Source organism: Osmia lignaria, chromosome 10, assembly GCF_051020975.1.
Source record: "Osmia lignaria lignaria isolate PbOS001 chromosome 10, iyOsmLign1, whole genome shotgun sequence".
Lineage (NCBI taxonomy): Eukaryota > Metazoa > Arthropoda > Insecta > Hymenoptera > Megachilidae > Osmia > Osmia lignaria.
Window position 1 is genome coordinate 8738348 of NC_135041.1, and position 64741 is coordinate 8803088.

Consider the following 64741-nt stretch of genomic DNA (forward strand, 5'->3'; position numbering starts at 1 on the left):
CTAAAATAGCATAATTTCAGTAATTTTTATATTGTAAATTTTAGAAACATGTAATATTTGATAGTACTAGCACTATAATATATATAAAAATAAAAAGAAACCTTGTGGCTATATAATAGAAGGATTAAGCGATACGAAAGTATCAAGGGATCAATTCTGTCTGTATAGGAAAAGAAACTTTTCAAACCTTTTCCTCTGTGGTTTCTTTCAGCATCACTGAACCCTTCAGATTATAAAAAAAAAATACTTCTAAAATGATTCTAAAGTTCGAAATTTATCAATCGCACCTTGTGAGACTTCAATCAATTGTTCCCATGGGTGGCACGCCAGATTCTCCTGAAAGACAGGTAAGAAACAGAAGATATTCAGGCAAGGACATTGACAAATATACCATTCTATGGAACTTGTAAAAAATTGTAGAATTAGTTCCTAATCCTCTTAAGAATTTGTAACAGTTTTTTGGATCCTTTGATCACCTACCTTCTTTCATCCTTGCGGCATATTTTTCATCTTAAAATTATATATGTATAAAGGTGGTGCTTAGAAAAGGTGACAATTGAATATTGTAATATAAAAAAAATATTTAGAAATTGTTAAAATATTTAAAAAATTAACGATCCCTATGTATTCTTCTTTTATTGAAATTTTGTGTAACCAATATTATTAACAATTTATATTAATTTGAATATCTATAAGGACAAAGAATTGTTTAAAATAAATGAAATAATAACTGTATTAGATTGTGAATAAGAATGATGCCAGATTGATGCATACTGAAATATCCTTTGAAACAGAAATGAGGCAGAAAATAGAGAATTGCTGAAGAAAATCTGATTTTGACCTTTATAATCTTTTCCGGTACGATTCGTAACTAATCGCGGTCTGCTACCGAAATTCTCAGTCATTGACGACCGAGTAACCCGAATACTTCACGGATGTCTATTCTTTATATTATTCCTTCAGTTTCACCCTGCGGATACTCGCCGACTTTCTCAAGGCTCGTGCGGAGAACCGAAAATCTGCTACCGAATTTTCGAAAAATCACCTTTCTTCTATGATTTACAAGTCTCCAAAGTTAGTTTTGTACACCTTTCAGGTCAGCGGTGACGAGAAAAGGAAGAGCAAGCCGTTGGCCAATGAGATGCGAAGGAACAAAGAGAGGAATTGGTGATAGAAGAAGAGAAAATGAGAGGTCAGATATTTCGCATTGGAAAGATAAAGCTGTCTCGAGGCAACGACTTCTGGTCCGTAACGTTTCACTTTGGATGGTAGCAGAGATTCTCCTGCAGGCAAAAGCCACCCCATCGAGGCTTGCCACAACAATTTCTCTGTTCACGATGTAGGTTACCGAGACGATGCTTTCAGAGACCTTTTACCCTAGTGCTTTACTGCCCTACAATAAATCAATTGCTACCGACTGCCCGCCAAGGATGCACATTCGTCCTCCAAGGATCTTTTCGAAAGTTCATCGACAGGACATTTAGGTTTACCGATGGTGGACCAATGCTTACGATTCCCTCACTGCCATAATTTTTAGAAATTTTCTACCTACCATTTTTCTTTTTTTTTTTTTAAATATTTCTAAATATTTAAAAAATATTTATTTTTATATTTCAGGTTATTGATGATAGACCAAGGTTTATGATTACCTCGCTACTAAAAGTAAGTACATTATCCTTAGAGATTTATTCTCCTATTTACCATTTTTCATTTTGCAAAATGTTTGAATATTTAGACTTTCGTAAGTTACCATAATGTGACTATACCAAAACATATTTTATTTATAATTATTTGTACATTTCAAATGTTTCAATATTATAAAGAGAAAGTCCTGGTATAATGCAAGAAAGAAATTACATAATATAATACTATAAGGAATTAAAAAGAAATTATAAGTGTAGTATCGCGATAACAAATAATTAAATATATTTCAAATATTTTATTTCACTCGAACTCAACTTTATGCTGAATAACAGGATCATTTCTACTTCAATAATTAACTGATTATTTCAATCAAAATATCCTCTTTCGTTCATAACTGGGATCATTTTATGAGCCAGTTTCACCGCATCAGGGTTTCTAAAAACATCCATTTTAGTTTCACCTGAGAGCTTTTTAAGAACCACAGTGAAGTCTTCAGTATCCTCCTTATTCGCCATCATTCGTAAATAAAGTACGATTCCAGAGAAAACTGCGTATATTCTTCGTTTGTGTAATGCGTCTTTTAATTGTTGCATCGTTGGTGGTTTTGTTTTGCAACCTATGCTTCTCATAGTTTCTTTCAAAGTATTTAAATAAATTTTCAAAAAGTAGTCGTCGTTATCGTATTTAACACTGAACTCGGGACAAATGTTCAGGAAATATATTAAATCGATGACTGGAGAAGTGTAAACAGCCATTTGATAGTCGACCTGAAAGTAAAATTTAAAAAAAATTAATTTTTCATTTATTTTTCCAATTATTTTATTCCTGTAACATACTATAGTGCCCACTTCAAGTTTTGAGGTTGTAATGTTTTCAGATTATATTTTAAATTATTACCAACAAATTGAAGATAGCATCCATTGTTATTTTATCTGTAATTGTACAATGTCCATACAATGTATTCATTCAAAACAATGTTAGTATATTACGATTTTAAAAATTTTTGACTTTTGACCTTTGAAGGCGTGGTTTTTTAAGTCTATACAATGGAGGCTTATATACCATCCTACGTCTCTGCAAATGTTCTATCTAACCTTGTTTCCGGGTGACATCCATTTCTCTCTTCCACTAATTATCCCGATAATGAGCTCTTTATTCGAGTATTAATAAACAATTTTTGTTATCTCGTGCACGACCTTACTGACTATTATGTAAATAACGTCTTGTAAAGACATTCAATCAGTTTAATATGTTTGTTTGATAAAACAGTAAGAACGTGATTAATATGGTTCTGTGATAGTTTACATTTGAGTTACTTATTTACAAGACGTAATATCAGAAATGCATTTAACATTTTGACGGTAGCTGTCGCGTATTAGTGATTTCATTTTTCATGCCTTTATTCCTCTGCTTATTTTTATCTATATTTAATGCGATTTAAAAAAGGAATAATTTAACATCTTACGTTAAATAAAGCTACTGGGAATATTTTTCCATTTGATATTTTCCTATTTTTCCATTGGAAATTTGAAATATTTTACATTAGAAATTTACCTAATTTTCTATGCATTAGCAAGTATTAAGTGACTGGAAAAATAAAAGCAAATAAACGTCAAAAGACTTATCGTATCGAGTAAAATATTTGTAAAACTAGTTTCACTTAACTGTTATCGGAAGCGCTACCAATATGATAATACATTTGGCCTTGAGATTTATGAAGCTGTATTCTATTAATCATATGCAAAACTCCAATGAATCATGAGTGATAATGATTCACTTAATCCTTAACCCCATGAAAATGAACACTGCATTAATGCAACACCTCACTTGCAATTTTAGAAAATATTCATTACCAAAAGAAGATCAGTCGGTTCGCCTTTTTCGTTTTCCTTAAACATCATATTGTTGATCCAACAATCTCCATGATTTAATACACAAAATTCATCGGGATCGTATTTATACGCGTCAATACAACGGGTACCAATAGTTTCCGCCACTTTAATTAATTTATCCGCTGCGTTCGCACATTTTTTGTCTTCCCAATTTCGTATCTCATTGCTTATTCGTATAAGACTTACTTCCATCAGTCGTAAGTAGCTTGTCGGGCATTTAGGTGACACTATGCCACCGTTTCTGAAAAATTCAATCGTTTCTGGATCCTGTAAAATTTATTCGAAATAATATTAAAAACCAATTGAATTAAAAAAAAATTAGAGAGTATTGTATTTACCTTTTCGAAAACTGCAACAGACCCAGCATGTAATTTCGCAATTTGTTGAATAGCTAAATTACAATGTTCAAAGGACAACCCTTTCTGTCGATTTTTCATAATGAATCCTCTGTTTTTTAAATCTTCCATCATAAGAACCGGAGGATTATCGCTGCCGTACCACAAATGTGGTCCCAATTGGCAACTCATCAATTGTTTGATTTTTGGCAGAACATCACGTAAGACTTTTAATTCGATCAAAAACAGATCCTGCTGACGAACAAGGTCTCTCGGTACGTCGTTTAAGGGTTCAATTTTAATAAAAACATCGGTCGAACGTTCAGATTTCGTTTTCTCCTTCTTCGATGTCACGGTGTATCGTACAGAAACTTCAAACAGATCACTTAGAAAATTCAACCCTATATCCGAGATAGGATTGTTCTTAATTTCCAGTACCTGTACCGTTTCGTCTGATTTCCTCCGAAGCGCTTTTTCGAACAAGTGTTTGTCGATTTTCAAATGCTTCACTTCCATTCTGTAAACTGCCGGCCAATTATCAGCTAATTAACAATTGTTTATATTTAGTTGTAAGAGTTTATCTGAGAAAAATACCGGCTGTTTTTCCAGTTCACCTTCCCTCCTGGATACCATTTAAAAAGAAATAATTTTTTACAAGATAATCTTTGTCATAGTTAACAATGTTCAGGTATTAATTTTCACCTCCTCGTACTAATCATTATTGATGATAAACTCATACAATCATTTTTTAAATTTATAAGATAACAAATATAATGTTTATCTCTTGAGAGATTTTTCTTAAAATAGTACTTACGTGTTTTGTTTCATATAAAGCTTATTATTTTAGGTTAGATTTGATATAATTTAGGTTAACTCTATTTCATCATTTTTTTTTTTTTTTTTTACTTATCAGTTAAAATTTAATTACTGAAAGTGAATTAATTAAATAAAGTTCAATGTCATGTGAGTAATGAGCTTGGTCTTCTGTCATAATATACAGAAGATTGTTATTTTTACAAAAAATAAAATACTGTTCCATGAATATATAGAATCTTCATATTCAAATATAAATTACATAAATTATATGAATAATATAATTCTCATAAAAAACGATACCTCTTCGCCTGTGTACACTTTTATTGATACTCTCTCCTTATCACATATACATTCTATTATAAATTATTTATTTTTATTTAATATCACACGCTTTCTACATACACCCACAGTTACTCCTACTTAATATTCAATTTTTCCTGTGGAAACTGTTCTTTTATCGGTACAATTATTGCAAATACAACTTTCGACAGTTACACAATGTTACATATTATTTTTACTATTTTATTCACATAGAGGTGAAACTAGAAAATAATGTAAAATGTAAAACAACGAAACCGCAACGTAAATTACTAACTTTTACTCACAATATCTACTGTACACGCAGCTAAAACAATTTTGAACATACCTAGATTTCACAAAACACGTTCGAATTACAGAAGATTTTCTAGGTGTGCAGATACTTTTGCCCCACGGAGGAATGCTCCTTTCTCGTCACGCGTATAGACTCGATTGACTGCTGCCTACTCATTATACACCACAACTGTGTCATTGGGTTGTTATTCGTTCCGACTGCACTTCACTCTTGATAACAAGGAAGTCATTTCTCAGGGCTGTATCACATTACTCAATAACCCGTTATTTATAATTGGATATTCATTAACCGAGCCGCACAAATATAAATTAATTTACCCCTTTAAGTAGACAAAACTTATGAGAAATAGAAACGTTTTTAATTCATAAATGTCCTCTTAAACGCAAAAACTTTTCATATAATTATCTCTTCTTTTTTTTCTTTTGCTGATTTTAAAAAAAGAAAAAAGTGAAACCAGAATTTGGGATCCAGTTTAAAATTATAACCGTGGCGGTCGCTTAAACAAAGCCCGGCCGACTATAAAGGTAAAAACAAAATAGAAGAAAAAGAAGAGGGATGATTTATTATACTTGTGGACATCTTGGAACATTTCAACGATATTTCGAAAAGCTTCTTGCCCGGTGAACTGCGGTAACCGAGGAAACGACTGTTGGCTTACCGCATGTCTCATAAAAGTTTTTACCCCGGGAAAAATTTGTTGGAAATGTCGGAGACGAAGGTGAAGAGAGAAAAAGCGATGGGAAAACGAGAGGTACGGTAGCCGTTTTGTGGCCCCCTATAAAAGTTATACGATGGGTCCGAGATCGGCGTGGTACTCGAAAAATTTGCCATCCCCGAATGATTTGTGAGCTTTCCGTGATTCGACCTGGACCGTGGTTTCCCCTTTATTCTGGTCAGTTTTTTTTTACGGTTAATACTTTCCAACATTGAACTCATTTCTATCTTCATTAAATGAAAAAAGAGTTAACGACTTAAAAGTTACTTTTCACTTTTTTATACCTTCTAATATTTCGCAATTATATGCACAACACTTAAGTGTCTATATTGCAGATATACATTAGGAAGAGATACGCGAATGTTATCGTAATTGCTCGATATGTTATCAATAGACTTCGAAATTTATTGCAGAATTTATGCAATTATAACATATCAGAAAGTGCAAAATGTTAAGTTAGTGCAAAACATGCTCAAAATGCTTGTGAAATATTTTTAATACGTGCCTATGCGTATTTATTATAATTATAATTAATTATAATTTGTGTTGCAATACTTAGAGCCCTTCCTCTTTACCTACAAACGTCTTCGTTAGATTAGAATAAATGTACAGTACCGAGCATGGTGGCCTTACATAGAATGGGAGGTTCCATGTTAGGTTAGATTATGTTCTTCCATGGTTCCTCAAAAATCCAGGAGCCTACATTGCAGACAAGTGTACTAGGTGATGGGAGGTAGCCCAAGAGGTGGTACAAGTACAGTGTCCCTTGGCGTGATGTGCCATGGTGCGATATGGCGTGGCGTAGCGTGCCGTGCGCGCGAGTTGAAGGTACCCCCTATGGGTTAGGGGCACCCCTACCTCGCGACGACCGTTTGTTCAGTTTGGTCCGAGTTTACGAGCCTGCTGAGCCACAAAATTTACGGTACCCTCTTAAAAGCGATCCAAACACGTACCGGTCCATTCCAGGGCATCGTTTAGGAGTATGGCGTATACCTTGCCACGCGTTTTGCCTCCAAAACTCGGATTCATGCTGCTGCCCTTTATTGCACTGCTCCTCTCCCCTTAGTTTTCCTACTTTAGTTACTTTTTTGTTACTTCCTTCCTTTTCCTCTCCTTAAATCTCAACATTTTTTAACCCTTCCATCATAGAATGTGTCATATAATTGATCGCACGATCAGTAATGTAAAAGTTTAAATAATTGCAAAATTGTAAAATTTATATGGAGCATAGTTTTGATCTGGAAGTTTGAAAAATATCCACGTATTATTGAATCGGGTACCGCAATAAGAGACCCCTCATGTGCAAGCTCCTTGTGTGTAATCAAGTTAAAAATTTATATAAAACACTGCCAGATGATCGCGAACGATGTTAGGGCAGAATGACATAAACTCGGTTATATAAAACAAATGCAGGAACACGCGAATGGGAAGCCCCAGTGTATCTCTGTAGCAGAAGAAACCCTTTCGAAGAATCTTTACATATGCATGGACCACCAGTGATACCATAGAAAATCATCACCCCTTCCACAGCACACACGAGCAACCCCCTTTTGTTTTCTCTACGTCATAACATAGTAAAGTTTATAAATACACTTCGTTGATAATGAAGTAACATTAATGAATTGTTTGATAACAAATTAATCATTGATTTCTTCATTTTACTATTAGGGTACAAATTAGGGTACATCCTGCTTACAGAAATTACAGAAATTCTAATTGTTGAGAATAAATAATAATTAATTAGTAAATTTTTAATTTCAAGCTCTTCCAATTTTTTAGATTTAATAATAGGACATATTAAAAGTACAAATTTAAAATTTGCTGGTTATTATTTCAAGACAATAATTTTTTACCAGTGATAGGAGCCACCAGTAACCCCTAGCGCATTCAAAGTTGTTAAAGTGAATAACTGTGCTTCGAGGAAGGGAGAGATGAACCACGACAATAAATAGGAAAGCGGAGAACTTTCACCCTACAATCTTCCGGAAAACCTGACCTCAGAAGAAACAAGATCTATGCAAGATTTATTGAACGTGGATTTCTTCTAGGTAATGGTGGTCATCTTCGAAGTTTCTATGATCGTAAAATAAAATTGGGGAGTCTCTTGTTTGTGGACTACCATTGTTCCATTAATTTCGTTTGCAAACTATCATTGGCTCGTATAAAAGGTGGAAATATTCGTGAAGAAATACTATAAACCTAAATCTCTTATATTGCACGGATCTAATTTAACCTTGGTGCTAATCATAAACCAGTCATAATACTTGTGCATATAGAGAGGATAATAATAATATGATGATCGTAAGCCATTATCTGATAAAAAAGTTAAATTCGTGTTATCTTCATGGATTTTACAATCTTATTTTTAATTTAAAACTAAAAAATGAATAATATTAAATTATACTTAAATTGTTGCTATTTGTGGCGACTGAGGGTAAAATTTGTTAAGCTTATATTTTACAATACTTACAAGAACAGTAACTACGTGTCGGTCGGCATACTGCAGCATCATACGAAACTGTCAATTAGGAATCTGTCGGTGATTTCAATATCTGCTGAATCGATCCTTTTCGAACCGTTCACAGTATGTCAGAGGTAATTGTTTTCCAATTTGCTTTGCTTTGTACTTACGACGAATTATTTCTCGAAAGAACATAAATATATACATGGAAGATAAATGTTACTTTCATTAAATTTATTTATCAATGTTGGAAATATTTTGTTTTAAATGTAAATTATTGTTTGAACTAAATTATACGTTTTAAGTATCGAAACAATGTTGAATGATACCGCCGTCGAATGAAATTAGTGTTTCACACAATTGAAACTTTCTGTCAAACATATCACATCTTGTAATTAATTACTTTCTGATAACTGAGGATGAAACAAAGAAGTAATATTACAATTGAATTAATGAGGTGTCCTTCGGCTACACAAATATGTTCTATAATTGACGATAATTAAAAATACACACGTGTTATCCGAAATGTGCAAATCAGGAATTTATCATTAAAAAGGAGAAACAAATACAGAGGGTGAAAAACAACCGAAGAAAATTCAGCAAACTTAGTTTTAATATTATATGACGTTCTTCGAAATTTCAAAATTAATTAATATTAAAATTTGAAGCAAAACATTTCCTATGCCATATTAGAATTGTTAATATAATATTAATTTAATACAATAATCTCAACTACGTATGAGATAATAAGTTACGAACATTTCCATTCTGATGCGACATCTCTTTGTGCCTACTACCAATTTATGAAGCTAATAAATCAGAAAACAATGAGATATATCAAATAATTAATATTAATAATCGAACGTGTAATGTACTATCACTCGTCTTAAAATAATTTGATATATTAAAGAAGACTTGTCACGGTTTATGGACATTGAACCGTTAATAATTTATTAATTGAATCTGTTAATTTAATGTGTGACTGATAGGAAGTACCTATTTTTGCTCTGAAAAATAACAATGTTGCTGATAAAAAGAGAAACGATAACAAAATTTTGTTTAAAGTTGTACCAGGTGTATATGCGTATATACAGATGAAACAGGAGAGACTTTCACAATTCTGTATCTGAGTAGCGATGATATTATTTAACAAACAAGCCGGATGGAGGGCTTACCAGGGTACTGTTACCACTAATCTTTGCAACGACTTTAGCACGCCTACATGTGAACTTATTCATCGGTAATTAAGAGATTAAACCGTGTTGCATGACACCGTCTTACAGCCTCTCTTCTTTTCTTCTTTTTCTCATTAGACTATACGTTTACTAAATTACATATCTGTTATCTCGATCACCTTGCTAGGTGTACACTTTACGTAACGAAATACACTATTTCCCTGGATAAATAATTTGCACGGAAATAACATATTACAGTACACTAATATAATTTTCAAATTTTTAATTACAAGCTTTGTAAACACTTCTTTCCTTATTAGTATAATAATAAGTAATGCTGTCGAAAATAATTTTTTTTTTAATATGGAGTGTCGATCGTTAATAAGTCTGGATGGATCAAAGAAAAATTCTTATACACTGGAGTATTTCGAAGCAATATTATTTTTATTCTCTTGTAAATGTAAAGAGAGAGAAGCAATTGTTCAAAGTCCATAAGGTCCAGCATTTTCGAAGGCGGACTATTACGCGAATGCAACGGGACGTCTCGATTGGTACGGACGTACAACCACGCACGTATTCGCGGTACAAGACTGAAAGGACACGTCTCGAATATTTTACCCCGGGAGTTTTTCCTCTTTAATTGATTCAATCGGCGAAAAACACGGCAGGACCGCTTCACCCTCCGGGAATGTTCACCCACCTCCACGTCATCCACGCTTTCAGCAACCAACCACTGTAACGAGACGCTAGAACTAACCTCCCTTTTCGATGAAAACGCCAACCCCTCTTCGCGGTTTACTCCCCGTTCCCTCTCTTTCTCTTTGTCTCTCTTCTCCAACTTTATTTTACCTTTTTTTTTATTATTATTATTTCCACCTGCTCGCCGCTTTTTCCCTTCCGCGTCTAAACTCCCTTCATTCTTTGTAATTTATCAATCATCACCTGTATAGTTTCGTTTCGAAACTAGTTTAAGTTCCTTTTCCTAAAGAAAAGAAAAAGAATTTAGGTTTCTCTAAGGAAAATGACGTTGTAAAGGAAAAGACCTCATCATTCTCTAATATTCAATAATTAAAAATTAATATCTATGATTATAATTATGATTATAATTAATATCTACATATTGCTTAAGATTTTAATATTTTTATGTATAACTGGCGGGGCCTCCTTTCTCGACACTGTACTTTTCTCCATTTAACTGGTACTCCCTATGTTTTTTTGCTTCCTCTAATTATTATTATACTCAGGAATATGTAAAGAATCTGTTCTTCTTGTATTGAAACACTTCTAGAGACGTCGTATGAAAACATTTATGAAGATATATGAATTGAAACATTATTGACATTTTCATTGTACATCTCGGTTGGGAATGTTCTGGGAACAGAATTTTCCATAAATTACTGAAACTCAGAGATTTTCGGTTTATTATTTTAATTAGAGCCTTCAGGCCATATTTAACGAGTGTCTGCATTCATATTGTGTACCTCGCTGAAAGGACCATGGAACCATGATAATATTATCGTTTCTGTGAGTGTAATCCACTCGTGTAACAGTACGTTCCAATTTATTACTTTTTGCATTTACTTATAAATAATATCGAAGAAAAATTTATTCCGTACTTGTTACTTTCTTCTGTTTCGAATTTTAATATCATAAAAAATGAAACAATTCAACGTTATTTTAATAAAAAGAAATAACGTAAAGAACGTTTCGGTGTTTTTTTACCGGTTCTACGGGAAATCCGCAATAAAATTGTCATAAGCCGAAAAAGGTCCAGTTTTTTCCGTTACTGTGACAACAGCAATGGCACTTATTTTTTGCCGTTAGATAAGTCCCGTTAAAAAAGGCGTAAAAGAATAATTTACAACCCTAACGTTTTTTTAATCGGTCAGTCAAAGAAGGTAAAATAGAAACATTTCTGCTAGGTAAATTTCTTCGACTGGCATACAAAAAATGAAGCGCGTAAATTTTTAAGGGTTGAATGTTTGCTCGAAAACAGACAACCTCCCTATAAACCGATAAAAATCCGTTACTTTAAGAGATGACTTTTTGACTCCGTCCTTTTTTGTCAGAAGTACCGCTTTTTTGCCTCCAAGGATGCAGCATTTCAAACAGTTCTTAAAATCAGTTGCAGACAAATCTTTTTGCTTAAGATTCATAGATTCTACAATATTTCAGAGTGTTAATAACTAACTAGCGGGAAGTTGAAGAATTTATTTGTGTAAAAGAACAAAGCACGCGTCTCGAATAAAACGCAGATGGGGCCAATATTGATCAAATAGCGCGTGGAATATTTTGAAATCGGATATTTTACTTTAGTGTTCATAGAGTTCAGAAGAACCGCTTTTAATGACCCGGACGTGGATAGCTCCACCTAGTAATGTCGTATTCAATTCCAACCTCCGCACAATCTCAAGGTAAATCTTCTCCTGATTCTTCAACCCCTTTCGCCCCTGAAATTCGGCTCATGTTACTCACTTTGTTACCTCTTACGTGTGCTGTTCGCTTTAGAGTTTGCGTTCATTTTCTTGCTCCTTTTTCAAATTGTTCAAGGAATACCTTTGTAATGTTTTGCAATAAGTTCTGTCAATTAGCGTTTATTATTTTTCATAATTTATATACACGTAGTTGCGTACTTATTTACGTGAATTGATTCTCCGGAACGTTTTACATAAACAGCTTTGAAAGGGTGAATCTACATAGAAAGAAAAATGGATTAGAAATGTTCAGTGATATTTTTCTGTACAAGGCTTCATTTCTGAATAAATTAATCTTGAAAGTTCATTGAAATTTTTATATTTTAAAAAGATCGCCATAATTTAAAAACCATGTGGCGCCGACTAGTGGTTGGTGCTCAAAATGAGCTTTTTGAGTTCACCGATAGAGAGAGCGCAAAAATTACATCGAATTTTAGTTCTCGTCGTTATCATCAGACGGCGTCTTTTTTCATCATGGCGTCGCATGTTTCCCTAATAATCGCGGTTTTTTTAATATGCAAAAATTCTAATGCGTCTGTCACTTTTTACGACAATGCAAAAAATTAAAAAATTGAAAGTAATGATATTAAACAATGCCCACTGCGCAAATGAACTTTGCTTAGAGAATAAAAATACGCAGAAAAAGTGCGATTATATTTATGTAATAAGCCGCGAAGATTGCGCAACAGTATTGAACCTTCGTAAAATTAATTTCTATCGGTCCGATAATCGAACACGTTTACTCGTAAAAACGGTTCATTTCGTGGTTCACACTGTCGACAGTCATTTTTATCAATGAACCAATTAATAAATCGCATAGTTTGTGCCAGTCAACAAGCGTTGCTTAGTAAGAAGTTGTGCACTGTTACTGTAAGAGGATTTCGTGTATCGGCTCAAAATATGGTTATCGCTGTAAGTTGGGCTTTGTTTGAGATTTAATAAATAGCAAAACAGAGAATTTATTTATCACAACTTTTATGATATTTACAGACTATATTTTTAACCATATATTTTTATGGTTCATCATTTAATTTATATACAAGTTATTGATTTCTCTGCGTAGGTTGGTGATAAACTACCGGCAATTGATCTTTTTGAAGATACACCCACAAACAAGGTGAATCTTGCAAAACTTGCAGCTGATAAAAAAATTGTAGTCTTCGGAGTACCAGGAGCATTTACACCAGGATGTTCAAAAGTATATATTTTTGAAAGCATTTCTTGTTGGATTTAATTTAAATAAAAAATATATTATGTACTTTAATACTGTTTAAATTTTGTATAAGTACAATAACATTTTAGACACATCTTCCTGGTTATATTCAAAAAGCTCAGGAATTGAAATCTAAAGGAATTGCAGAAATTGTTTGCATATCTGTAAATGATCCATTTGTAATGGCAGCATGGGGTAAAGAACACGGAGCACAAGGGAAGGTAATATATTTTATATAAGTAGTTTGATAATTAATTTGTATATGAAAAGCTGGACACATTCTTTTAATCATTGTTTTTATATAGGTACGCATGTTAGCAGATCCTGCAGCTCAATTTACAGATGCATTAGGATTGTCTACAGATTTGCCTGTACTTGGTGGAAAAAGAAGTAAGCGTTTCTCAATGCTACTTAATAAAGGAGTAGTTCAAGAATTAAATATAGAACCAGATAATACAGGTCTTTCTTGTTCCTTAGCAGAAAATCTTAAAATGTAAAATGTGCATTTCTAAAAGTTATGTAGTCATATTACTATTTATAAGAGTATAAATTCTTGATTCTATTACAAGCTGTTGTAATAAAATATTATTAAACGAGTCGTTTATATGGATTACTATGTTGAACTCAGCTTTTTTATTGTGCCAATGTGTTTTCGCGACATTTTCCTGATAAAACAGTTTCTACAAACAATTGTTGTTTTTTAATCATCAAAACTGGTCATCTAAAATCTTCCTTACCCGACTAAAACGGTATCTGCCTTTGTTTTTGTGGACTCATGACATAGGGGACATGCCTTTGTTCTCAAAGGGTCCTGAATTTGTGCCTTGAGAACGAACGCCATCTGCTTTATCCTAGTATGAAAATCAGAAATACTTCGTACTGCAACAGTCTAACGCACTTGGATGGTAATAACAGATTGATTCGATATCAAAAACTATACCCCATTACTCATTCTCAGTCAGTGTCAGGATTTCAGCCTTGCCATATTACAGTAACAAGAGGAGCAGCAAGGAGAGGTTGATACAGTCCTTCTCTCAACACTAGATATGACGGTTTCACCACCAAAATGATGAATGAAGTGATGAATCGTATTCTGTTTGTAATTTGTTAAAGATCAAACAGTTGTTTTATATATAGAAAATATAAATACAATTTGAATTTAATCGGTAAAACAGAAATCTAACTTAACAAAGTGAAATGTAAATCCGCCATATCGTTTCGAAAACTTGATCGGTATGTCGTCGAGTAGTTTGAGCCATTTTTGTATAGATGGTGCTACAATCGAAAAGTAGAAGTATATACATACACCCTCCTACTCTTTTGACGTCCGAAGACAGACGGCTCCAGCGCGAGGCGGCTAATTTATAAAATCACCTACATACGTGGGAACTATACTTGACTTCATTGTATATTAATTTCATTTTACTAAATTTGAAAATTCTCACAATTTTTTTAGTTACTTTTAGTGCTAACGAATCGCTCGTTAGAATTATAGCGCAATTTGAAGTTGCCTCCAAGGCTTGCAACGCTCGGTATGACAATATTCATATCACTGTTTGGAAGTACCGTCACATAATATAGTTAATTGTAGCAGCTTTCAACATTGTGTTCCGCGTTCCTTCGAGATGAATTGAAATTACTGCCAGGATGTCGGATTACTCGACGGATTCGTTGGAGGACACGAACGAGGTGTCTCCGAGGAGTCCAGATTCTTTGCTGAAGAACAATGTCAGTCCCAACCTACAGCCAATTAAAGCTACGAATGATTTATCACACGATGTTGCCTGTCGCTTGAAACCTACCAATTCCCTTTTACCACGTAAACAAGGCAAGAATAAAATTATCAATGCTTCCTGTTCATTTTATATTTTAACATAAAATCGACGCAAAATCGCTTAGGACACCCTGCAAAAAGTATATACATGCTGAAAATTTGATCTTTTCTTGAAAAATGAATGGTCTCGAGGAGAGTATCGATCCAACCGAAGAATCTGTCCCTCCTTAAATTTCTCTTTTTTAGCTCTTCTGGAAATGTTTCAGATACCGGATGTAATGAAACCACGCCGGGCATTGGTGCCAGTAAAGACAAGGGGACAGTCGGCAGCAGGAATGCGATAATTGCGAGCGGAGACACGTACAAACGACGACGCCCGGCGTCCTCAAAGAACAGAAAAGTAGACGTCACGGATAGCCTTAAAAGAAACGTAAGATCACAAGCCTGCTGGGTATTCATTTTAACCATACCATCAAGTAGCGCAACTATAATTCAAGTTCAACGAGGGTCAAAGTCTTTTCATAATAACTAAATGATCCGTAATCGCTTCATTTATACAAAATTAATGTTATATTTATTTCAACTCCTCAGAATATAGACAATTCGAAGCAAAAGAAGGAGGTTGCCAAGAGGGTGGTTGCACCTCGGTGTACCAAAGGTTCCGCAAAGGCGTTCACGTTGAAACAAAATTGTTGCTCCAAGGAAAGTTCGATGCCTGTGAAACGAGAGAAAAAATTTGGCAATGTATCCACATCGAATACTCGACAGACGATGGAGTGTTCCTATCTGGAGCTTCATTGTCGCAGATTCAGTTAGTCTAAAATGAGATAACGTTCTGCCTTCTTCTGTGATCGACATAAGGTTGCGCCGGGACGATACCGGAACAGCGCAATTTTCTTTGGGAACGTTTACTTTGGCCGTGATTAGATGTCCCTTCCGCGTCGGTGATATATATATATATATCCAAGGCGGAGGATTAGAACACACGTTGACCCTTCCTTGTTTGTTTCTTCCCTTCTCATTTATTTGCAGTCCCTCTGCCGTACTGCTTTCTTGTTGTTTGGACGCATCGAGTCTTTCTGCAATTTCAAACGTGTCCACAGCCTCGACTCGGTTCGTGAGAGGATTGTTTTCGGACGGAAGGACATTTTTAAAATGTTAGACGCGGCAGGCTGCAAAGTATTTGAAAATTACACAAAGGAGTTTAAAGGGATCTTGGAGTTTATACCAGTTTTGGAAATTTCCAAACAATCAACTCGAAGTGATTTAATTTTTCCCAAAAGCAATCAAAGTACACACGAATTCCTTTTTCAATCCTCCAGTAATTTCACCCCACTTCTTTTTTAGCCAAGAAATAGTAGTTACAGGAATTAGTGTCCACTGTATGGCACTAAGCCAATCACGAACAGCCCCTTCTTCGTTCACCCCTTAACTCTATCACTCTCATCCTGATGACATTGGGATAAACTTCGTTCCAAACGTGTGTCATAAAATATTACACATATTCGGTTAAGCTTTTCCTTCCGTGTCTATCGATCAGTCACGAGTCCGTTTAACGTAATCCACGCTCTTCAAACATTAATTCGATCCGTCGCGTCGCACGTGTTGCCCGCAGTTTGCAGCAGTCATCCCTTCGGGTGCGGTATCGTCCTGGGGGTCTAGCGCACGAGCAATCTAATTTAAAGCGATTCGCGATGTAGAAGATCGGCAAGAAAGATGCATTTTCGTATCGCGTTGCTCGCAGGTGGACCATGGTACACCGTTCGATCCCCCAAGGGTTCTACCTTGTCGGTTTGGGGGGACAGCCACCAAGAGGAGATCACAGACGACGAGACACGTTCGTTGGCTAGCCCGAGGGACGATCAAAGCGAGCTGAGCTTTTATCGGCGTCTAATCGAGGCATCCAACGATCCTTTGGCCTCGGCCATCCGATCCTCCGAAACTGTGCATCAACCAGACCTACAGGACACGGACCTCCTCTCCTCCTCCTTCTCCTTCGACGAGAGAGTTAAGCAACCGTCCGACGATAAATCGAAGAAGAGCGTGGGATATCGGCCGTACACCATCGAGGAGTACAAGACCTTGTCGATTCCGAAGCTCGATCGATCTCTTGGGCCCGATAAAGTCGAGATGCAAGCGAAGGTAGGTTCGTTTCCTTTCTTGACTACCTTGACTATCTTCTTGTACATCCTTTGACCACGCTTAATTGCGTTGGGATTTATTCGTCACGCGATCATGATTGGAGGACAGAGGATGGGGAATGATGTTGGCTGTGTAAAGCTAGAGTTTACTTAGCTGTGATCAAAGATGAGTATTTTGTTTTTGATAAGTAAATTGGGTAATTTGTCAAAGGTTCAAAGTGACATTATTTCGATACGTGATATATACAGAAATATATTTGTGGGGCATTTTTATATTCATAAGACAGGAATTTCATTTTTGATGATTCGCGGATAAGCGTCGGCTGGTCGGTTGAAAGTTGAGTTACCAAAAGTTCGAACAGAGACATCTCGCAATCTTGTTTCCTTGTCCCACCGGAAGTTAACCTGGCGGCGACGGGAAAGCGGAGTAGAAGAAACTTCGCTTCCGTCGACCCATCACAGTTTACAATTTCACGGAAGACCTAAAGCGAGTTAGCTTGTCGCCCGTCTTCGTAACTTCAATCTAATAAACATGCGGCCGTTTCCTCGCAGCTACCTTGTCATTTACTTACTTCCGGTTTCTTCGCATGAATTCTGTCGAACTTGTGAATCGAAAAATACATACGTGGAAAACTATCGAATAGAGAATTTCTTAAAACTATCTACAATACAATAATTCTTCATTTTATTAAATTCTTTGTTATTTCAAATCCATAAAAGGGATGGTAATATCAAAGACACTCGAATTAATTAGTACATTTGATAATTGCATACGTTTCCTTAACGAGCCACTGAAAGATATCGTTTCACGATGAGAAAGATTTTCGAAAAGTCGGTCGCGATGCTGTTCTTTCGAGACGGCATTCTGAGCGGCGTGCCGACGTGGCTCCGGTAGCCGCGCGACGCCGAGCGTACGCCGGGGAAATAGTTGTCGTCGTCGTACTCAGAGACACAGTAGATTCCAGGAGCCTTTGAGCTAAATACTCGAGAGTCGGCAGGGTGTTCCGTAAATTTTTCAGACTCCATAGTACCGCGAACTGAAATTCAAGGGGGAGAGAGTAAGACGGAGATCAGCTGCTCATGGACTCGCGCATATTTTCCTATAGACACGTATCCGCATTCCTGCTCGTTTCCAAGGAACCGGAATTCCATTGATCTGATCGCGTGCCGTTATCAGGAAAACGATTTTACCGGATTGGAAATTAAAATTTCAATGGATCTTCTGCACACTGACCGTCATAGTTGAAATGTACGCTCATGAATAGTCCCTTTTATCGTCGGCTCGACGGAAGTTGTACACAAAAGGAAATGTACAAGCCATGAGTTCTTAGAGGAAAGTACAGCATTTATCTGTAGGTACATGTATTTGTCGTTCATTCTTCCGCCATTATCTAGAATTGCATTAAGTTGGTAGGAGGGAGATAAATGCACCGATACACGGTGAATAAATTTGTTCCTGGCGGACGCGTCGTCGGGAACAATTTAAATGAAATGCCGACCGAGGTCAACGAGCTGGAACAAGGGGACAAGAGAGGTACGCCATAATGCCCATAATTACACTGACTCTCCAGAGGTTGTATTAATATTGCCCACGGTTTAACTTGCCATGATATTAACCATGCAACGACGTGCATTAACTGGTGCGGTTTCGCGACAGAATGATGAGACGGGTAAACAGAGAAACGTAAAAACAGGGGTATGTACACGGAAAGTGAATAAAAATGGGAAAAGTGTAAGTTAGATGAAGCTGATGTGACTCGACGTTGACTATTTGACGCTGACGATTCGACGCTGACAATTCGACTCCGACAAACTCAACGCTGGCGTTATCCTATATGGAGTGTATATTCTGGACGCTTTCGTTTCGATAACAGAACGAAAGGGTTAATTAAAAGGCAACAAACATAACAATACGACGCACCGAATTATCCCCTTCCGTCCGATAGAATTTTCTCTTTCCTCCTCTGATACTTTTGTTCGTCTTCTCTATCCGTCGGTTACCACTTGCCCCACACTTTTCTACCTAGTTCCCTTTTGCACCATCCTCTTTCGACGAGCATTTGCATAATCTACTTTACGTTGCATTCGGCCGGGCCAGTCGGCACCTCGACGATTTTCGCTGTTAGCTCGATCGATCGATCTTACTACAACTTTTAACGGGCAAACTGCTGCCGGATGCTCGTTCGCAGAGAAATGAAGGGTACTGATGGAAGGTAGAATTGTCAGATCCACCATGGGCAGGCAGAGGGTGTTGCGTCGCGTCACGGGGCTTTCGTAAAAAGTAAATAAAAGCGTCGGGATGTCGCCTCAGGTCTGTTTAGCTTGAAAGTTTCATCGAAGCGGTACCTGCTTCAGGGATTGTTTGTTGTTGCAGAGAGAGTGGCTGATGCGGCGAAGATCATACGGGAATTCAGTCAGCGCTCGTAATTGTCAACGCATGTTGATGCAAGCACAGAAAATCAAGGTAAGTGTCTACCAATATTTTCATTGTTTACCAATATTGAAGGCGAAGCTTTGGAGACTATGCTTAGTTACAGTTTCAAAAATAATAAATAAAAATATTTGTAATATTAATATTAATACTGTTGTAATATTGCAACGAATACCACATAGGTGCTTTTAAAATAATCATTTTCACTAGTTTATATTTGTTCGATGTTACCTGTACTAAGGTGAGTCGCATTAGCTGCGATAATCTTACTCGAAGCTACTGAGCTTCCTCATTTACAAGAAACGTAACGTCTTTGTAATCTTCTTCGTTCTTTTAATCTTCTCCGTGTACCATTGTCTGAAGTAAAAAGTTGAGAAGATAACAGTGCTTTGCTTTTACAAAAGCAAAGTTCTACAGAAAAATGAAAAAAGAAAAAAGAAATGAAAAAGATAAGAATTTTAAGCTAAATTATATCAGGTCAATTAAAAAAAAAATCCAATGTTACATATTTGAGAAGATTTCCAAATGATTTAAAGCACTCATGAAAATAGTTATTAAAATGCCAGTGCTTTCATCGATAATTTGAAAATTTTAATGCACGCGAATGGAAAGTTTTAATTTGTCAAATGCGAAATGAATTTCTTTTAACTCGTGGCGCTGAATAATTTTTTTTTTTTCAATAGCGGAAAAGCGTTAACGCGGAATTTATATTGTCGTGAATCAGGTTTGCGTTATTGGTCCTCGGAATTAATAATATACTGGAAAAAAGGATACTCGAGGCGTGGCAGGATGACTAATTGACATCGTCCACCATTTGATACATTCAATATTTAATTGCCAATTAGGGGATGCGAAGAGGTGTCCCGACGAAAACTGATTCGTTTCGCTCGTTCGGCGCGAAAGTCAAGCCTCGTAATGGTCCACCGGAAGATTTATAAACGAAATTAATTACCTACGTATCACTTTCGCGTTAATAATGGTCCCTCCTTTTTTTTCTCTCTACCAATTTGTCACTCGTTTCATTCTTCTTTGGTTACGCATTTTTATCCTCCGTTCATTAACCGATATCACGACAGAATTCTCATCTTCTAAAATCCACCTATTAATTTTTTTATTAAAGAGGTATAATATCGCATCAAATAAAATGTACATCGAAGACACCTATACATTATTACTACCTCTTCCAACATTTAAAGATGAAATTTGTTTAATAATAACCACGGTATGTTTAAAATATCGAGTGATCGATGTCTTCAGTTGTGCTCATCTTTCACAGTTCATTGTTTTTAGGGATAATCTATGGAAAATTAGTTGTTGCTCGTTAGGTTGGATTAAATCTAATCATAAGACGGACGGCGTGGAAGGTAGGAAAAGGACAACGGCTAGCATGGATGCCGTTGGCCGAAGTATAGACCGGTATCCGAACGGAAATCCAATTATATGCACAAAGCGAGGAGTGCAGGCCGCATCTACCACAGGCACAGGGATAGGAATTGGGTATACCGGGGTGAGAGAACGTACAGAAATTCTCTACACGTGGATAAACCTACGTTACATTTGTGGAAAGGGGAACCGGGTCCCCGTGACTCGCTTACCGCTACCGGAATTAGATTTTGCTTACTTTCGTCCTTGCTAGAGTGGCCTCCGCTTGTATCCTCCTCATCTGTCCGCCGGGGTCCCTCGGTATCGATAATCGCGGCCTGAATTTCAACGAGTTACGCCCTTTATGCATATATTTCTCCCTCCCGCCGCAACCCTTTGAAACTTTCTTTGTCCCGAGGTTTGCGTACCGTCGATACAGCTGGTCACCGCAAAACAATTTGCAAAGGAATTCGGAAACGGCTGGCAACGTTTCGCTACGAGTCAGCCATGCTGACGGCTAACCTGCCGGCGAAACTATTTCTAAATAATTTTGCCGCTCGACTCCGTCGCGTGACGTGGAATTTTTCAGCTGACAATCGTGTTAGTTGACTTTCGGATAGTTTCCGTGGAACTGCATCGCAAATACCATCGGTTTACTACGGAGAAAACGTCTTCTGACGAATATGTCAGAATAGTGAAATATTTTAAAATTGTTGCTTAATTTTACCATTTAGATATTGTAAAATTAATTTCTTTTGTTGTATTTGCATTCACTTACAGATATCTTACTTATATGTTCATAGTTGAAGGACGACATCGCTGAGAAATGTTTCCTGCCTCCTTTGAAGGATCAGGAGATGGATGCAAAGGTAACTGAAGGGCTCTTTATTTCGGCACCTCTTTCTGGGATTGTTCAATGATCTTTTTCAGACATCAGATAATTCGATGTCTTCGATGATATTCGAGGATCAAGGAAGCACTTCGAAAACCAAAAGCGAACATAGTAGGAAGACTTATAAGATCAGCAAGGTAACTTTACCGAGGAGGTCGAAGAAATTCGAACGAACGTCTAGCTTCTGTTCGTCCTTAAACTCGCGCGACTTCATTGAAGATTCATATTTGGAGTCCCTAAGGCAACGCCATCTTTACGAGAAGGAGATGGTGGATCGTATAATAAACCGAGCACTATGCTCCCGAGAACACAGCAAACAACTTGCTGCATAATTTAAATCTCGTCCAAGAAACTGTGAATACAACATCTGTTTGCTGTTGATTTTTAAATATGAACCAGTCAAGCAAGCTATTTTATTTTTTACTCCTACAAGGTATCGTTAATTATTTTCAGCATCGTATTCTTGCCAGAACTAATTGAACGTTCAGCGCATATGGATGACTAAATCGTTTGCATAAATCGGCTTCCTTCATCGATCCTTCTATCAGCAAAGTCATTGTGTTTTTCACTCTGTTTCTTGCTAGCGCAACAAAAGGTTCTCGCGAATAAACTACAGGGCGGATCTTTGGGGATTAGTCAGCGAATGAAATATTTAAACTTAATTCCATCGAGGTAAGTTATTCATTGGATGTTATCTTGGGCGGTTGGGCTGGCTTGGTCCGTGTCGATATACCAGTCGCCATAGGGGCGGTTATACGGCTGGCCACGCGTAACTACGTACACTTTTCTATTCATACAGCAACAAGACCGTATGATACACCGGGGAACCTGTACACCCGTACCTTGTCCCCGTGAATTCAGAAATTATTCAACGCTTTTTGACGTTTCGAGTATCGTACGACGATCCGGATGTCGCTTACGTGGACCCCTTAAGTCGTATCAAGGATCCACGACACGGACATAATCCACGGAGACTATATTTATCCACGATTAACCATCGAAAAAGAATTTAAAGGACCTCTTTTTCTTATTCTTGCTTTCTTGTACAGGTTCTTTCATAATATGCGAGTCACATTTTTGTGGTGGACGGTAAGATAATCCATGGCAATTCTATGGATCATTCTACCCATCAAATATCATTTATATACGAATTGTATACATCTGCAAGTATAGTGGGTTCCACAAGTTATGAAACGTCCCATATACCGCGAGCGCTCTCATGAATAAGTAAGCGCGTGCAGGTAGTCCTGCCGTGAAAAAGAAAAAAAAAGGAAGAGAAGAAAAGAAGAAAAAAGCAATTTTATACCGTACAACCGAGTCCTTCTTTTGGAACGCCTCGTTAAGAGCACAACTCTGTTAATTATCTTTCGCAATAATCTGGCAAAATTTTTGGCCAACCGTGCGCGCTGGGCAGCAACAGTGAAAAGTTGGATGCTGATGCGGCTATTTAATTTCCGCGACGCGGTACGTTGTTATCGAGTTCGTGTTTTAACGTGTTATCTTCGAGATAGCAGAAAGAAATACAAATACGATAGAATTTGTCCAATGTTTTAAACGTTGAATAGAAGTTAAATTGAACGTGGTGGTGGTTTACTCGAAGGATCGAGGAAAATAGGATTCCCAGCTACGTATCGACGCGAAAGTCACGTGTGAAAGTATCAGCCGTTGAAATCGAATTTTAAACAGTCTTCTCCACCCTGGTCGACGCTCTAGCCTGGCGACACTTGATCCAGATTCTACGATAAACATTTCGTCAACGCTTAATCTCCATTACCGAAGCGAATTGAATCCGTAGATTGGCGAGTGGTTTAAAGGAAGCATTTTTATAACGATGGTACTCATCGTGGAAACTTAAATTCAATGGAGTTTCAATTGGAAACAAACACCCGTTTCCACCTCGACATTTACTTCCACTTCTAATTAATTAAAACTTACAACTCTTGATATATACATTTTTCAATTTCAAAGATAACTTTTTAAAGAACACTCCTCTCGGTGATAGTTTCATCGTGGAGCGCGTTGAAATCCGTGTACACGGAATCGATACGGAAGTTGATAGTTTCGCAACGCGTGCCGTGGTAGGATCGAGTTTTCTCGCGGATTACTGCATTAGAAGGTAGTGGGCGCAAATTAGCGATGCATCTCGGATAGATTTATCGCGGTCAGATTAAGATTAACCCTAGGAGAGCGTCGGAATAATCGATTTCCGGGGGTTGCATTTGCGCCGCCGTGGTTGTCGCGTGATTGCAGCACCCCTGACGGTGGTTCGAGACACTAGCTGGCTTCTGACACTACGGGAACCAGGAAAAGTCGTTGGGCACGTGGGCGTGGTCGTGGTAGTGTGGTGAAACAGTGCACACGTGCGTGCATACGTGCGTGCAGCTGTGTCGCAGCGGGACCGGATGCTGAATGTACGGGACGCGAGTTCAACGGCAGAGGTTGGCACGGACTGATTTCGCCATCAGACTGCCGCCAGCCGGCCAGGTCTGTCTCGCGTGCCAACACACATCAATGGTTCAGGTGAGCGATCTTCCTGTTTCGTCGCATTCCGAATCGTCCACGGCATCTTCTTAATCGATGATCTTGTAACGCGAGATTGTCGAAGATTCTTGGATATCGCGACGCGTACGTACTTGCCCGGAACTGTTGTTGTGCAACTACCCCAACGAACGTCGCGTGCGAGATGTCGCTGCTGTAGGAAATGGACGATGCCACTGTGCTCACGTGGCTATTGTTGCACCCCCTATGCGTGACCTTGTTTCAGTGGCGCCTCTCGTGTTTTCTCTGTTTTTGCCTGGACTATACGGTACTGTAGACTCGTACTCCTTGGATAACCCTTGGAGAAAGGGGTTAATCGTGGATGTGATAATGATAGCGAGCTAGTAGTATAAACGATTATTTATCAGGCAAATTCATCAAATTGATAGCTGTGCCATTGATTCTATTATGATACTATCAGGAATTTGATAAGGACCTACCATTTATTTAAAACGAAAATTTTAATTAAAGAATCGACGGAGAAAAATGTGTTGCAATTCGATCTAGTATTAATCTGTCGGGAATAGAGAGAAATTCTTGAGGGTTAAATGAGAGGCGTAAACCCTTAGCCGGCTGGTTGTGGCCCTTTATGTAAATGGATAATGGGTCCTCTCCGACACTTGGCCCGGCTTCATAGACGACTAGTACACTTCTGCCTACATACATTGTAACGCCGAAGGGTAGTTCATTAACTGTCGGACTCTGGTTCGATGAGAGTTACGGAGAGCCGAATGGCTTTGAAGTTGCGGACGCCTCGAGGGCGTCCACTGTTGAACAATGAGAATTATCTTGTCTTTCCCTCTTCCTTTCTTCCTATTCCCTCTCGTTTATCCATTGCCTTTCCATTTCCATATTCATCTCTTTTTAAAACGCGCCAGACTTCTGTAATCGAGTTGTTTCGAGCAACCTAACGACCGTTATTAAGATCTTCAACCTCTACAGCGTCAGATTAGGGCGGATTACTTTTATATTTTGCTACTTCACATCTGATTATAATTTTTCCATTTTCTGATAGGGGTAAAAATTTATCCCATCGATAGATGACCTTTTCGTCGCAATTTTAGGATTTCTTACCAACTCCTAATCGGTCTTGCTATTATTCAAATCAGTGAAACGTGAACGAAACACGTGTCTTTTTTTCCTTTCCAAATCCATTAGATTGGCAAGCCCGGTATATTTCTGCAGCAACTACGCCAAAGTGTATCCTCGTTGGCGTAGCCAATTATTGTGGTCAGCGAGGCAAACGGAATGGTCGTCTATCGTCGATATAATTACAGGCAGAAACGAAGCACAAATGGCATCGTGAACAGGCACAATGAGGGTTAGATTGAAAATTGCTCACGGTTCGTGGGAGAGTGGAAATTTGCGGAGGCTGTGTGAAACGGAGTCTCGACGAAATTGCTTTCTTGCTCGAGCCGAGTTCTTGCCTGCCGTTTATCAATGGCCACTTACACGATGCATGGAACACGGTGAAAGTGCAAACCTGTGTTTTTCGCGGTTCCATGCACCGGCTAGACGTAAAAAGGGAAAACCCGTTCCGGCCGGGGAAAATGCTGTTGAAAATTCTCCCATTTGAACGTTTGCTCTTCGTTTAATACCGTTTGCTTAACGAGAGAATAATACGTTTGAACGAATCAACCGGCAGCTAGGATTATTTTAATAATTTTGTAAAAGGTTGCTTTAAAAAATGAGATCGTTTTAAAAAATGGATTTCATTAGATTTGCAAATCATACCCCTTGGTGATATTACCTTTTTAAGCTTCGCGTTATTTAATGCGAACCGCGGTGTTCGTTTTAGAGTTACAGGGAGTGTAAAAAATAATGTAACTTGGAAAATATGCAAATATGATATTCTAATGATAGAAAATTTCTAGTTAGAACGTTCACAATCCGCTTCTCATCCGTTTAAGTGTTATTTTCAATTCGCTTGCCGACTTGTCTGACTATACACTGATTATACTACTTAAGTTGTCTGCAATGCAGTTTGGAAAATATGGAAATATAATATTCTAATGATAGAAAATTTCTAGTTAGAACGTTCACAATCCGCTTCTCATCCATTCAAGTATTGTTTTCAATTCGCTTGCCGACTCGTCTGACTATAACCTGATTATACTACTTAAGTTGTCTGCAATGCAGTTTGGAAAATATGGAAATATAATATTCTAATGATAGAAAATTTCTAGTTAGAACGTTCACAATCCGCTTCTCGTCCGTTCAAGTGTTGTTTTCAATTCGCTTGCCGACTCGTTTGACTATACACTGGCTATACTACTTAAATTGTCTGCTTATTCAACGCATCTATCTAATTTTCATTTTTATCACATGGATATTAATATAATATTCGAATTCTAGTATTTTCGTCATAGAATAAAAATAAAGAATAGAAATGGGAATCGCGAGTTCACGAACAATTTACAATCAATAAATTATCGGTCAGTTTGCAGTTGGAATATTGAGAGATCGAATGTTCCCGATCAGCATGGATAGGTGCAATTTATTCGTCTCATAGATAGTATTTCTGACTGGTGGACGGGGCTAACCGAAATCATTCGTTCGATCAGGTATACGTACGCGCGATACCACGGTGTGTAGTAGACGTGCTAGATAGATTTCTCTTGTTCACCCCGTAACTTGTTTGATTTCAATCATTTTCGAGTGTTTTCAATACATTTTCCAAGTGTTTTCGATGGGAGCCCGTCAACGGCGATCGAGCTATATTGTTTCATCGTTTCCGAACGTTTTCAACGGGATCGACGTTGCTGGATGTACAACATCGAAAACGTCGAATTACACGTCGACGTCGTCTGATGTTCCATCCACTCATTCCGTTATTTTCTTGACGTTTCACGTTTTCGTCACGGAACATTCATTTTTTTTTTTTTTTTCAAATCCGTCCAGTGCTATTCCATCATCGAATCGTGCTCGCATTTTTATTCTCTCTCTATTTTATCGGTTAATCAACTTTTCGAACGTATCAAGAATTCTCATGTACATCGTTGAAATTAATATTAATATCGATTGAAATATCTGAATGAAATTGCGGCAAAAGGGTGGACAGGAGGAAAGTTTAGAGTAACGAGCAGTCAAGTCAAGGAGGTTCTTAAATAGGGAGGATTTTACTTACTTCCGTGTGCATCGGGCACCGGTTAATTACGTTTGCTTTTCATTAAGCGAGTCGTACGACTATTTGTTTTCGCCTGACCGGCGGGAAATATATTTTTTTCGACTGTTCAACCGCCAATTTATGTGGTGCGCGTATAAATACGCGGCGGAGGTTTTTACGGTAGGTCAGGGTATACTTTTAAACTCGTTATTTCCTGTTTGTAATAGAAATTATTTCACCGCAGGAAGATTTCTCTGCCCGACAGTTTTCGTTGCACATTTTTTCATTTATTATGGAAGGGGATCACTAATCGGTTAGTGTCTCAAATCTATAATTGAAGAATTAATATCCGAAAGAAAGGGTTAATAATTTCAGAAGGAGTGTGTGCTTCGCGATAAGTGGTATCAGAGTTGAACAACAATCTCTTCTGCACTCTTCTTTAGAACGTCATCCGGCTACTCGGTTTCCGTGCACGACAAAGCTCGCTAATTACTCGGCGAGGAAGCACGCGCTCCACTCTCTTGACACGATTTACACTTCCAGAAATGGAATGGCCGGTACAGAAGACACGGGATTCGTAAGATCGCGAGTTTTCACAACAGCCAAGCCAGTGCCCGCTTTCTTTTCCCACCGTTTCTTCCGGTTCCGGCGCCGGTCTGTTCCTGGCAGATCCGAGAATCACAGCTTGTTTAATTATCTCGGTAGTTATGCAAAGCAAATACGTGCACCGGTGGGGAAAATTGAAGACTTGCTAATTATCGCGTAAAGACGTAAGAAGAGGAAGAAGAAGAAGAAGAAGCAAGGGATGTAGAGAGTTTTCGGGGAGGGGATGAGACGAAAGAAGGGCAGTCGTTTAATTGCAGCGGTTCACCACTCGACAAAAGTGGCTTTCGTGCTTTCCGGACTACGACAGTTATGCCTGACTTCCAGCTATGAAAAGAAATTCCTTTTCGAGATTCCATCGAGGTTGGCTAATTATTTTTTCCGTTTTCCTATTTTCCTCTCTCTCTTTTTTTTTATTACATCTGGAATTGAACGTTTGCAATTAGCTTAGTGGCCAAGAAGCTTTCGTCCATAGACGAAAGTCTTCGAATCAGTGACGTTCGTTTTCGATTAAGTAATTAAAATTCTGAATAGCCACTATCATTGTTAATAATTAAACTTTCGATAAATCCTATCGTACGCGTTATCATTTTCACGGTGGCAACGAAGGTGGTAAATCGTTGCCCGAATCTTCGAACATTTTCGACTCGGCAGATCCGCGAAATCTCCGTGACGATATCGTTAGAGCCTTGGGTATTTTTCGTCGGTTCGATAATACGTACGTATGCTTATCTAGCCGGTAGTAAAGTGGGCTGAGATATAGGCGCAATTCGTTTATTATCGTAAACCGCATCTCTTTCCAATATCCCTTTCACCGGATGTATTCGAGTCGGGAGAGGTTGAAGGCATAGAGATGGGCCGCGTCGTTTCAACCCCGAGGAACGAGAGAAAGAGGGATGAACGAGAAAAGGAGGGGAGAGTTTCAAAGAATTTCCAATTCTCAGCTTTTCAACGACGCCGCCTTCGACGCTTCGTTTGCGCGTCAGAGAGACCGAGGGACGAAGATGGTAGGGCGATGAAACAGGAAAGGGATACAGGGATGGGTTGGTGGGTGGTCGAACGGCTGGAGTTGCCGTAATGAATCGTATTCAGTTTATTCTGGGCTAAGTTACGTTGCCGTGAACGTTGCACCGACGGTAACGGCATACAGGCACCGAACTAGAAGTAAAATGGGACTGTAGGAAAATTGAAAGGCGGAATTTACCCTTTATCCCTTGCTACCATCTTCCCACCAGTTTTCCTCCTTTTCCAGCCTACGATGTTTCTTTAACTCCTTCCCACCGTTATCTCTTTCTCCTGCTGATTTAACCACTTTATCTCTCTCGACCTCCGCACACTTCCTATCAATGCATCCCTTCCTCGTCCCGTCTTAACGAGTAAATCGAAAACTGAGCAACAAAGCTCTACATTTATATCAACTATTCAGCACCACTGAGAACGTCTACAGACAGGGACTCTTAAATGAAAGCCGTTAATGGAAAAATTTTATTTTCATTACAATTCAATGCTGATATCGTTCTCTTTTGTCTATTCCCTACCGAAAATCCTTTGATCCATTAAAGCATGATACCGTGCTTTAACATCGTTTAATGCATTTCCTGTACTGTTCGTTACACGCTGGAATTGCGATTACAGGAAGGATAGAGTTCCGCACGAAAACGGGAGGAACTGGTATGGTGAATCGTGCTTTCAAGCTTTCGTCCTGCATCGTAGATTCAGTACCGGTAAAGCCTGCACTGTGGTTCGTGTGTGACCTAACGAAAGCCCAAGTACACAATTTGATAATGGGTTAGCTGTGTAACGTGCACACATTTGCCAGGCCGTAGTACACGGGCCGCACACAGGATACACTGAATCAGTAATAACAACGTGTTTGCATAATCAATCATGCTCTTTCTACCGTTTCTTCCTATCCCGTAGCCTTGTTGCGATCCCATGTTTTCGAGATGAAGATGATTAAAGGTGGATGATGTTATCCTTTCAGTTCCAAAAACGCGTCTTCGTTTCACTTGTTTGCTGTGTTAATGACAGTCGTCGATGTATGGAAATTCCTTTCTCGTGTAACGTGTAGAAAGCAAGATAAAATATTTGCGTACATTATTGACGTAAAAACAAGTTTTATATTGCTTCGTCTTCGTATCTGGGGGAAAGATATTTATTGTTAAAGTATCTTTTCAAAACATCCCTTATTTACTATTTCCATCAATTTGTTTTATTATTATTTTAAAATTAGAAAAAGTGGAATAACACCGTGATAATTTAAAACTAAATATTAATCCATATTTCCAAAAACATTAATTGAATATTGACAAAATAAATGATTGAAGTTCGATAAAACCACGATAAAATAAACACCATCGATCAATTATCCTGAATATTCAATTTACAAATATTAATATTAATTAGCGTGGGATTATTTAAAAAATATTGAAGGTCCGTCCGAGGTGCACTTGTTCATACACGGTGCGCGTACATTATTCCCTGGTCGAGTTTCGTCATGGGTAATAATATGCAAATGAATATTCCGCAAACAGTATGCAAATAAATAGCGTAGTCTAAATATGGAGACGTCCGTCTTTCTTCCTTCTTTCTCTTCTTCATCCCCCTTTCTTTTTTCCGCGTCGCGTCAGAATAAGTTAATACGTCTGCGTAAATGCGACGGAAACGGCTCTCGAGGTTCAGGTAGTACCGAGCCGCGGTCGGAATTTTCTCGCGTTTTACAGTACAGTGCACAGTTGTACGGGAGGTTAGTTTCGGCTTGTAAAAATCCCAGCTGCTACGGACGCGACCGGCTTCGCCATTTCTTTTTTTCTCCTTAGGGTGCACGCCGTACGCGAAGGAAACTTGCCGTGTTAAAGTAACCCGAACGACGTTGTAGAAACTTTCCGCACACGTGTCCCCGTCTTGTCTCTTCCTTATTTTCCTTCTAATTTTCCCCTCCAGTTGCTGAAAATCTCTGTTAAATTTATTAAAAAAGAAAAATTCTAGCCCCGATGGCGAGTACCCCTAAGTTTCCTTCGAACAGAGTAATGGAATGATCCCCGGTATATATCATAGAGCACATCCGCGTATTGTTCCTAAATAGAATTGTATAACGCATAGACGATCGTAGTTACAAAACTAGCACGACGTTTCGCACGATTACAGTGAAGATAGTATTATTGGAGGTGGCGATTATCCTGCCAAAGGTGCGAACCAGTATTTCGCTCATTAAACACTCGACCCATTCTGACTGGCTGGTTTATATATGAGCTCGATTTTAACGGACCCTGCAAAGTTGTGCGATCCATTATCGTTCTGGCCGTTGTTTCCACGCGAAATTTCACCGGATTCCAGCTGGAATTCAGCCGTGCACTTTGGTGGTTACTCTACTACACCGACAATCTGTTTCTTCCGTTTACCTCTGTAATTGCGCTATTATTACAAGTGCCACGATCCACGACTATCTCTTTTTCATCGGAAACAGGTTTTTTTTCTCAAATTATTAGATGCATACGATATCTGATGATATCAGGAATGAGTAATTAAAATAAACGTGAATTTCTAAAATGAAGAACATCGCGTTGAAGAAGAACCGCAATTCCTTGCGAGTAAAAAGCAGCGGAATGAAATGAAAATACTATCTCGAGAGGTATGGTAATATTTATCGAACGAAAAACACATGTACAAATGAATATCATCGACAGAGAATTAAATTAATTTTAAAATACAAATCTGTAGATCGTACGATATCGGAACAGCAATAATGTATTTCTAGAATTAATCCGATGGCATGCATTTTGTGTAAAATACTTTGGTTTTATTGCAAGATGATTGTCTCAATTGATTTGGTTTTCCATCGTGGTTGAAGTAAAATCTTTATGGACTGAATGTTTAATGAAATTCTATCGTGCAAGAGGCAAGGTACTATTTACATAGTAGAACTTCATTAAACCTCGCAGTCTCTGCGGATTACCCTCCTCCTTTACTCTTTCTGTTCTCTGAAATGCAATTTTATAAAAGTCCCCGTGGATTTCGTCCAGTATCACTATCTCAGACATGGTATTTTTAATATTAACAATGTTTAAGTTAAGAATCATGGAGGATATTTCATTTCATCTTGAAAGGATCGAGGTGTTTATTTCTTGATTTATTTCTTGATGAAATAGATTTCGGTGGAACGGGTTAAAATACTTATAATTGCATTCAAAGATATTCCTGCCGCGTTATTCATTGAATGTCCTTGAGTTTTCCGTAACATCTTTGCATCGATCCAACAGATATTCGATGACAGAATGCATCGTGCATACATAAGAATCCTCGTTTGATGCGATATACATACCCGGTTTCATCGCGCAGCCTACATTTAAGGAAATTCACTGAAACGGATATCGGAGGAATCAAGTCACCGGAAGTGTATGATGTAGCGACCTTAATGTTTATATAAGTTATATGTGAGATATTTATTTATTTAAATTATTTGCATTCACTCAGAATATTGACTAATACTCTGTAATTTTTATTAGCTTCGAAAAACGAAGTTACTATAGCTTTCTGAAAATACAAGGTGCGTCACGTAATTGGGTTGAGTTACGTCTTAAATTTGGTAAGAGATATGGAAAAAGCTATTGATGTAAAAGTTAAATGGTATGACTTATAAAAAATGAGTTATCTCACGAAATATTGTGGGACGACTGACCAGGCGGGCGCGGGACATTTGACACCGCGAGCCGATTAGTTTATCTTTATGAATGTGTATGTGTGAGTGTGTATGAGAGAGTGATATGGGACGCTGCGTGCATGGCGAGAAAAGTGATTGAGAGTTGAGACGTTGAGAAGAGAGCATCGAGAGAAAAACTGCTGTTATAATAAATTATATTTTACCTACCATCGCGAATCGATTATTTACGCGTTCTCTCAAATCCCATAGATGGTAAGGAATATAATAAATGTAAATTCATTTCCGGGATTAGTAACATGATTGGTGCAATTATATTTCAAGTGTATGTTAGGTATGTGTACATGGTATAAATTTATAATCTGAGTCTTTTATAAGATGCATGCAGTTTACAAAATGATTCACTTAATATTCATATTTGTCGCAGAAGTGATATTTATGAAAAAAATGTTTTAAACAAAATGCTTTCTTACACCAAGAGCATCTAACTGTCGGTGTTCCATCGCGTTCATCGGATTGATAATCATTTTTAACCACTGTATTACAAAATCAATGCTGTGAACCAACTGTCGAAGTAATACATGAGGAGAGAACAGTTTTGCCATGAACAGAGAATAAGTATTTCTTTTGCATAAGGTATTATACACTGATATAAGAACATAGTTTAAATTAAAAAATGAATTTCTGTGATACAATTCAGTTAATTATAAATTCTCTTATCTTAAGAAATCGAGGAGTATAACCGAGAGTAAAGAAGTTTAATAATCACAATGGATAAAATAACATCCCTTAATAGTATGTTAACTTCCTCGTTTTATTTCTGCAATGCTACTGGCAGTAACAAACTGACGACCTGGTAATTAAGGTGATAAAACAAGCAACACCGGTTATGCTTCGGACAGATTCAATACACCATTACCGAGGACTTTGTTTCTTATCGTAATACTTGTTTACACGGTGTTTTGCGGCGGAACAGGTGTAGCATGATTTTTGCCTGGAAACTCAGTTAGCAACTTTCAAAGTTATAATCGCAGCCATATTACGCTCGACGTTTCATAGTCGTATAACATAAATGATATTTCATTTTCGTTTCAATTTTCTTCCCTCGCGATCAAAATCAGATATCCTTTTAAAATTATCATTAATAAATCGTTCTATCTATTTCTTCACTGTACAAACTTACCAGATACTAATGGAACTGTTTCTTGTATTCAGTTTGGATGTCGACCATGGAACCTCAGTCTGAAGAGCGTGATCGTTCTGGCCATCTCGAATATACTGCTGACTTTCCTGTTGCTGCAGTCGGAAACCTGTGTACCGGACGAAGTGCCCAGAGATATGGAATCAAACGTCATAACCGAATGGAATCTTGGTACCCTAATCAAAGAGCAACAGTCAGAATGCGTAACACAGGATTACCAGCCGGCGTTACCAGCTGACGCGAACAGCTTGAAGATGAACGTAAAGCTGGGACGATGGGATGCACGTAGAATGTTTCGTACGTTCGACCACGTTTTGGTGGGTTCGAGTTTCGTCGAATTATCGCAAGCTTACCGCGTTTGTCTGGCTACTCAGAGTTCGGTGGAGAAGTTGCACTCGTTGGTACAGGCCGCCCATCAATGGACGGGTCCGATGTCGGTGGCTTTGTACGCAGCCGGTGACGAAGAGTTCGAAGTTCTTCAGAAGTACCTGGTTTATCTTAGAAGATGTTACGAACCTATCCGAGAAAGGGTGAGCTTTTCCTTGGCCGTGCCGAGGAGTAGACCGCCGAAGAAACAACCTTTCGAACACGAACTGCCCGATAACGTGGATTGTGCCAAACCGGAAGGAACATTGAACGAATTGATGAACGGGATCTCGAACGAGCAGACCAACTGGAGGATACACAACGTCTATCCTCAGAATCATATGAGGAATCTAGCCAGGAAGAACTGTCAGTCCGAGTACGTGTTCCTGACAGACGTCGATATTGTGCCGAGCTACAATTTGACCGGGGCTCTCGACGAGTTCCTGAGAACTGATAGCTGTGATAAGTGCGCTTACGTGATACCGACGTACGAGCTGGACTCGCGCGTCAGATTTCCTCAGAATAAAACGGAGCTGGTCAGGTTGGCGAGAAAAGGGCTGGCCAGACCATTCCATCAGAAGGTCTTCATTCACAATCAGTTCGCCACCAATTTCACCAGGTATGCAATCCTTTCAACAGATTGCTTAAAATACTCGATACTAAATAAATACTAAAATAAATAATTCTGTATCTTTAGGTGGATACTGGACACCGTTCCGAATCATAAAAATGATGAAAACGTAAGGAGTGGCAAGGTGTACATCAGCCACGACGTGACCAACTTCGAATTCCTCTACGAACCTTTCTACGTGGCGAAGGACATTGTTCCACCCCATGACGAGAGGTTCATGGGATACGGATACACGAGGAATACTCAGGTACGCGTTGAAAATATCAATTTTATAACGCGTTTGCAGTTGAGAAAAACGGCAGTGAAAACTCGTGTATCGAGCATGCAATATCGAAACACGAAAAAAATATACATATTCGAATGGCAGACGGGAAACATGGTGAACGACGTACTCGTGTATGTCGGTGGGAAACAGAGAAATAGCAGGAAGTGTTGAACGGGGACACGAGAGGAACATGGGGTAGTTTGATAGTCCGAAACTCGTCCAAGCAAATCTCGTACCCTGGAGACATTAATTGAATTACATATTATCATTGCCACCGTTATCGTACGATGGAGGCTCATTTCGGGAGAACAAGCATTATTCAATTTAAACTTGACACATCCCCGCGCCGTCTAATCGAACGTTTGCACATCGATGTTACGTTCTAGTAATAGTGCACCGGGTAATTCGTGTTTCAAACTCTACTTTCTACACCCATTAACAATTTACGTGAACATCCTGTTACTCGCCATTGTTATACCAAATTGAAAGTTTTTCTAATACGATTGGATCTAATCGAAGGTGGCGAACAGAGAGCGCCTTGGCACGTAACTCTGACCACGCAGTAGTATAAACCAGTATATGTCAGACATACCTAGAAACAGTAAGTTTTTTGTATACATCTGACATTCTATTGTATTCCAGCATTGTTACAATCACATTTTCTATAAAAATAAGAAAAATTCTTGTAATTTAAATCAGAGAATCGGAGTTGAGTATGCTACGGGTTTGAGCGCGCAGTAGTATAAACCAGTATGTCAGACATACCTAGAAATAGTAAGTTCTTTTATACATCTGACATTCTATTGTGTCCCAGCATAGTTACAATAACATTTTCTATAAAAATAAGAAGAATTCTTGCAATCTAAATCAGAGAATCGGAGTTGAGTATACTACGGGTTTGAGCGCGCAGTAGTATAAACCAGTATATGTCAGACATACCTAGAAACAGTAAGTTTTTTTATATATCTGACACTCTATTGTGTTCTAGCATTGTTACAATAACATTTTCTATAAAAATAAGAAAAATTCTTGCAATCTAAATCAGAGAATCGGAGTTGAATACATTACCGGTTGCTATTCTTGGATTTGGAACACCGATCACTGCCAACGTTTCGTCAGGGACACATTCGGCGAGGAAACGCGAGATAAAAGAAAAGTGACACGCGTAGAGGCGTTACACGCGCGGATAACGCGTCCAGGTTTTTTTCCAATGACGTTGACGTTCGCGAAACAACCCCGTACGGGGTTTCTCTGTCGGAAATAACGAAATTCCATCATGCGGCGAAAATCCGAGCGCCGCGTAGCTACCTTAGCCGTATTCGTAGAACGAAGTATGCCACGGCTTCGGCAATAAAACGTGTGTAAATCTACATGGCCACGTACCGTGGATAACACACCGTTAGGAAACATACGTGTATGTAGAGGGGTGAATGCGAACCGGTGTTAGGTTGCAAGCGTAACATGTTCCCCGTCCGGAGGGCTACGTGGCCCTTGTACATTGGTATTCGCGTCTTCCCTGCGGTTCGTTCGCACAACATCCACTCCCCACGGAGGAATGAGAATGGATATCGTTCGCTTCTCCTACCCTCTTGTTGTACTCGCCCTGTTCTCTCCAACCCCTCGATCCAATACAATCCTGTCGCGCCATTCTTTCGTCGAGCAACCGGTTTCCCCTCGACCTTCGTGCACCTAGATTTATCCCGTTTTGTCTTTCCACCCTTGCCTCTCCTTCTATTTTCCATTCCCGCGGATGCAACCTACCACCCGTCGCGCGTCGCGTCGCGTCGCGTCGCGGCGCTCCAGCCCGTTTCGCAAGCGCGTTGTTTCGCCGCCTCCGGCCAGAGCAACACGTTTCCGGCGCCTCGCAAACGAGCCCAGACACATTCGAAACGGCTTCCCCAGCTTTTTCGTGTTCACTGATCCGTTCCCGCGTGTTTTCTCTCCGCTCGTTTCGGCAATTAGGCACCCTCGTGAATGCAATCGCCAAGACAATGAGTTTCTTAACGGATTATCGTGCACTTTGTTATCCGCGATATAATTACGCGTGTATCATGGATTTTACTATTTCACAGAACAAAATTATATAAAATTTTCAATGTCGCTTTGTTCATCCAAGATTTACATCTATCTTTCTTAGCAGAGAACGGTTATATCAACAGGTAACGTTCCTTTCCCGAGCGAAGATCGTCTCGAACGACACACTTGAAAATATTACGCTATCAACAAGTCGAGTGGCGTCTCAATGAATTTCAGAGCGGCTCGTTTCAATATTGACCTTTCGACGTTCATTTCGAAGATTGATTTTACGATCGGCTACGAAATTGATTGGACGCGATGGCGGGGAATGGCGGTGCCGTGAGCGTCGGAGACACGCGAACTTGGAGATGCCAGGCAGCGAATAAAACAGAAAGAAAACGGCTAGGCTCACCTGGCCTCGTCGATTGAACGATTACCTTCGAGGCTCGTCGATCGGGCCGCTTTTCAATAGAATCGAATACATTGAAAGGAAACGAAGCACGATGTTATTTCCAAGTCTATTGTCTCGCGATGAATAGAGAATGAAATTTAACCCCTAATCGGCAACCTGCTATTTTTATTAGCAAATCAGACGAAACAAGACGAAGTGGAAGTAAACGAAATAAAATAAGCAGGATCATACGTTATCCTGTTCGTTCGTTTGTTCTTAGCAATAAACGAAGCGTACCTATTTCATTCTTTAACGATATTTCTTTTGCTTCGTTTCCGTCGCTTATTAACCGGGTAAAATGACTCGTTTAATAGCAGCTGTTATCGATATGTTGTAATTAACTCGATTCCGATAAAGACGTTACCGTCCACGGTGAACTTCCCTCCAGCGAGAAGCTTTTCCAAATGCATCTACCTGATAATGGCGGATGCATTAAGCGTAAAAGAAATAGAGATCTAAAATGGGTTCTCGTGAAATCGATGTCTAATGAAGCTTTTTAGTAGAATCGTTGATATATGTACAATATAATTAGCAAGGAATTCCTCAATGTCGATAATGGATCCTTGTAAATGATTACGATTAATCTTATTATAAAATATCTATTGTTCAATTCATATTTATTAGCTATAAATTATTATCGTTAAATCTATTATAATCACGGTCCATTATTTTGATGAAAGAATTCAATGCATTCTATTTCTGTCACTTTATTATAATGTATCTCTATTATTCATTAAGGTACTACTACTACTACTGATTTAATGGACGAGGAATAAAACGTCCAACGTTTATAATAGTACAGACACACGCGAATCCTTGCATTTAAATGTCACGGAGATCCTCATTTATTTTTTCGAATCGAAATGGAAGGGTTTCGCTCTTTCAGCAGCTGACGTTTTATTCGTCGGTGTACCTTGGCTGTCGGGGGATGTAAGATAAGGGAAGACACGTTACGCTGGAACGCTTTATTCGCGAGGATTTGTACCGACGTGCGATCGCATAAAACTCAATTATCAGATTTACTTTTCGGTCCCGGCTGCTTTCACTTGGCACCGGCGTTATCTGGAAAAATTATACGCCACTGTTTACCAAACCCGCTGGCTCCTTTGGATGCATCGTCACGTATGACCCTAATGCGTGATCTCCGTGTGGTATTCATCAGCGAATTTCGATGAGAGGGATGCACCGTTTCGAACCCGGGCAATCGCTAGTCAGCAAGAAAGTAGCAAGGTAGGAACGATTTTCTCTTGGAAAATCGCTTTTGTACCTCTTGATCGGTTGTTTATGGTTATTCTTAACGAATAGAAATTACATTACTCTCTGAATCGAATTTCGATTAACGAAGCAAGAAATAGATGTACCTATGTAGACTCTAGGAATTGTTTAGTGAAATTAACGTTTCCTTATTATTTCCTACGAGACTGTATTATATTTCGATCAGACGAGATCGTTTAAACGAGGGTAATACCTTCATCCCCTTTACGTTAAATTTAATCAGCCAAATTTCAGGAACACAGGTATATCGAATAAAGTGTTGGGCGGTAGTGTGGCGTGTCATGATCGTAATGGTCCATGGTGGCGATGGTGGTTTCTGTCAATACCGAACCGTGAAATTAGTTCGAACACACGTATCCAAGGTACAATACTCTATGTGAAACACGATGGCGAATTCTATTCTCCTTGTATTTCATCCATGATGCTTCTTTGTTTTATTATTCGTTTGATTGTTTAAATCGGGACATTAACAATTTAAGAAAATTTCTAATTTCTAATCGGAAAGCTGTGTAACACTGTGTTCCCTGTTTTTCGTTATCCAGCCTTCCTTTTAGAAGCGAAAATAATTTCCGGGGTGTTCCGCTTGATAACGTTGGCCATGTTCGCGCACACATACCCGGGGTTGCACGAACACCTATAAATAAACAGGATATTCCGTATTCCACGCGTGTGGGTGCACGAAGGTTAATGATCAGTGCGAGCAGAGAGTACAACGGGAACGCTTCAGCATCTCTGTATTCCTGTTGGTGGGCTGGAAACAAGAGGGAACAAGCAAAACCGCGCCGGGTATGCTCGGTGCGGCTAAACGAAAGAACGATCGCCGGCTACCGTCTACAGAAATTGCGTAAATTTACATTAATACAACGTCTGGATATCGTTTGAGCGGACCGCCACGGAATAACGGCGGTTCTGGATGCGTTGAATTCCATGGATGATTCCGTTTGCTTTTGAAAAGTTTCGCCAGTTTAGTAACCGCAATTTCAAACCCTCAAAGCTTCACCGATCTCGTTACATTAGAATTACTTGTTTGTTTAAAAGCGGGGAGAAAAAAAGTTCTTTGATGGTTCATAGGTATTTCGGATGAAAGATCTGTGAAATTGAATGTTTAAATTCGATAAAATTTCAAAAGATTCGAAATTTACCATTAAATATCTATTCTGTTCGTTTTATGACTTTCAAAGTGGGATATGTAATTTTTTATTTTCATTTGGTATATTTAGTCAACGAAAGTACAATCATTTGAAACAGTCAGGTCGTACAAATAGAATTCGTTGACAAAACGCCGAGACGCGCTAATTAGGAAGATACGTCAACTTGGTTACGTTGTTTAATGTAAGCTGTGCTCCCTTGAAACTCGGGGCAAACAGGTGCCCTGTGACTCGCTTGTGTCGCAAGAGCTAGAAATGTTTTACACCGACAGCTGCAAGAATGTGACCCGCGGGAAACATTGCGAAGGGAATTAATTCTCGTTCACTGGCTAATTAAGACGGATAATCGGGTAGAATATATATTGCAAGGGACAATTCAGTTTTACTAATCAACGGGACAAGTGTCCACGTCGACGGGGACAATTTTAGTATAATTTTCAACTCGTTTTTTCTTTTCTCCAAGTTTGGTAAATTATTATAATTTACAAAGAAAATCTACTATGCTATTTTTCAGTCTTTCGTCGTTAATATATCAAATTTCTGATTCTTTAATTTTCATTTCGTCACATTCGATCAGAGGCATAGTCGTTAGATTATGCCACGATATTTCGACTCGGTGTCACGTTTGAAGTTGGTGTAATCAACGGAACACTCGTGTTGAAAACCAGTTGTTGCCACATGCGCGTAATTATTCACTGACGTGTCTAGGAAACAGGGAACTGAAGATTAGACGCCGTCTATCAATTCCTTTTGACGTTGTCGGAACCATCATACATGTGTTTCCGCTTTGCAAACGCGGCGTTCCTTTGCATTAATCACGACCAATCTTCTGTCGTCTGCCATCTGACGAATTTCGTTATCTTCTCTTAATCAAATTATTTTCTATCTCTTGAACTTCTTTAAAACACCATTTTATTATTTGCAAATTTGCAGCATCGAAAGCATTCATAGGCTAATAAAGGGTTAAATAAATTTTAAAAAATTTAACTTTTCAAGAAGGCTAGTTTGAAAAATGGTAAAAATTGTAAGAATTCCTGAAATTGTGTAATTGCGAGGATTTTCACGAAACGACGAGCCAATAGTTAAAGTGCAACCCTAACGTTATCTCAGCCCGAGTAATCGCGTACAGAACGTCACGTACCACTTGCCATTGTTACGTACGATTATTCGCGAAGATGTATCCCGAGTGAGTAACAGCAGGACCGAATCCTGTCTGTTAAGTCTGTCTGACTTGTCTAGGTTGGCAGACCCGGGCTAAGATTGCCAGCCTTACCCCCTTACTCCCTTCCTCCTCGCCATTCTAATGCCGGAAACACGGTGTTTCCTATGGAAATGTCACTGTCCGAGGGATATCTATGGGACGTTTACGCAAACTTTTGAAACTGTTTACGCAATAAAAACTTGCAAACCATAGAAAGACTATAATACAGTTTGGCGAAGTTGCACCGTTTCTGCGGCTCGTCGTGAGAAACGGAACAATATAAGGACTAGGGAACACTTTTTCGATTTCACGAAGCGAAACAAAGGGATGTCTAGGTTCAGTTTTCAAGAGTATTAATCGGAAGCTTATAAACATTGAGCTTCAAATTGACGTAACAAAGGTGCAATTTTAGGATATTCAGACATCCTCCGTTTCGAAATTGGCCATTTGATATTCGATAAGCTATTAAACCACCATCAACATTTATTACGCTATAAAAAAGTAACCATTAAAGTGTCGTTATTTGATATCGAGGCAGATGAAAATTACCAGTACAACACCGGTTAAATATCTTATAGATCCGTGGATCGTTTCTTGTGTTATTCATGTGTTTCCCGCGCATATACGTGCGCTTAGATAGCGGCGCGTTTACGCTGTTTCGTGGTTGTGAAACGATCCAAGCAAATCTCTGCGGATTTTAAATTCGAACAAGGAAGCATCGAATCCCGAGGCAGGGTCGTAAAGAATCTGGTTCACTCGTTTGCCGTTCACAATCTCGTCTCGGCTGGTTGCAGTTACCTCGGATCGAATCAGACCTGGGGATTTCTGCTTGTTATCGAAACGTTCCATTCGCAGAATCTGCCAGGTCGAAACATTTAGCCTATCATAGCTTTTCGAAGATATTTACATTTTTCAGTGACGCGACAAACTTATTATTCCAGAATAAATCGTTGAAAAAATTTGAATTTTTATATAAATACAAATGTTTATCAAATAGGTTTGCAAATTGGAACATTTTGCTTCTATTGTCTATTTCACATCAATAGTAAATTTGATCCTAATCTTTTCGACGATTCCTATTCTTGCGAATATAGAAGAATGTTGGTAATACGTTGAACTTTAATAACGATTCCTGATTCTCTGTGCAGGTGTACGAGATGTACGTGGCCGGTTACCAGTTCAAGGTACTTTCCCCGGTTTTCACTGGTCATTGGGGTCTGCAGACTAGAAAAACCAGGCCAGCCTGGCGGGAACGACAGAACAGTGCCAACCGGAAGCATTTCGAGACGTTTAAGAAGGAAGTCTTTGCTCGGTACATGCGAGATCCCTTGAAGATGATGAAGAATGCCAAGTGACGAAAAGTTCGTCGGAGATTTCGCTGATCGATCGCGAGATCCTCACCACCGTCCTTTTCATTCGTCAGACAAATTCAGATAACAGTCGTCTCCTTTTTTCTTCTATCAATCGTTCTCTAACATTCTTCAGATAATCAAATGGTTTTCTATATATTTTCTATTCCTCGTCGTATAACGAAGCTCACAACACTCTAATAATAATTAACTCTTGAGGCGAAAGGATATATAGAGCTGGTCTGGTGCTTCCACCAATCATCCGGTGGTGCACGATTATTTCAGCCATCAGAAATTCATCCATCCATTGTTCGGCGAGTTTGATGGTCTCTTCAGCCTTTCTGGGGGGGACATGAAAAATGAAGGGCTTCGTCCGCTTAAGGTTGATCGTCCCGGAAATGATGGTTTTGTTTAACTTACAGCTAATGGCCGTTATTCAGCCCAAGCTTTATCGGCTTGTTCGAGTCCTTTCCGCTTTCCCGGGGAATTTTGCGTCTATACTCGATAGCAAATTACTCGATGGAATGGACAGAATATAACAGATTGTCATCGTTATTGACCAGATAATCTCCTGTACGATCACCTTATTCCGCGCTTCGACACTTGTGAAATTTCTATGTCCTCATTCTACTCCACTTCATTAACAGAGTTCCATTATTAACAGAAAAACGATCAATTTTATTTTCGAGAAATTCTAATCTATTATTTTTATAATATTTAGTTTTGTATATTAGATAGATTTTCAAATACTCGATGAAGGTAGAGAAATTGTAGTTTCTTCCTCGTTCCTGGCCGATAATAATCTTTCATTGGTTAACTCTGCAATATCCGTCCCGGTCAATCGGTGACATATCATATCTGTAAGGTTTAACAGAAATCGACGTCTCAAATGAGAAACTCTGAGACAGAGTATATCCGAAACGATAAGTCCAACGTCAGATTGCCTCAGTTCGCAATCTCACACACGTATCGTTGTAGACAAGAAAAACATTCAGTTTCACGATGGTTGAAATGGCTTCGTAATTTAGGGTCCAAGGTTTTATTATTTTTCTCAAGTATTAAATTCAGAAACTTCCAAATTTTTCCTAATGATTTTATAAAATTTATCTGATCTCAAATTGAAAGTACCAATCGACGAACAACAACAACAATAAAACCATACCCAATAAATTTCCTAACGAATGAAGGGAAGCAGGACGAACCACTTAGAGATCCACAGAATATTTAATTCGGTGGAACCCTCGATCGGTCAAAAGACACGATCCTAGTCCACTTCCGGTTCGCTCGTTCCACTGCAATCACAGTCCACTCTAGCTGTCCCCATAATGCGTTTCTCGTCCGTTTCCACTATCCCCATTATCCTAGAAATCGTTCGATATGAAATCGAAGTAAAATTCAGATGTCGGTGAAAAATGACAGCAATCGAGGATGGTGAAAGCGAAGGTGAAGGGAAATAAGAAGGGACGGGAAGTTTTCCTGCAGATTCCGGCAATCAAGTAGCCGCGATCAGCGTGGATGGTGGTGTACTCGAAGGTACTTCCGGTTCATCGATTCGCTCGTACGAAACTAACCCGCTTGCTGCTTCCACTCACGAATCCCCAAAGTCATCAGAGACTGGCATGCGGGATCGCGGAATAAATGTCTGCCTGTGAGTTTCGTAGCACGTGCAGCAGGCAGGGAAACGAGGCTGGGGAACTTAAGCGAACGCAGCTCGTTAACTGTCCGTGATTTAAGAGGGAACGACGTTTAAGTTTCAGATCGATCCGGCCTCGTGTTTTTCCCTTTCTTTCTTTTATCGAGTGTGTCCTCGAAGAGCTCGGTAAGAGGATATCTCGTTGGGAAATAGCATTGACGAAGAAAGAGAAACGAGGTTGCCTTGTAACGAATGCAATTAACCTGACGAGAATCAATTTTTTCATTGATTGGTTGTTTTAACAGCTTGACAGCCATGGTCATTAATGATCGACGTTTCGAAGATATTGATTGGTAATTAAATTCCTGTACTTTGAATGGGGTTAATAGTGTTTCGTTGAATTTCGACACTTTGATGGCCGCGAGCTTCATCGAACCTACGGCCTTGTACTAATTTTTAATTATAGTTTCCTAATCAGAGTCATTAATTAGCGGTACCAGCCATCGAAGTGTTAATAAAAGTAATTCTGCAGGAATCGTGAGTTTCGAAGATTTTTAATACTTAAACAATTGGCACTAAGTAACATTAATACTTCATTATTAGAAGATAGATGTTGATTTTAATTATTGCAAACTAATTCACTTGATGGAAGCTGCACTATGAATCATTAGTAATTTATGTAAATAGCAGTGAATGTATTACGTAGCTTTGATTATCCTATCAAAATTTTATAACAATTTATAAATACTCTGCGTGTTATTTTTGAGACGATCAAAACTTTTAATATTTAATTCGTAAAAAAAAGGAAACTGAAAATTTTTAGAATGCTTTGAGGGACGGTATTTTATTTTCCATCCATTGGATTCGATTTTCGGTTTTCCTGCTCCCTATTCGTGGCGATTAAAAATAAAATTACATGGAAATCGGATAACCGAGTCAGGCTAATGGAAGTCGCGGGTTCCCCTCTTTCATTTTTTAACTATTCCTACGTAGCTACGGCTGTTAGCGCCTAAGGGTCGTCGGTTGTGCATCCCTGATCAAAAAGAATATCCCCAGATTAAAGTGAAACACAAACAAGGTTGACGTCCTCGTTCAAAAGTTCTCTACAACACGAACAGCGAGAAAGCATAACGAAAATCTTTTTACCCCTGTTTCCTCTAGCGATACTGCCACCGTATTTATTATACGACACACGTGGATGTTATGGAATTATCCTTTATTCGGACGTTTCTCGAACAGACGAGACAAACAGATTTTTGCATATAGCGTCATGTTTTTAATCAATGGTACCTGGATCGTTTGATCAGGTATGATTCACCATTCGGGAGTTAAGATTCACTCTCGCTGTCTCGTTCGTACAGCAATGACGATTGCTTAAAGATTCGCCACTGGTAACAATTATAGTCGAGACATTTTACAGCACAGAGTTATTGTATATTATAATGTTTTAACGGATTATGTGTAAACAACTAAAACGATTGTAACACGAGACGATCACTGTTGAATGAGACACGAATAAATTAATGCAAAGTATCAACACGGATTACCTATTCCTCCATAATAACAATTTCTCATTTTATTTTGAAATTTCATTGAAATATTTTGCAATTCATCAGAAAAAGAGGTGGAGCGATATGAATGCACGAAACTGCAATAAACAGTGCATTTCATAAATGCACAAAGAACAGTAATAAAAATCATGTGTGGAAATAAAAATTTCTAGTAACCAGGACACCGCTAGTAACAATCGTAAAACTTTTTCAAACACGTTTTAGTAAGTTTTATATTCACGTTTTACCAACTTTTATATTCGCGTTTCTCGTGATTGTACAGTATATTGCACGCGAGCGACAGTACTTTTCGGAAACCTAAAAAGTTTATAATAAATGTTTTTTTTCCGGCTGCAACGACCGTCGAGTTTACAAATGCTTCTGCAGGTGGATTGTTTTTCACGTTGGTTCAAGTAGAACCAACGTAACACGTTCGATTTGTAAAAAAGCACAGACTTATTGTTATTGATCTTTCTTCTCGCTCTTATTAATTCAAATCTGAAAACGCGTTTCGAACAAAATTGGATTCTTAGGTGTAAGAAGAAAATAGAAAGGCTATTTTCCGATGGTAACTAGGAAACTTCACCACGGAGCACGATGTAAGTTCGAAAAGCGAAAACTTTGCAATCTCTCGATATATTGGTTTCCAGGCAAGTGTTTTCAGCTAAGGTGGTATGTAAACTTTCCAAAGAATGTGCTTTATTACATTTTTTTTCCACCCTCTTTCACGTAGAGTGGTTTCACTTATCGAAACGCGAAGAATGTCTACGGATATCGATAGGGTATTGCATTTTCCTCTGTTAGCGATGAACAGTTGAAACTTTATTGCCTTCAAAATAGCAAAATATTGAAACAACAATACTCAATCTTTTCTGTACGATAATCTTCTTTATTAAGTTTCAAAAATTAAGCCATCGGTCCCTAACAGCCAAGCAAATGTTTGAACGATCTCGATCGCTTTCGATGAGACTATGAGAAACATGTAACAGTATCAGGTCATTAGGGAGGAAATTGTCATAATGCTGAGTAATCCGATTTCATTCTGTGCCAATATTGAACGATACGGGTTCGGGATGCGGTAGTTTGCTGTAACTAAACTCCGTATTAAATGCACCTACCAATCTATTGAGGTACATAGTGGTTCCACTAGCGACGGTGTAATCAATTGCCACTGCGATCGTTTGATATCGCTGCGTTTGAATCGCACATAAAGCACGGTATTCTTTTTTTAATTCCCTCTATCAGCAGCGAAATAAAAGAGGCAGTATTTTATACCAAATCTCTATCAATTTAAACAAATTGATCCGAGACATTTTGAATAATAGAATTGCGAAAAATCCGGGACATAACTCTGCCAATTCAGATTATAAAATAAAATTAATTTGAGTGCTCTGCATAATCTTTCATATTAAATAATTAAAAAGCGCTTCAGTGCTTGCTAATATTTCTCCCCAAAGCAGCTCGTACGTTTCCGCAACAATTAACGACGTTGACGTGTCTACTGAATGGTTCTAAATCGAGTGAGACGAAAGGGATGATCCATGGTACACGGATGGCCATGTTTCCATCGTCTCGTTGTTCCCACGGTTTTCGCCGCTTTGTGCAATTTCATTTTGCTTTGTTGCTTTTCAGCTCGACTCACGGAACGTTTCGTTTCGTTTCGCGATTCGTTCGGCAGTTTAATTCGTTTGTAGACGAGAAGAAAAGCGGAAAGTAGCTATCGTAAGACCATACCGACCACACTAATTCCTTCTAATCTTGAATAATCTCAACTAATCTCGAGACATCTTTTCCACCGTCACCGTTGAAATAGATTCGTTTTCAATTAGAGAGAACGTTTCGTTGATGACGTTCACCTTCGTTCGTTGAAATTTCGCGAATTCGCGACGGATTTGCCGTCTGAACGAATTACACGGATAACCCACAGGGCCTCGTTCCCTCGATAAATCGCGCGCCGTTAGAACTTCCGGAAAGCGTGCGTTCACGAGAGGGATATTTGTACGAGGTAACTCGACGAGGGACTTCAATTCAGGATATTAGATAATGCTCTCTGATCTCTTGGCACTTAAAACACATTCAAAGGTTATTAGCATTTGCTGATAATTTCAACTGATTAATTAATCACTTATCACGGTATATATGTACTTGAAAAAAATCGTCTTCTTTTAAGAGAAGGAAGGAAACGTTGCCAAGGATGCAACGATTGACCGTGCAATCGTGGCTTTCTGTCTTATCACGGTATACCTTTAACATTAATCTGGGAAGTGCTCTTTTGAACCGCATAATAATAGGCTTTGTTCGTACGGAAGACGGTATTCAAGCGGCCCGATGGTCTGAAAGAATATTTCAGTCGCGATTCTCAGAATTTTTCCACCGGTTCAAAAGAGAGAAACTCGCTCTCTGTCCCCGGGACAGATCGTTTGTTCGATCGATTCGTCGCCGAGAACGAAACCGGCTCTCCAATGGAACGTCGATCTTCCGTTTCGATGAAAATTGCAGCCGCGACAGACACGACCGATACCCGTGCAAGTATTTCCCGCTGACAGACGGGCTAGATCGATTTAATCGCGCTAAATGTTGTCTTTCAACTGGTATGTTCGTTGGTCTGTCACGAGTAGCCAGGTATTCGGAATTTCTGCAACCTATGGGTTCTAATTAAGTCTGTATACGTTAAGATGATGGATCGACGATGTTTAGGTACTCCAGGGTGGATTATTTAAGTAATTAATGCACGTGGACATTATTTTTAATATTCTTTTATATTCTGAACCGTAGGCAAATCATTTTACCGAATTGATAAATGTCAACTAATTAATTTTGTTTAAAACAGCTGCAACCCCCATAATTCGACGAAGTTATTGTACCTTCTTTTTCGGATAAATAATGTATGTAATGAAAGTAAATACGCAAATCCTAAAAATTACAGATCGTAAACGTGCGAAAAGGCCACAGGAACGAAATCGAGCGCGTTCCATGAGACAAAAGCGATCGATCGCCTATGACGAGCGGTCGTTTCAACCCATTCGGATCGGAATTTCCGCGAGACTCGATGGAATTCGTTTTTCACCCGGGTAGACGGGCGAAATTTGCCGAAAGGTTGCCGCGATGGAAGGAAAACACGATCTGCGTGTGCAAACAATTCTGTCAACGAATTTAATTTCACTGCGATGTAAATTTGTATCCGTTCGGCCGAACAAAGAGAAAAGGGTACAATTAAAATCAGATACTGCTGCCTCCGATGCTGGCAACGTTTCCCGAAGAGCCTGAAACATACGAACACCGCAACTATTCTTCCTTTTTAGACTTTTCGTTAAAGCCTCCTCTTTTTCCTTTTTAATCGCTATGAATTTATCGATGATATATTCTCGAGCTGGTACAATTTTGTCCATTATAAAAGAATTATTTATTTTTGACTCTGCTAAGCTTTCGATATTCTGAAAATCTTCAGGGAAGAAGAAATTCTTCAGAGACAAAGTCAGACAGAATAGGATCTTACATCTTCGGTAGCGGACATCTTTTACGGGGTTTTCGAGGCTTCAGTCGAAATGTACGAAGACGCTGGGATGGTCGTTATGAATAATACCTCTATAACGTCTGGTCCGTCGTTTCAGGATTTCAATTGTTAAACCCCGGCCCCGGGAGGGAGCGTGAACGGTGAAGAATAGTAAAGATGAAGTCCCGGCACAATACTCCGTTTCGTCGTTCGAAGCCGGCCAAAAGCTCATTCCGCTCCGTCAGCCGCGACGCTTCGAACGATCCTGCACGACGAATCTCAGCGACGATTTGATGTTACGACGTCGTCCAAGAGATTCTTGAAAACTGACGATAAAACCAGACCCTTTATCCTTGAACTTCTCACTTTCACCCTGAGTTTTCATTGTGATTCTTCGAATTAACCTTCTATAATAATAAAAATCTTAGAAAAAAAAAAAAAGTAGAGGATGGTAAGTTTTATTTATCACTATTCTGTGTCTCTTCTAGAGTTAACGCTAATTATGAACATCCCCTTTCAATTAATAATTTTTTCTCCAAGCAGATTTCTGAGAAATCACACTCGACCAGTATCTCGGTAACTTCCTCTTCCCTCTCGGATCCTGTCTCCTTGCAATTCAGCCTGTCCGTGTCCTTTTCTCTGAATCACGTTCGTCTCGTCCTTTTTGTCGCGCTACATATCTGTTTCTATCCGATGAGTCTGCTCGTCATTCGTTCAGTCTAGCTCGACGTCGAAAGACCGCGTCCTTTTCTTCCTCGGCTTTCGAGTGTCAAATATTTGCCAAGCCCGGGGCTCGGCACGATCGTTCTCGAGATTACACGGGAATGCGGGTGATCAAAAGTTCGTCGTTGAAGCGAAGAAAAGGGAAGGGTGTCGTTGGATGGGTGGATGGACCGGAGTCAGAGAGACGGATGTAAAGGAACCGGAGGATAAGGGAGTGGAAAGGATGCTGGCTGTGAAGGTAGGATCAAGCCTCCGGACCCTGTGCAAGACAACCTGCAGCAGGAGAATCGTTTTGTAATTGATAGGAGTGTTTGTTCGCGTTTGTAAATACCATTCCATTAGTGGTGCCGCGAGCATGAACTACATGAACTTCGCTGCACACCAAAGTTTCCAGCTACCTCGGTAACTATCGCCACGCACGGCAAACGGAAGTGAGAGAAATTGAGAGCCTCTATCGTCTAACTCTCAGCTATCTTCCCTTTCCCTTACCTGTTCTCTAAACTACCCTTCCACTTACACAGGCTGTACCTTGCAGAGGGTATCCCCTGATTTTTCAAACGTTTCAAATAATTTAAATTAATTTTACCTAATATTTTATAATATTTTATAGTAATATTTATAGTATTCTGTATCCACTAGCTTTTCTTTTCTTTCTTTTTTTTTAACTTCACCGTCTTACTGTTTATCTTTCTTACGTTATTTCCATTTTTCTTTGTTATTCTTCCCTCCACAGAGCTTCCTCCTCAATTTTTAATTTCCAAGTGATTTTTCAGTCTCTCCCTTGGACATTTCTGTCTTCCCTTTTTTAAACAATTCTTCTTGTTCTTAAAGGTGCACTCTGTCTCATCTGTTTATTAATTCGAAGCTTGTTTCCACATTTTCCTGTTTTCTTTGTATATCCCTTTCAACGGTAATCATTTTATCTATTTCATTTCAGTCTCCTTCGCCCTCTGTTATTATTTCCTCTATTTTTTTCCCTCTCGTCCCATCTTTTCTCGCAATTTTCCTCCAATCCTTTTTCAGCTTCGTTGTTCTTTCTCCGCCAGTTCTCTCTGCTCTCCGAACCATAACGTTGCTCGTCTCTCTTTCATCCTCGCTCATCTCGTTGCTCTGCCCCTTTCGGGGCGGACCGTCTACTGTACGCTTACACAAATACGATTATGGAGTTACATAGGTGCAACAGTAACGCGTGAAATTACACGTGCTGCGATTGTGCATTATTTACGTACATCACGATTTAGGAAAATTTTCAAATTTCTTTTGTTTATTCTAATTTCTGCGTCAATAGCGGTGCGTGGAATTAGATGCAATCGCTTTATTGAAGAGAAGGCACCCACACGCTTTGTGAGCTTACAGAAACCGATGAGGCAGCCGATATTAGGGGTAACTCGATGGATTATACGGCTAATTTCTAAAGTGGTCCACAGCCTGCCTGAATTATGCGTCGGCTGCCTTAGCATCCCGACGCTCGACCGATCGATTAATATCGGTCGTATGGTTACCATTGTCCGTTCAGGACACCTATCCTTGCTCGACCTTATCGGCCGTGTCCTACGATTTGTCAGAATGACGCATACATTTGCGCATTATACCGGAAATTCTCGAGGAACGACACTATCCGCGGTTAATTCCGGTTTAAGGAGATCGACGCTGGAATTTCCATAGAATCGATTTCATTCCGCGATGATTTACGAACGACGGGAATAATTGAAGGAATCCGATACTATCGGATAGCTTAAATTTTTCATCCAATGTACGAGTTCGATGAAAACACTGAAAGAGGAAGGATGATCGGTGAATGGGAAGCGGAATTCTCATAAACAAAGGAGGATTGTTTTATTCCGACAATCGTCTCAGGAACGTCGAGGACGTTTCACGCAGTTCAGAAACGAACGTGCGATTTTATTCGCGTAATTTCGAAGCAGCCCCGGCATGAACGTCGTCCCGTCTTGAATTTTACGACTGATCGCTCTGGGAGACGCCATCTCGGTTGCTTCCCTTCATAGCCTTTCGCGAAAAGAGGAACGAAATTCCAGTTGCCTAAGTTTTTATCCCACCTCCGGAGGATATAAGCGAGATTTTATTTTTCCTGATAGATCTGGAGTTTCATTTGGGATAGCAATCTTAAATTTTGTTGCACGTTAATAAGTTTTGTAATTTAAAATAAGAGATTTTGGTGTAGCGATTTTGGTTGATGTTAAGGGATCATAGATGGACCGGGTTCTAGCAATCACGTTTGAAATTGTTGTTTCCGTGGGTTGGCCGCAAGCGGAGATGACGCGGTCCGAATGAAACCTACACCCGGCCACATAACGAAGTCCGCAATATTTGTCCTGGCAATGAGTAATTAAAATGCAAATTACGAGTCGCGAGTAAATATGTTTGCACGAGTCGTGCCAAATGCAGCCACGATCGCTAGGATTACCCTTTCACCGGCACCCGATAACGTCCGCGTCCATGGTGTTTGCCGTTTTCCACCTATACCGCGAAAATGTTGCCTCGTTCACGGGAAACAATTAAACGAAAGGCTTACACAGGGCTATTTTCTCAGTCATCGCGGATTATTGCTTTTGAATTCGTTGCCGAAAAATAGCAGGGTTCTTTTTATTTTCCAATGTTACGTCGAGAGACGTAGTTTTATGAATTTTCATTCTGTAATTTAGTTTTTCTTTTCTTTCTCCACCTAGTGTCTTCGCCTTTTCACTGCCACCTTGTTTGTCTTCGCGCGAGGCAAATCATTTTACGGTTTCCAAGCGACGACTCGAAACTCACGGTATTACAGAGCGTGGTAATTACCACGGTTCTGATTACCCCGCCAGCCGAAGAGAGATAATTACACGCTATGTATTCGCCAGCGCGACACTCAAACTCTACAAAAATAATATTATTTTTCCTTTTGCCTCTTATCAAGAGCCAAGCAATAAACTAAAGGAAATTATCAGGTAAGGATCACGAAGAAATAGGTATAACACGTTCGCCATCGATTCGATTGTTTGTGTAGGTGTTAGGTGGTGTAATTACAGACGTAGCAGCTCGGTCACGGCCGGTTGAAATTCATTTGGCAGCTGGTAATAGAAAAGCGAACTGTACGAGGTCAGAACTCGAAGCTTATCGAGAGGAGACCGGTTGACCGGAAGCGAGGACGCGCTCGCGGCTAGCCATCCGGTTCCGTGAGGTTGGGGTTAACCTGGTGGTCGCCTCCCAGAGGCCTTGTACTCGGAAATAGACTACGGTATATACGGTTTACGATGCAACTCCAACGGGAACAGTCGGGATACTATTGATAACACCTTACACTCCACTTTTGTTTTAACAATAATCCTCCCGTTTGAATCCATTTAGTGCTTTCATTTGTCCCTTTGACACGCTGATGCTATTAGCTTTATTTATTCTTTCAAATATAAATAGAAAAATGATCCATCTTTCACCTTATATTATCAAGCTCTTATTTTGCAATATTTTGCAATACGCAAACCAAAGGACAAGGGTCCTGTTTATTTTACCCGGATTAAACGCGACGTGCAATAGGGTAATTTTGGCAAAGCTTGTTTTCCGGGGGGGGGGGGGGGGGAGGGCAATATCTCTATTTTAAATTCAGCCAATGCGGTGGCAATAAATATGCACCGTGATGTTATGCACGATGTAAGAAATATCATATTTCCCTTTATACGAATCAGTATCTAAATGGTATTGCAAGGAATACGCCAAGAAGTACCGGTCAAGTCATAAACCAAGGCAGCCATAAAAGTCTAAATTTCGTACTGCGTAAACTTTAAACGCGAAAATTATTCAGCTCTCCGCGAGTATATTTAAGTAACGACCGTTACGTTCACTATACCTAGGCACTAACTATTTAACTTAAGACATTAACTCTTTAGTCGCTGAAAGTACGATCGCGATCGTCTGAAGAAATGCATTCCCTTTCTTTGATCTTTCATTCGACCTTATGTTATTTATTCCGGTATAAATTGAAGCAGATCGCAATCAGGGTGTTAACCATAAGCCGATCCTTATGGTATACCCCAATTGGAATTCCTTTAATCGTGTTTAAAGCTCGCTTAATCCGACCTAAGACGATGCTCATTGCGTTTTAATTCCCGGCAAATGGTCCCGGTCGGTCCAAGTTAATCCCGTGTCTATTTGCGTCGAGCAGGAATTCCGCGCGTATCGGCGTCCGTCGCGTCGTCGCGTAAGGAATTCCGTATTAAAAGTTTACCTCGTCGTTACGACCAACCGCTTGCGGCGAACTGCAGGAATTCCGTTATGCGACCTACCAGAAATTCCATAGTTACCTGTGTTATCCGTCGTTCCAATGGCTCTCGTTCCACTCTCGTAATAGAAATCGAATCTATCAAGCTTCGACTCCTTATCGCTTCTTTGTCACCAAATGTTCTTCTAAATCATCTCTCCATCGCATCAGAATTCGTCGCACGATGTTGTACTGAAAACCGTGAAGGATCATCAACGGGTCGTTAGATAAAATCCCGAGTGCGCTATCAACACGGATTTTATCTTTCATTCTATTTCCCTATTCTGCTTTTCACTGTCAAATTAGAGGGAGAGTTTTGTTCGTTGCTCGTTGTCAGGTTGAATTTCAGAAAAAAAATTCCTGCAACACGTACAGCATGCAGGATGGAGAATACGTGAGACAGAATCACAATAAAAGAGAATTCTGCCCGAGGGTTTGATGTAACGAAGGCTGTTGTTTTAGCGCGCCACACTGGCAAGCGTATTGTCCTGTACTCGCTTTAATCATTCACGGTGTAAACAAGCTAACAGTCAAAACGATAAAGCTACTCTCCTATTATGACTCGAATATCAGGCCGAGAAATTTTGCCCCAGGCCATCACTGCTAAATCTATCAAATTGATTGGAAATGTAAGATTCTTGTGTAATTATTATTAAAGACTTTTAGTTTAGACTAAAGATTGCAAAGTTCCAGCGGCACGATGGGGTTAATAAGTGAAATAAAAAAGAAATTCAGAAGGTATTCATCTTCTGACAGGTTAACGTAAGACGGAAACGGTAGTTGGCGGTTTCCTTCTGACGGCAACCGAATTTGATGGGGTATTTTCAGTTACGAATTACCTGCAACGTTGGCTTCAGATCTTTTCAGCCATTCTACACGGTCGCGTACTGTCGTAGAATTTTACTCAGAATTTCTATACGATGCCGGCGCACCGCTAACATTCCGGGGTCGCGTACGGTGCATAAAAGCGACTCGTTGGAAAACGTTCACGTAGGGTAAGGAAGGACGAACGCCTAAGGCAGCTGCTTGCAACCCCATGCTACATACGTTCCACCGTTTTATTTCGTCATTGTTTTCCCGGAACTTTTCGTCCGCTTCTGCGAACACGACGACCGTAAATTCACTATTTCCCTCGACGCAACTCCTTTCACCTCCGCGCGACACGTTTCTCGCTTCTTTCCCTCCGCTTCTACATATATATTCCATCTTTCCTTCTCCTTCTTTATCCTTCTTGATTTATTGCCACGTTGTAATTTCTGTATCGAGGGCCGAACGGACACGCGAAAACTTTGCCGCGAAAACGATACATTCATGAGCGCTTCTCTTATTTTCAAACTTTTCCCAATAACTAACGACATTTCCGGCAGTTCGTTTCTCATTTTTCCTACCTTTAAGTCGCCGTTTTTGCGACACCCACGTGTTACCAGCTCGCGTGACAAATAGCTCTTGCTTAAACAGCGACAGCTGCAGTAAACGCGTTTATTTGTGTAATAATGAAAGAATAAAATCGTCGATGTCGTTGATATATCACAGAATGGGATGTGATAGGGCGAGTATAATTTTCCGTATCACGGATACTTTATATTCTTATGGCGGGGCTCTTCTGTCATATTTTCGACAGAATCGAGCAAAAGGAACAGTGTGACAGGACGAAATGGAATGCCGTTTGTGGGCTTGTCACGCGCGACAGGAGCCACAAAACGGCTTGGTCTTGCGAGGCTCGTCGAAGCGGAATACGAGGAAGCAGACAGCAGAAGACGAAACGCTACAGCCTGTCGGGATTATTTGCACATCATGCCGGCGGAGAGCTTTGCCGGAATCCCCGCGATCGTACGCTTCAATCGACGCATCGTAAATCTTTGATTTTGATTTAACTTTGCATTGAAATTCGGTTCGATGAAATTTCTATGAAATTTATCATTGATCTTCAAATTATTTAACTCGCTGATGAGAAATGAATACATTCGGTACACATTCTAATTAGCCCGTTTGTTTGTTAGATTTGCACAGCGAATCGTGTGCTTTTATTTACAAAGCAATTAATATTGGAAACATGTTGTGCCTGACGTTCAGTTGTTTAAATCCATTTAAATGAATAGTCAAAGAAACGGGTAAGAATTATCGAACAGACTAAACTTTTAGTCATTCGTTTCAGCAGAGACAAACATTTTATCGTTCGCAGTGGATTTCTCGTGTATCGTTGGTATCGCGTTTCCCGCTTTTCAGATAAAGCTGCAGGCGATATGGATATTAAGAATCGATATTTGAAACATTATGCGCAAGGTCAGTGAATTGAAAACACAGAGCCAGCCCCTCGCTGCTTTTCATTCTACATTAGGATTCAACCTTTTCTCCATGGATTCGGTACATACATACAAGAAATTCGTCGATCTATACACGCGTTCGTTTCGCAGTTTTAATACCCCGCTTATGATTTATGGATCAGAATACATATTGCATCTACTGGACCGGTCGCATTAATGTTCACGTTTCTTTGAGGGATTTGATGATTCTGGTTTCGCGACAGCAAAGGAAATTACATGGGGAACGGTGCTTTGAAAATTTTTCTTAAATTATCGTTCCTATTGCAATACCTTGCTAAATGCAAAAAATCTAACACTTCGTTACTCTTATCAATGTCCGCCGAATGTTTCCGCTTTTCGTTATCAAGAATGTAACCGCCGGAAAAGCTGCTATCACCACTGTCTTTGCTTGTATGATATTTGTTAATACTCGAGATGGGAGAGCTACTATTTGGATTAAATGGGTCTCGGACCGCGGGCCTACTTGCAATAAGCATGTGCAAAATCTATGTTATGTGGAATTTTGGAATAAGATAATTTTCATGTGGAAACATAATACTTGTAACAAATTTATTTGAAATGAATTTCATTCCATGTCACCTGTTCCATGTTCACATGCTTATTAGGCCGCGGTCCGCGGTATAAAATAAGCTCAATGGCACTTTTGACCATCTTATCCTGCTATACACTTTGTACGGTTACAAGCAAGTCGGCCGGTTCGAAAATATTAATTGCAATAGCTGGCCTCGAGCGGAGTAATGGCGCAAGGCGAGGAAGGAAGCGCGAATCGCGTTAAAGTCCTTAAAAAGTAGCGGTCGGACGTAATCTTAAATAATGTCTGCCATTCGTCAGATGTTAAATTTTAGAGTGGCGCCAGGACAAATGAGCGGCTGGATGGAGTTGCAAATCAGGAATTTGTCACGGGGAACCGCTCTTAAACGAGTGTCCCCGGTTTCAGAACTCGCGGGCATTTCGTCTGATAACGCTTTTAAATTTTCGTTAGCGTACCGTTGCCTCTTCTAAACGACGTAAAGTAAGAAAAACGGTCACACGAGCAAGGAACACAGTAGACATCCCTTAGTCTATTCAACCACTACGTGCATTTATATCGCTCCTTTGGTCCTCTTCTTTTTAAATTTTCAATAAAACAGTAAGCATAAATTCTCTCACTCGTAGATTTTCATCTTTTTAACTCAAAATAATATTTGTTAACAGGACTTAACTAACCGAAGTGCAATCCTTTATTTTCAGACGGTATTAAGGGATACGTATCATGGTCATCCGTTTGAACCGAAAACGGCGAAGAACAACATGGCCAGCGAATCCATTTCGTACGCTCTCCACGAACAAACAATCATTACAGAGTTCACGGAACCTCGGATGAGCTCGAGAAAACACCGATACAATCTCGGGCGTGTACCGAGCTATTTTCAGTGTTGCCTTCTTTTATTTCTTTGTTTGAAACAACGTCGTCTTGGAAAAGCCAGGACCCTTCTGCTCGTACGTACACCCCCGCAGACAGCGATGGTATTTGTGTACAGAGCGGAGTTTCTTCGTTCGTTTTATATTATTAAGTTTCTAACGTACTGAAAAGAGCCGGCGGAATGTGTTACAACAGTCGGAGTAACCGTGAGCTGGGAGCGACGCTAATATCGCCGAGGATCTTGCCAAATTGTCGCAATAAGCGTCGCAATGTCGGTGGCTTCTTGCGACACCGTATTCTGATATGTTTTAACCGAGCACGGGAGATGGTGGCATGCAACCTGTTCCCTTTTGGTGATTACACTCACTACAGATCCAACAAGACTAGACATGCTTTCTTTTAGAGGGCTTTTGAATGTGTGCTTCGAGTAAGAGCACTGTCTGCTCTATCCTAGTAGAAAAATGCGCAAAATTTCGCATTGCAATAACCCAATCGCGGAAAAAGAAATTTTTTATTTCATAGCCCGTTTAGAAACTCCTTTCTCTTTTATCATAAGCTTATGACAAAGACCTGCTAGGCAGCTATCTTCTTTCTATAACAAAGAGTTTCTACCCAAGTTCCTTTATAAACATTTTCAGCTAACTTTAATAAATTTTTTACAAAAATAATTAAAACATGTTGAAACGATTATAACGATCCTTAGCGTAGAGGAACGGCAGGTAATTGCAGTTATCTTTAACGAAAGAAGGTTAACGAGGTGCAACCGCGTTCCATAAACGGAAAGTCTGCCAGCAGTCTAAACAGCGAGCGTTCACGTGTCATTATACACGCCGGCAATTGTCAACTTTCGGACAACGAGTAGAACATTTTCCAGCTTAATGTGCCTTTTGGCGAGGGTGCTGGTGCCGTGGTTCTTACCGAAACGAGCTAGGAGGTCGTAGTGGCAACGACTTTTCCATGCATACCTCCTAGTAACCGTGCACGTAATACGAGTTACGTCATTAGTATGTAATAACTTTGACACAGTAGTTGCAACGACATTACCGGTGCATTAAAGTTAATTCAATATCAACCGGAGTTTCTCATCTTTGACATCTTCACGCCGCCCCCGCCCCCAACCCCGCCCCAGAACATTGGACCCGGGGATTCTCCTTTGTCCCGGTGCACTTGGCGACGCGGAAATCGTCGAACTGGGGGAACGAGCTGCCGCGAATGGCGCTCATAAATGGTTTCCATGGTGTCGGAAAGTTTATCGAATCGGAGCCATGGTTTTCGAATTAATCTCAACACCGACGCGATGTGGCGTCGATTGGAATTAAAACGTTCACCGAAACGAAGAGGAATTCTTTGAATTATTGCAAGATATTTTATAGAGTGACTTTGGTTTCAATGCACTTGATGGTTTATTTATTTAAAACATTTTTAAGCTCCACCACGACTATTTTAAAATTGTTTTTCCCTCAACCACTTAAGTTTATTTTGTTCTTTAATCGATCGGTAATTAAGTTGTCGTAAGGGATGATAATCACGTTTTAATTCATCGTTATTTCGCGTGTTCTACAGCGAATGTGGTAGCAGCTACACGGAATAAAAGTAACAGTCGAATGGTGTTAGCAATCGGTGACAGAAAAGTTATTGGATCGTGTCTGCGGTTTAATAGGATTATTGCAATGGCCAGTCGAAAGCTATCAGCTCAGGCTGCGACGTCTCGAGGAGCCTCGAAATTAAACATTTCTGTCTGTGTCTCTCCAATGTTCCAAGGGAAAGCACTACTTCCATGGCTTATACGACTTTCTATCGGTTTTCCTTCAATACGAACTATAACAGCATCGATATTTTATCTCCTACATTTTTCGCTCCTGTACAACGACTGCTGTACTCTTTCCAACATGCGGGATGTTTAACCCTCGCTAACCTCGATATCGGGTCACTTTTGACCCACATTTTGAGCGACAAAAGAAGTTACTCATCATCGACTGTATCAAGAGAAATATTGATGTTTTCAGTCCACGTTACAGTTGAATACAGCAAGGATTTAAATAGCTAGCGCAGACAGGTGTATATTAATTGATTATATATTTTCTATATTTCTAACATGCATTTTATAACATTCTAAATAAAATTTATATCAAAAACGAAAACCATTCACGTCGAGAAATTTAATTCTTAGATTTTACAATATTATTCATTTATTCCTATAACACCGTTTTGAGATCCTAGTGGATCTAAGAAAAGAAACTACCTCATATAAAGATACGTATGATGATATAGAATCAGGAATGCTTTGAGACCCTTGTAAAACATGCAACAGGATGTAACGTGGAAAATATTGCAACCCCTATGTTATACCTTGGATCGCGTTACATCCGGGGATATGTAAGGGTTTAAGCAATACCTGTTACTTCTGTGATCCAATCCTTTACTTCGGATGTGGCTGTGAAAGCCGTTGGATATTTCGAGCTGCAAGATCGGCTCCACGAAGTTATACCTTAGAATTAAATCATCTTCTGTGTTTCTGCTCTTAGATGTAATTTTCATTCATAAAACTCACCGAATAACATGTTTTCAAAGATGAGAGGCGAACCGGAATCACCCACACACGGACCAGCACCGTTAGACAAGGCACAGAACATCCTGTTCGTTAATATATCACCTCCACTGGCTTGCTGACAGTTCTCGTTGTTAATTTTCTGCATGGTGCTACGTAACAATTCCTCTGACACGGGACCTAACAACTGAACAAACTCGTTCGAACATTTCCAAAGCGGATAACAGGAAAAATTCTGAATTCTTACCCTGGATGCACCCCAACCGAGGACTTGCACCTGCACGCCATCCTCGATCATCGAGTGACTTTGAGGTAATTTGATCGATTGCTTCATGTTGTCGTATTTTATACTATCAGCAAGCTGAAAGAAATATACACGCAGTAGTAATTTGTTATTACAAAAGACAAAAATAGAATTTGAAATATTACCTCGATGAGACCAACATCGTAGTCGTAAATATTTTCGTTAAACGCTGGATGTATCGTCACACTTTTCACTCGGAAAATCTCACCGTTCTCGTAGTAATGCGACGTCCCTGCTCTCACGTGAAAGCCCTTCACCCGTATCCTGTAAAAAGTATAGAAAAAGGAAAGTGGGATATCCCATTGAATAGATGAGTAAAAATACGGTGTATTAATCTTGCCTGAGAGCACACTGAGCCGATGTTATTATCCACTTTTCACCGATTATACTACCGCCGCAGAAATGCTCGACTTCGTGTCCGAAAAACGTGCCATTATTCTGCAGCGAGACCTGCAACCGGAAGTAACGATTCTCTAAATGCCAAATCGACCGTGATGATGTATCGTGCGTGGTACTAACCGCAAATGGATATTCCTCTATGCCAGCTTGGGCTCCTCCGATGATCCTTGATCCTGGTGAATCCTGCTCTTGCATCGGCACGATTCGTTTCTGATAATTCCCTACAAACGTACAATTTTGGACGTTCGATATAGATACTCGATACATGGTTTTGGTTAATTTAATCTAGGTATTTTATTTGGTAATTTAATTCCTTTGATGAACTCGCCAATGTATTGTTTGACGTTAATTGAAAATTGTTTAATTACTAAAGTTTCAAAGTTTAGCAAATTATTGTGTTACATTTGTAATTGAATGAATTTAATTCAACACAATATTATTATACTTAAACCATATCCGGAAGCCGTGCAGAGCACCGAGAAGCCAAAGATCATCAACAATGACGAGTACATGGTAACTACTTTTCTGATTATGAAAGGTACCGAGTGTTTCCTTATAAAGCAATCGCCACGTAACGTTTGCATAAACAATGCGATTTAGCGATTACCGTGTCCGTCTTTCGTTTATCGGGAAGCTGTTAATGCTGCTAATACTATGCAATTAAGGGCTGAACCATCGTCAGTAAAATGTTTTCCACGTGTGGTCAAAAAATGGCTCAAGTTATTAAGATAACGGCGAAGGAACTTTAGTATCCACATCCGTGTTGCAATGGGTCATAAATTTGATGTTTTATTGGAATCCGTTTTTATAGAATTTTTGGACACGTTTAAGTACAAGTAATACTTTGTTTATCATTTTGTAAAATCGTCTCGTCTGCGTTTAAACAAAAAGAACCTCGTCGATATGAAAAATTGTTTTCAATATTACAATAGTTTCACGTGGAAAGTAGCTCGATGCGTATTGAAGCTCATTGTTCGTTGCATAGCCATTGATTCGTGCAAATATCGAATTAATAAACTCTACTCTCATTTAATACGTAACGCAGCCGTGATTTCATTGTTCCCAGTTGAAGAGCCGTTTTTTGTCGAAATTCATCGAATTAATTAGCCGGTGGCGTGAGAACCGTGTTGGGTCGAAAAATAATTTTAATTACGTGCCGTGTATATGGTATACGGATGATAAATGTTGTGTCGTTTGTTAACGGCAGGGCAGAGAAACGTGTTCAGCTCATCACCGCGACCAAGTAACGTGATATTTATTATCAAATTAACATACATCACGGATCTGTTGAAAATCTCTTGTTGATTTTCGCTCGTACGCATTAAAATATAAATTACCTATCGACGATTTCGATGTTAAACAGTTTTGATAATTTTTGCTGTTATTTTTCGTTAACTTTTTGATTAAACGTAATCTGCCAATGACTGAGGTAAAATTTCTTATCTTTAATGAAGAAAATAAATAACTCATCTTAATTGACATATCTATTCTTTATAAATAATTTATTGTTTTATTAAGGGTATGAGATAATCAATTAAATTAACGATAATGAACTCACGAAACTTCTACGAAAACCATATACATATAATATAAGACACGATTAATATTTTCAACCAATGTTTGCTCCACAAATTTGTTATTAATTAATATCGCTTCCAAATGTCAACAAGGTCATTTAATAAAATTATTATATGCATAATCGTTATTTGCAAATATATTACTGCGTGTATAATTTTCTCTTTCCAAATATGTTATTTGCATGTTAATTTAACACTCAAGTAGATGACCTTTTGAAAAATAATATTTTGAAATTGCCAACTTAAAATTTTACTACGTATGTAGCACATATTCAAATTATAAGTATCGAAATTTTTAATTTTTTGAAAAAACATGAAATTTTCAACACAGAAATGTAAATCTGGCAGCTGCAAAAATCTGCGAGAATAGTAAATAAAACCACATGCAAAAATTTGATCGAAAACGAAAAAAAAGACGCATTCAATATCACTCGTTTGCACTGCGACTGTAGCCATTCACTAAAGGTACTGAAAGTTGAAATGTTTCAAATTTCCAAAATTTAAATTATTCAGCTTGGGAGCAATGTTTTCATCAATTGAAAACATGTCTAATCAATCATTAATGGTAATTGAGGGTCAAAAGTGAATGTTATCATTAACATCAGCAGCACGTTCCCGAGCGAGAAGATCGTGTTTAAAACGCGATGTAATAGCGGATTTTACGGTTTGAAGCTAATTATCATTAACCCGCGAAACGAAATACGAACGAACGTGGACAAGAATTTCTCGTCGTTTTTCGATGAGCAAAAATTATCGCGATGATTTTTGTAACACGTCAGCGTATTTTATTTGGTTGCGACCAACGTGTCGGTATTCATCTGGCCTTTGCCAACAAGTATGGCGAAAATATTTCACGAGACGCGAATGAACGCTGGAATTCCTGCAGAATGTGCATTCGCGACGCGGCGTGGACGCGAACCCGCTATAAATTTGGATAAACGTCGCTTCGCGCCCATTCACCGTAATTTCAATAATCGTATCGCATCGATACGACGAGTTATCTATTTTTTATCAGCGATTGCGTGACGCTCTCGCGGGACGATTAAGCGTTTCAATGATGAACAGAATTGCATTATTTATCTGTCGCAATTCTGTAGCCCCGAATGGATTTCTTCAACTTTCGAAACTGACGAAAGCGGAATTGATCGAAGCAATTTCCGTAATACTCCGAATATCAAGGAAATAATTCTTAGGAATGATATTCTAGCAATAGAGTATCTTCTCCTCTAATAGTTGCAGCATTCAGTTTCTCAAAAATGCATCGCTATCTCGTTGCACAAAAATGCGAGAAATCGGATAAAAATTTCTAGCGAAAAACACGCGTACAGACTCGTATAAATTCCATGAATTATAATCAGCTGAAATTTTGGAAACGATCGAACATAGAAGAAACGCGAAGCGTGTTCGCGCGTTGTGTATTGTACGTGTTAAGCTCTAGGCGTAGTGCGTCGCGGTAGAAACTAAGCATTAGGAGTTGGAAACTTCGAAGAGATTACGACGAATTAAGCTGGCAGCAAGTTGGAGTACGAGAGGGATGAAACGTCTATCCGGACTTCCCAGAGAAACATCGTTTCACGTAAGTTGCTGTACCTTAAACAAATCATTACATTTGTTAACTTCAACGCTTGAAACCATCTGCCTTTTCTAAAGAAAATACTCTCATAGATTATGATAAATTATTTTTGTAAACAACACGTATTTCTATCATTTTTATCATTTTTATCATTTTTATCATTTTTATCATTTTTATCATTTTTATCGTGATCGTTATAATAGAAGTGTACGAACGCAAAT

The 64741-nt window shown here is 39.2% G+C and overlaps 5 protein-coding genes across 15 annotated transcripts; 3 read left to right on the top strand and 2 right to left on the bottom strand.

Moving 5' to 3' along the window:
* Positions 1 to 1757: 1757 nt before the first annotated feature.
* LOC117611459 (uncharacterized) lies at positions 1758 to 5517 on the bottom strand. 4 transcript variants are annotated; one of them, XM_034339423.2, is made up of 5 exons: positions 5334 to 5517; positions 4466 to 4493; positions 3875 to 4388; positions 3498 to 3803; positions 1758 to 2411 (listed from the first exon to the last, which is right to left on the bottom strand). In XM_034339423.2, exons 3-5 carry the CDS (start codon positions 4385 to 4387, stop codon positions 2010 to 2012), a joined length of 1221 nt encoding a protein of 406 aa, XP_034195314.1. In that variant the 5' UTR covers position 4388; positions 4466 to 4493; positions 5334 to 5517; the 3' UTR covers positions 1758 to 2009. The 4 variants fall into 4 exon arrangements, with proteins under 4 accessions (XP_034195314.1, XP_034195309.1, XP_034195317.1 ...); XM_034339418.2 differs by having other exon boundaries at positions 3875 to 4395; positions 5334 to 5516; XM_034339426.2 differs by lacking the exon at positions 4466 to 4493 and having other exon boundaries at positions 5334 to 5516.
* A 7148-nt stretch (positions 5518 to 12665) lies between these two features.
* On the top strand, positions 12666 to 13948 carry Prx5 (Peroxiredoxin 5). Its single transcript, XM_034339631.2, has 4 exons — positions 12666 to 13037; positions 13189 to 13323; positions 13428 to 13559; positions 13644 to 13948. Exons 1-4 carry the CDS (start codon positions 12921 to 12923, stop codon positions 13833 to 13835), a joined length of 576 nt encoding a protein of 191 aa, XP_034195522.1. The 5' UTR covers positions 12666 to 12920; the 3' UTR covers positions 13836 to 13948.
* A 780-nt stretch (positions 13949 to 14728) lies between these two features.
* LOC117611523 (uncharacterized) lies at positions 14729 to 22341 on the top strand. 3 transcript variants are annotated; one of them, XM_034339475.2, is made up of 8 exons: positions 14729 to 14870; positions 14930 to 15166; positions 15379 to 15542; positions 15704 to 15923; positions 16857 to 17254; positions 19628 to 19717; positions 21850 to 21915; positions 21977 to 22341. In XM_034339475.2, exons 2-8 carry the CDS (start codon positions 14986 to 14988, stop codon positions 22268 to 22270), a joined length of 1413 nt encoding a protein of 470 aa, XP_034195366.2. In that variant the 5' UTR covers positions 14729 to 14870; positions 14930 to 14985; the 3' UTR covers positions 22271 to 22341. The 3 variants fall into 3 exon arrangements, with proteins under 3 accessions (XP_034195366.2, XP_034195361.2, XP_034195354.2); XM_034339470.2 differs by having other exon boundaries at positions 14933 to 15166; XM_034339463.2 differs by lacking the exon at positions 14729 to 14870 and having other exon boundaries at positions 14883 to 15166.
* Positions 22342 to 24229: 1888 nt separating this feature from the next.
* LOC117611489 (beta-1,4-glucuronyltransferase 1) lies at positions 24230 to 46085 on the top strand. Of its 6 annotated transcripts, none has more exons than XM_034339448.2 (6): positions 32962 to 33176; positions 33270 to 33478; positions 33569 to 33707; positions 34058 to 35028; positions 35107 to 35287; positions 42545 to 46082. In XM_034339448.2, exons 4-6 carry the CDS (start codon positions 34181 to 34183, stop codon positions 42749 to 42751), a joined length of 1236 nt encoding a protein of 411 aa, XP_034195339.1. In that variant the 5' UTR covers positions 32962 to 33176; positions 33270 to 33478; positions 33569 to 33707; positions 34058 to 34180; the 3' UTR covers positions 42752 to 46082. The 6 variants fall into 6 exon arrangements, with proteins under 6 accessions (XP_034195326.1, XP_034195339.1, XP_034195348.1 ...); XM_034339457.2 differs by having other exon boundaries at positions 33569 to 33698; XM_034339453.2 differs by lacking the exon at positions 33569 to 33707.
* Positions 46086 to 60203: 14118 nt separating this feature from the next.
* Positions 60204 to 61950, bottom strand: LOC117611625 (trypsin 5G1). Its single transcript, XM_034339638.2, has 7 exons — positions 61822 to 61950; positions 61491 to 61591; positions 61312 to 61421; positions 61097 to 61235; positions 60915 to 61028; positions 60671 to 60854; positions 60204 to 60607 (listed from the first exon to the last, which is right to left on the bottom strand). Exons 1-7 carry the CDS (start codon positions 61880 to 61882, stop codon positions 60504 to 60506), a joined length of 813 nt encoding a protein of 270 aa, XP_034195529.2. The 5' UTR covers positions 61883 to 61950; the 3' UTR covers positions 60204 to 60503.
* Between the last annotated feature and the right edge of the window lie 2791 nt (positions 61951 to 64741).

Coding starts and splice junctions, on each gene's coding strand:
- LOC117611489 (XM_034339435.2), top strand. CDS start 24,348: ATGTACGGGACGCGAGTTCAACGGCAGAGGTTGGCACGGACTGATTTC. Junction 35,029..35,106: donor TTCGCCACCAATTTCACCAG/GTATGCAATCCT, acceptor CTGTATCTTTAG/GTGGATACTGGACACCGTTC. Junction 35,288..42,544: donor GATACACGAGGAATACTCAG/GTACGCGTTGAA, acceptor TTCTCTGTGCAG/GTGTACGAGATGTACGTGGC.
- LOC117611459 (XM_034339423.2), bottom strand. CDS start 4,387: ATGGAAGTGAAGCATTTGAAAATCGACAAACACTTGTTCGAAAAAGCG. Junction 3,804..3,874: donor CTGTTGCAGTTTTCGAAAAG/GTAAATACAATA, acceptor TAAATTTTACAG/GATCCAGAAACGATTGAATT. Junction 2,412..3,497: donor AACCGACTGATCTTCTTTTG/GTAATGAATATT, acceptor TTTTACTTTCAG/GTCGACTATCAAATGGCTGT.
- LOC117611523 (XM_034339475.2), top strand. CDS start 14,986: ATGTCGGATTACTCGACGGATTCGTTGGAGGACACGAACGAGGTGTCT. Junction 19,718..21,849: donor TGCAAGCACAGAAAATCAAG/GTAAGTGTCTAC, acceptor ATATGTTCATAG/TTGAAGGACGACATCGCTGA. Junction 21,916..21,976: donor ATCAGGAGATGGATGCAAAG/GTAACTGAAGGG, acceptor GATCTTTTTCAG/ACATCAGATAATTCGATGTC.
- LOC117611625 (XM_034339638.2), bottom strand. CDS start 61,882: ATGTACTCGTCATTGTTGATGATCTTTGGCTTCTCGGTGCTCTGCACG. Junction 61,422..61,490: donor TAGAGGAATATCCATTTGCG/GTTAGTACCACG, acceptor TTCCGGTTGCAG/GTCTCGCTGCAGAATAATGG. Junction 61,236..61,311: donor TCGGCTCAGTGTGCTCTCAG/GCAAGATTAATA, acceptor TACTTTTTACAG/GATACGGGTGAAGGGCTTTC.
- Prx5 (XM_034339631.2), top strand. CDS start 12,921: ATGAACCAATTAATAAATCGCATAGTTTGTGCCAGTCAACAAGCGTTG. Junction 13,038..13,188: donor CTCAAAATATGGTTATCGCT/GTAAGTTGGGCT, acceptor TTCTCTGCGTAG/GTTGGTGATAAACTACCGGC. Junction 13,560..13,643: donor AACACGGAGCACAAGGGAAG/GTAATATATTTT, acceptor GTTTTTATATAG/GTACGCATGTTAGCAGATCC.